Raw genomic sequence first — 72,089 nt, forward strand, 5'->3', positions numbered from 1 at the left:
CCCTTCATCCCCTTGGGAATGATTCGAATCTTTTTGCCGTTTACTTTTCAGCTCCACCGTTTACTTTTCGGTGCATCAGCGCTGACTTTTCGCTGTAAGCCTCCCTTAGGAGCTTCTTCGCCTTTTACTTTCAGCGAAATCAGCGTTTATTTTTCGCTGTAAGCCTCCCTTAGGAGCTTCTTCGCCTTTTACTTTCGGCGGAATCAGCGTTTATTTTTCGCTGTAAGTCTCCCTTAGGAGCTTCTTCGCCTTTTACTTTCGGCGGAATCAGCGTTTATTTTTCGCTGTAAGCTCTGCATTCCCTTAGGAACGACTTTTGAGCTTCTCCCTGTTTTCTTTTCTTTTTCCTTTGCATTTACATTTACATTTTTGGGGGATATCACTCTTATAGATTTGAAATAAGGAAAAGAAAAATTACATGTTGTGGCCCCATTAAAACCTTTCTCCCCCTTTGGAAAGGAAAAGGGTGCCACAAAAAAGAATAGAAAAAATTACATCAAGCTAAACATAATATCGCCGAAGCTCATCCGCATTCCATGATCTAGGAATGTCGTTGTCGTCCATATCCTTCAATCTGTAGGAACCGGGTCTTGACGAAGATACTACCAAAAAAGGTCCTTCCCACTTCAGCTGTAATTTGCCTACTGTGTCAGGGTTGGCTACTCTCCGAAGCACCAAGTGTCCTGGTTCAATGTTCTTCAGCCTAACCTTTCTGTCACGCCACTTTATTGTTTCAGCTTGATATTTGTTGATGTTTTCCATAGCTTGAAGCCTGATCCCTTCTATAGCATCTTTTTCCACAGAGTAATCAGCTTCGTCTTCGCCTTCTGCCGAAGCTACTGTTCTTATTGACCCTGCTTTGGCTTCTTCCGGGGTTATTGCCTCATCACCAAACAATAGTTTGAATGGCGTAAAGCCTATTGATCTTGACACTGTTGTATTATGGCTCCATACTACTTTGATTAATTCATCTGGCTACTTTCCCCTGGGCTGATTGAAGATTAACTTCATTATTCCTGTCATAATGATCCCATTAGCTCTTTCAACAAGTTCGTTTGGCTCCGGATGTCGAACTGATGCAAAATGGATCTTCGTGCCAATTTGATCGCAAAATTCTCTAAAAGCTTCAGAATCAAACTGTGTCCCATTATCCACAGTAATGGCCTTCGGCACTCCGAAGCGACAAACAATATTTTGCCAGAAAAACTTTTGAATAGTAACCGAAGTTATTGTGGCTAAAGGCTTTGCCTCAATCCACTTAGAAAAATATTCCACTACCACTACAACATATCTTAAGTTCCCCTGTGCTGGTGGTAATGGACCTAGCAAATCAAGGCCCCACCTTTGCAACGGCCAAGTGGGTTGTATTAATTGAGTTAAAGACGAAGGTTGTTTTTGATCTCTTGCACATTTCTGACAACCTTCGCACTTTTGGACTAAATCCGCTGCATCCGAAGCTGCTTTTGGCCAATAAAATCCTTGACGAAAAACTTTTCCGAGCAAAGGCCTAGATCCAATGTGAGATCCACACAGGCCTGCGTGTATTTCCTTCATCAATTCTATGCCTTCGGTTCTGGATAAACACTTGAGTAACGGGGAACAGACCCCCCGCTTGTATAATTCCCCTTCTATTATGACATATGGTCGAGCTCTTGCTTCTATCCTCCTGTTATAAGCTTCGTCATCTGAAAGAAAATTACCCTGAAGGAAAGAGATGATCTCAGTTCTCCAATCTTCACTATAGACAGGGGATATGTTGAGGACTGCTTTTTCAAGAAGCTCGACCGAAGGTGCTTTTATTGTTTCGAAAAATACTTCCAAAGGTAAGGGCAGCCCCTGTGCTGCTGACTTGGCTAATAGATCAGCATATTCATTTTCTCCACGAGGAATATTTTTAACAGAGAATCCTTCGACGGAAGCCTCAATCCTTCGGACTGTATCTAAATATTTTTCAATCTTTGGATCTCTTGCTTTGTAGCTCTTGTCAATATGACCAGAAATAACTTGGGAATCAGTTTTAAGAATGGCCCTTCTGATTCCCATTGCCTTTAACTTCCGAAGACCCAAGAGCAGAGCTTCGTACTCAGCAATATTGTTTGTGCAACTGAAATCAAGTCTTGGCGCATAACAAGTTTTAACTTTGGAAGGTGAAACCAACACAGCAGCTGCTCCTGCTCCGAAGGTTCCCCAAGACCCATCGCAAAACACTGTCCATACTTCGGCATCTTTATTCGTTTCTTCCTCTTGAGCCCCTGGCGTCCAGTCAGCAATGAAGTCTGCCAACGCTTGGGATTGAATCGAGGACCTATGCACATAATCAATACAAAATTCATTGAGCTCTGCTTCCCATTTTCCAATCCTTCCAGTAGCTTCTCGATTTCTCATAATATCCTTCAACGGTTGTGAAGAAGGGACAATTATATTGTAAGCTTGAAAATAATGCCGAAACTTCCTGGAGGCCATCAAAACAGCATACAGTACCTTCTCCAATTCTGTATAATTTTTCTTTGATAAACTAAGAACTTCGGATACAAAGTATATTGGGGCCTGCTTTTTGATTTGGCCTTCAAGCTTCTCCTGGACAAGTGCTACACTTACCACTGAGTGCGAAGCTGCCACATATAACAACAAAGGAGCCCCTGGCGTTGGTGGAGTTAGTGTTGTTAGATCTATCAAATATTGCTTCAGCTCTTCGAAGGCTCTCTGCTGGACTGATCCCCATTGAAAAACTTCAGCTGACTTCAGCACTTCGAAAAATGGTAAATTTCTCTCTGCTGACCTAGATATGAATCTGTTGAGAGATGTCAGTCTTCCTGTCAATCTTTGAGCCCCCTTATTTGTACTTGGTGGTTCCATTCGAAGGATAGCTTCGATTTTGCTTGGATTAGCCTCAATTCCTTTTGTTGAGACTAGACAGCCAAGAAATTTCCCTTTCTTCACTCCGAAGACACATTTTTCTGGATTCAACTTTAAACCAGCCTGTCTAAAATTAGTGAAGGTCTCCTGCAGATCAGCAATGTGATTATCTTGCTTCGTGCTTTTTACGATGATATCATCAACATAAGTTAGCACATTTCTGCCTATCTGGGAATGAAGAACCTTCGCTATCATTCTGCTGAAGCTTCCTCCAGCATTCTTAAGCCCCTCAGGCATCCGAAGGTAACAATATGTTCCACTAGGGGTTATGAAGCTGGTTTTCGGTTCATCCTCCTTCATCCAAATTTAGTGATAGCCTGAATAACAATCCAGCAGACTCATAAGCTCTGATGAAGCTGCTGCATCAACTAGGGAATGGAAACTCGTCCTTCGGACAGGCCTTATTGAGATCAGTAAAGTCGATACACATCCTCCATTTACCATTGGCCTTCTTTACCATAACAGTGTTAGCCAGCCATTCTGAGTATTTTACCTCTCTGATAACTCTGGCTCTGAGGAGTCTTTTCACTTCATTCCGAGCACCTTCGGCCTTGTCATTAGACATCTTCTGAAGCCTCTGCTTTCTGGGTCTAAAGGATGGATCAACATTGAGCGAGTGCTCAATCACATCCCTGTTAACTCCGCAAAGATCATTAGCTGTAACGCCCGGAATTTGGGGGTAGATTTTTTTCTTCTTTTCTCACACCAAATTCAGGCGTTACCCTTTCCTTTTCCCTTTTCTTCTCGCTAAGCCTTGATCTTTTCCAAAAGTTATAGCGAGAATTAGCTCGACATCTTGTGTAAGCAAAACCTAGAACTATTTTTTGGTTGTTGCATCATGCCGGATTATGCACTCTTTTGTTTGCGGTTGAGTGAATCAAAGAATTAGGCATATAAGAAAATATGGAAATTAGAAAAAGAAAAGCTTTTTCTTTTTCTCTCCCCCCCTCTTCTCTCTTTTGGCCCAGCCGCCCCTCCCCCTTCGCGTCGGCCCAGCCGCCCCGCCTTTCCCCCCCTTCCCGCATGGGCCCCGCGCCCGCCCCGCCCGGCCGCGTCTGCTCGGCGCCGCCCCGCCTCGGCCCCGGCGCCCCGCCCCTCCCCGCGCCCGGCTCGGCCCCGCCCCTCGCCCGCGCCGGCCCCGCCTCCCTCCCTCCGGCGAGCCCCGCCCCGCCTCCCTCCCTCCGGCTCGGCCCCTTGCTGTAGAAAACAAAAAGTTTTGTTTTAAAACGAAAGGTGGTGCTTCACATTGGATAGGGGTTTTTACAAAGAAAAGACTTATGACGGTGAATCCATCACGGCCGTGATGGGTTCAACATCTGAAAAGTGTACCTCTGTCAGGTACCAAACTTTGGGTGTAAATGATAAAGACGAGACCGGGCAAGTGACTTGCACGAGAAGGAAGTCTCGGTGTAGTGTCTCCATCTGAGTCATTTAAGGACCGAGCCGATGTAGGCCTGCTAATCGAGGACCTTTTAACTGGCCACATGCCTCGTCATGGGTAAGTTTTGCCTCGGTCGGACCAATACCAGAAAGGCTACCACTCAATGGGAGTGGAGAGATGGCGAGATGTGATATCCTAGCCCCTGGGATGGTGATGTCCTGGCCCAAGGCTTAATAGAATTAATAGAGTATCCATACCAACAAGGTGCATCTTCTTTTTTGGAAGCCTGTCTCGAAAGAACCTCCAAGTTAAGTGTGTTTGGCTTGGAGCAATTTGAGATGGGTGACCGACCGGAAAGTTTTCTCGGGTGCGGATGAGTGAGGACAAAGTGCGCACAAAAGACTCGTGTTGGTCTATGGGGACAATATATGATCCTAGAGAGCTACCAGGAGTATGTACCGTCGGTCTAGGGATTGGACGGGGTGTTACAAGTGTTATCAGAACCGACCCTCGAGGTTTCACGGGCGTGTGTGGGCTAGGGGGTTCGGGTATATGGCGCATGGTGCATGTGGGCCCAGAGTGGGCACATGACATGGCATATGACGACACTAGACACACAGACATGGCTAAGAGGGGAGGTTTTTGGATTAGGGTTGATCGACGAGGACGTCGGTCTTCTAAGGGGGTGGATTGTGATATCCTGGCCCCTCGGATGGTGATGTCATGGCTCAAGTCTTAATAGAATTAATAGAGTATCCATACCAACAAGGTGCATCTTCTTTCACGGAATCCTGTCTCGAAAGAACCTCCAAGTTAAGCGTGCTTGGCTTGGAGCAATTTGGGATGGGTGATATGACGGAACCTCCCAAGTCATTAGGCCCACCTACAGTTGTCCTTGTCCAGCGGTAGATGCTAATCACTTGACAAGTTCGGTATCTATATCCTTTACCTTTCCCAAGAGTGTTTCACCCGTCACACAGATATTACAACACATCGGAGGAACGAATAAGCGGAAGCAATTACATTAACTTAATTTACATTAAAATATAGAAAGAGTGTTATTATTATAGACCAGAGGTATATGAGTGCAGAAGTATTATTATTACAAACTCGGGAGCAAAAACCCCTCCCGCTTAAAAGTATAATGTTTTTAAGGAGAACACCCTCCCGAGGCTACACTCTTGAGATTCTTCCTTTGGCACCACCTTAGAGCAAAAGCAACAAAAGTTTGATGCTTCCTCACCTACAACAACATGGGTTTGGAAACCCAGAGTACGAAGTGTACTTTCGCAAGTCTTACCTGTCAAATTAAAAGACTCTCAAGGATATGCTCGCTTGAGGGAGTCAAGGTAAGGCTTAATCAAGAATCAAGACTCTGTTTGCAAAAATGCTTACTAATAGTGGATCCTTAAAAATCCAGTTTTATTTGCAAGTTAAGTCATTACCTAAATCTAGAGTTCTTTCTACCCTAGTTCAAGCACTTGGCCTATACTAGCCATCTTTTATCATCCCTTTAAGTTCACTGGAATGCAACGTGTAGGTTAGTGACCAAGTCTTCATGTCCGAGAAGTAACAGCGATCTGAATCGATTCATACCCAGCTGGGGATCTCCAATCACACGACATATGTAGCACTTAACCCTTGCATATGTCAACTCGCCACCGGGGTTCTTAAGACTAGATCAGGTTCACGCCAACCGAGAGCATAGATACACCACCGTCCAGCCTCTTGCCACAGAGGGTACACGCTACTCTCGCCATCTCTCCACTCCCATTGCGTGTTGTCTTATTTCGGTATTAGTCTGCCCGAGGCAAAGCTTACCCATGATGAGGCATGTGACTAGTTAAAAGGTTCTCAATCATCAAGCCTACATCGAGACGGTCCTTAATCGACTCAGACGGAGACACTACACTGAGACTCTCTTCTCGTGCAAGTCACCCGCTCGGTCTTAGCTTTATCATTTCAACCCCAAAGTTTGGTACCTGTCAGAGGTACATCTTTTTTGATGTTGAACCCATCACGGCCATGATGGATCCACCATCAAGTTTTATTTTTGAAAACACCACATCCCACTTGAAGCATCATCTTTTGTCAAAACAAAACATTTTGTTTTTCTAGAGCAAGACTAAGCATTGGAAAAACCTTTTTATAAAACAGGTGATCAAGGAAAGGTAATCAATCTTCCAAGGAAGGAAATGCATCAATTGTTTAGCACACAACACTACTACAAATATGATTATTTAAGACGCACATGTTAAGACGTATATCGATACATTTTATAGAAGTGTCTTATATCATATGGTGTTGAATAAGGTAAGACGGTTTTTTGGAGATCCGTCTTAAATAATAAAGTATTTTGAGACAGTTATATCATAACAAATGTCTCATATTGATTTAAGGTGTATTTTTAATTAAACCGTCTCAAAAAAGGATAATATTTGAGTCATCGACACTGTAAGAATTGTCTTAGATGTTGGTGAGTATATTATACACTTCTATATATGAAACCATCTAAAATAAGGATACTTTTAGAGTCATGTATACTATAAGAATCGTCTTAAATGTTAGTGAGTATATTAAATTTGTTCTAACAAGTTGTTAAAAATTTTAAAACTATTTGGTACAAACCACTAAAAGGCACTAAAAGTTTTTCCAGATATATTTTCACAGTTCCATCCAAAAGTCGCTAAAAGTAGGTCCAGATGTGCTTTCATTTTGTAATGTGAAAAAGTCGGATAGAAAAAAATTGCTTCCTGGATCTAGCCCTTTGGTTTGGCTTTGGACTTTTAGGAAGGCAAAGCCAAAAACCAAACCAAAACACATCCAAATAAAAGATTTAGTGTTATTAGTATGTATGGTATGTGCAAAGCATGATTGTGCTTCTTTCTATTCTTGACAATTTTATGTCAACGCGAAAGATTTTCTCTACTTCTCTACTCTTTTTAGTGTGAGTAGTCACTCCACATGTCATTTTTTATAAAAAAAACCTTCATCTTCATAGAAATAAACCCTAGTCCAATTCAATTTTATCAACCCCCCCCCCAATGTTGTTTCCTTGGCTCCCCCTGCAGTTAGCCTAGAGAATATATCTGGTGCACATGAAAAATTGGTACACATGGTGCACATATTAAATCATCACTAATCATTTTAGATCTAACGTCTCTAGTTGTTTGGTATATTTTGCTAAGAACACCCTCTAACGTGGTGGTGTGTAGTGGTGGAAGGTGTTATTTGTAAATTGAACGATCAACTAGAGACGTTAGATCTAAAATGAGTGGTGATGATTTAATATGTGCACCATGTGCACCAATCTTCCATGTGCACCAGATATGTCCTCGTTAGCCTAATGCCTCCTCCTTGCAACTTAGCACCGTGGTCTCCTCTCCATGCCAGCGCCTCCCCCTACCTGGCCTTCTCCCCACCGCGCCGCCAATGCTGTCCAACCCCACCGCGCCCACGCCTGCACCCTCTAGCCCCACCGCGTCGGCCTACGCCCAGTCGAGCATGACATCTCGTTTCCAGTGAGGCGGCGGCGGCGAATCGGATCTGATGCAGTTGCATCTGGAGTCGGTTCTCTTGGTGGCGCTAGGCGGCAGCACAACTGATCTGCACCACACCTGCTCGACTCTGGAGGATCTCTCCTTGGGCGCCTTCAGCACACAGGAGGAGGAAGCGGAGGCATACGATATCGCAACGATCAAGGTCCGTGGCCTCAACGCCTTCACCAAATTTGACATGAGTTGCTACGACATCAAGAGCATCCTGGATAGCAGCACTCTCCCCTTCGGCGGCACCGCCAAGCGCCTCAAGGAGACCGAGGCCGCTGCGTCCGCACGAGATCATACCGGCGTGCACAGGGTGTTGGAGGTATGTCCCATACCGTATTTGATGAAATGCCTCTAAACGGCGGCGAGGAAGAAATTGCCCTGTTCTCTGGTGGTTATTCTGATTATTCAGTGTTCGATGAAATGCCACTTGGGGATGTGATTTGGGATGAGGAATATGGGCATCATGATTTGTTGGATCAGCTAGCACCAGATGCATATTACTTAGCTGCCAAGAGGAGTGGCTTCGGAACCCGAAGCATAGGAGTCGCTCAGAGGAGAACCAGAATTCCACACGATTGGTATTTTATGGCCTGATGGAGCCCCTAGACCGCAGATGGCATGTCTTGGGTCTCGGGTATGATGTAGACATAGATGATCGTCTGATTGAGAGTGCTGCTGTTGTGCACTATAATGGAAACATGAAACCCTGGCTGAAGCTGGCTATTCGCCGTTACAAGTATATATGGGAGCGGTATGTGAATATCTCACACCCGTATGTTAGTGTATGTTGCATTAGAAAGTTCTGCAAATCTCTGTATGTTCTTGCATGGCACTGAAGCTGCATGCTTCAGTTTCTTCACATGAGGCTGCTTTTGAGCACCTTATGTGCCAGAAAGTTCCAGAGGTAGAATATATACTCAAGGGACAGCATCAAAGAAGTCAACTGTTAAGTTTTCTTTTTGGGTTGGGAGAAGATTCATTTTGGGATGAAAATAATTCCTTTGCAGAGTTTACATACAATTTGGACTGGAAAATTTAGCAGTCTAACCAGATACATCTGGATAGATACTGTAAAAGAGATACAGTTGGATCAATGGACATTCTTTTTTTTAGATTTGGGAAATGCAAATTGTGAGCTCAACTGTGCAGGGCCAGTGGTGTTGGATTCTTTTAGTAGTATCTTGTTTTATACCGGCGAAGAAGGCTCTGCCTCCCTCGTATAAGTAGCTCCTTTTAGTAATATCTTGTTTTATACCGGCTGGATGCGGAGCTCGTCGCCCTTCAAGGCCTACTGATGCTCTGCGGCTTTCCCACGATGCTCATGATGTCGAAGTCTGCAGTTGCTAGACTGACCCGAGTAATTGCTAAGTTTTGTAGAAAATGTTTAGGCCCATTTTTAACGCATGAATTTCGTATAGGCTGTATTTCACACGAAATACACAGGGACAAACATTTTTCCTGCCTTCCAAATAGGCCGTTAGGATTAGTTGAAGTTCCAGTTTGATCATAGGCACCTAGGTCGATGCCTTTAGTAAGATGTAAGCAATCTATCTTCTGGCCAGGTTGAGCAAGGCTTAGCTGCAGTGTATCAGTGTGGTACAGCTGATGTATTTATACTGTACAATCTAATGAGACTGTACGGATTAGAGCTATCAGAACCTGCACAGATATTTCACAATAAACTCTTAGGTTATATATTGCTCGAGACTTGTGAATATTTTGTTATTACTTCCTGGTTCAAAGCCATGATGCAAGGTACACGCGCGTAATTATGACTTCTCATACAAGACGGGACGTCAAGACTCCGGTCTTTTTGGAGACATCATAACCTATTTGTTTAGCTTTAATCCATTCTGGTTTGTACTAATTATACAGTGCTTTATCCTAATCGTATCCGTGAACCGTGACAATTTATTTTGTTCAGAAAACCGTAGCGAAGCACGGGCATTTGACTAGCAAAGATGGTTGAAAATTGGTATCCCTAACAGATTTAGCTTTAAAGACTTTGTTAGCAAAGATAATGCTACTGGGTCAATGAAGGGCTATTGCATCGATGTCTTCACTCAAGCATTGGCATTGCTTCCTTATCCAGTTACATACAGGTTTATACCTTTTGGCAATGATACTGAAAACCCTCATTATAGCCAACTTGTGCAGATGGTTGCCGACAATGTAAGTGTGGACATGCATTTTTTCCCTCCACATTTCATCATGTATAGTAGTGATAAGAGTGAACTTATTCTGCAGGATTTTGATGCAGCAATAGGGGATATCGTAATTACAATGAGCCGAACTAAAGCTGTTGATTTCACCCAGCCCTTCATTGAGTCAGGTCTGGTTATTTTGTCTCCAATAAAAAAGCATATAACAAATTCTTGGGCATTCTTGCAGCCATTTACATTGGGGATGTGGTGTGTTACAGGGTTGTCTTTTCTTGTTGTGGGTGTGGTTATTTGGATTCTTGAGCATCGAATAAATGATGATTTCCGCGGCTCGCCGCGACAACAAATAATAACTATTGTTTGGTAAGGATCTGAATCGCATCTTTTGCACTCACTATACACACATCTTATTTTCACTTTCAAATGTTATTGTTTCCATGCAACATGTTACACTTTATTGGTAGCCTTAAACTGTGTTTTTCAACATTGCCATTTTGTCCAAATGGGACATCTAGCAATGAACAAGGAACTTAAATCGTGTAATTTAGATTGGTTGAAGAAAATATGTCTGCACTATCATAATGTATTTCATGTGATATTATGGTATATTAACTTCTATTTTTTTAGTTTTGCCTGTCAATGTACTTCTTCACACATATTCTTAAATGCTTGTCTGATTGCTTGATTCTTTCCTCTGAAAGTAATTCTTAAGATGCGATTTATTTTCTGCAGGTTCAGTTTTTCGACTCTGTTTTTGCACATAGTGAGTAAACTAGCCTTTCATGTTCTGTCCTTCAGTATAACTGAGTAACAGACCCTCTGTTCTCACGTGGCACCTCTACTCTTTTTTTTGTTACCAGGAGAAAACACTATGAGTACCTTAGGACGTGGTGTTTTGCTCATATGGCTATTTGTTGTATTGATCATTCAATCAAGCTATACTGCAAGTCTTACTTCCATCCTAACCGTGCAATAGCTTGATACTTCTATAAGAGGACTTGATGACCTGAAAAATAGTGATTATCCTATTGGTTTCCAAGTTGGTTCTTTTGTCGAAGAATACATGATCAAGGAACGGAACATTTCACAGTCGAGGCTAAAAGCTCTTGGTTCTCCTGACGAGTATGCTGAAAACCTCAAGCTAGGTCCCAAGAAAGGAGGTGTTATGGCTATTGTTGATGAGCGCCCCTATGTTGAGCTGTTTTTGTCAACTTACTGCAAGATTGCTGTTGCTGGCTCAGATTTCACCAGCGGTGGATGGGGCTTTGTAAGTACATTGAACTAGAAGTTTGGGACTGAACCTGCTCTGTCGTTTAATCCATTGGCTGCTAGAGCAGCCACAATAAGTCTATCAGCATTTGGACCATTTGGTTTTGGCTTCTTGTGGCAAGGGCAAAAGGCAGAACAAGAAACCCAACAATCTAGATCAGTCCCACCACAAGCCTATATTGCATTGTACTTGGCCTTGAAAATAGTTATATTATATTTTACTTGAATTTATGTTTATCTTTTTTTATCTGTTTGGATAGATCTCTATTAAATGTCATGTGCTACAATCGTTAGGACTATTAATAGATGTTGCTCTGTCTATATATCCATTTACATTGCTGGAAATTCCCATGCCCTTTCATAGTACGCCTGTGAAATGCTCACTGCTTTTCTATTGGTTTGTGTGCAGTTCAAGCTCTGCAAGGCGAGGTCTGTTTAGTTTGGCCAGAAAGGCATCCCCTACCTGAACACCTACGACGGCCGCACCATTCGCTACCCCGACCCTCTCATCAAGGCCAACGACACCATCAAGATCGATCTGGAGACCAACAAGATCATGGACTTCATCAAGTTGTATTTGCCCTTTCATGGACTTCATCAAGTTATATACTTAGTTAGGCTTAATGTTAGCACAAACAGTTGATGAGCAAGTTTAAATTTAGAGTACACTTATGTATGAGTTATTTGATAATGCTTATTTATGAGATATTGAATGTTATTTATCTATATTATATTAATTATAGTGTTATTAAATATATGTGTATGTATTTTTCTCTTTTAAATTATTATAATGTGGTAATTTAAGAATATACTGCCAAGTAAGTCGTTTCAAATCTTAATAAGACATTTCTCAAAACGTCTAATATCAGTCTCCTAAATAAGACGGTTTTTAAAACGTCCAATATCAGTCTCCTAAATAAGATGGTTTTTCTGTTGCGAGTGTCTATTATTATAGGCTATTCAAGTCAGTTTGATAAATACTTTGTGACTTATAATGTTCGTATTTTCGACAGTTCTTTCGAAGAAGTGTCTTAAACAAAACCTAATGTAAGACGGTTTATTGGACAAAATGACATAACAACTTCCTTTTTTAGACGGTTATAAATTAAAAAATGTCTTATTTAATATCTTTTAAGACGGTTTATAACCATCTTAAAAACGGAACATCTTTTGCGACTCCATCAAATTTGGACACATCATAAGCGTCTTAATAACTAAAAATTAACCGTCTCATATAACACGATTTGTAGTAGTGCTACTCCTATCACCTAATGCATCAAGCAAGTGAGAAAGATCTTAAAATAGCAAGGAGGTGGCAAATGCGCGAGGGCTTGCCTTGAGTTGTAGTAGAGTCAGGCTTTGCTCCACAAATATCAAAGTATAAGCAGTTCCCGGCAGGTGGGTCTTCAGGTGGTGGTGGTGCAACTCCTTCTTCTTCAACCACTACTTCTTCCTCATTCTCTATGTATAACCATATATAACTATGAATGCTCATGTAATGCTTATCAAATGCAGTAATAGAAAAGGTTTATCAAGTTGTATCTTGAATATACTCGAGGAAACTAAGGTTTTTGGAGTCAGTATTTTATTTCATAGGGTAGATACTACTTAGAAGATTAGGGTTTTGGGGTTTAGGTATCAAACATTGTCCAAATCATTTCTAACTTCACTTATGGGTTCTAAATACCATATTAGGCTTATCCAAAAAGTTTAGTGATTTTTGGAGTTATTAAATAATTCCTAAAATTCCAGAGATATAGATTTAAACCCTTTTAAATACTATATAATTCCTTATTTGGACTAAAAATCCTAAAACTAATTTTATTAAATACTATAGAAATTTAGAAGTCCAACAAAATTGGTCTCATAATTTTATTATTTTTTCCGAATTCTTTATGGATTTCTAAACTTTCTCAGAAAAAGAAAAAGGAAAAGTTATCAACATTACTAGGTTGACATCGGCCCACCCAGCCTAGGCATGTGCAGAATCCGGGCACGCCCGCAACCGCGTGGTGGACTTTGTGCAAAAGCCCCTGGTTAATCATATAACTGGTGAAGAACCCCTAGCCACTATTCATTGTCTCTCTAACAATTGCACAGAGGTCCTCCGACTTCTGTTTCTTCTCTAACCTGACCCATGGGCACGGCGCGCTCGCCGTCGACACCTTGTTGCTCGGACTGGCCATGATCGGCATTGGCTGCCCAAATTAACTAATGTGCAAGCATTACCGACCCGAGGCGAACCTAGAACAAGCCTTAATTGAGTTAATACGGACCTGGATTGACCTGACCACGTCGAAGGCGAATAACAAACACAAATCAAAGCGTTCCGGTTGATTGAGTGTGGTCAAGCACAAAGGGTTGAGCCGATGAGTATCACGAGCATGTGTGGGTGCTAAAACATGACCAAGGAGAGCGGGAGCAGACCTGGGAACAGGCCACGGAGCACGAAGAATTCATGCTCTGCAGGGTCCGACAAGGGGGAATGGGTGTCGCGACGGATTCTAGTGGAAACAGGGGGCCACGTCGGGGCTACACGGCTGCAAAAGACTACCAATTCACCGTGTACTATCAATTTGGGGAAAGGAGGAGGAGGCAGTGCATATTTTGGCTTCAATCGAGCTCACTGGTGAAATTGTGAGGATCTCGCCGTGGTTCATGGCGCTATTTAAAGGCACGGTGGTCCGGCTAACGATTAGTGGCCACGAAACACATCGTTCACGCATGGCGACCACGTAATAAAGGAGCACAGTGAGGGAGAATGGCGGAGTGCGTGACACAACGGTAAAAGAACCGAGTCACGGTGGCCGCCGGTGAAATATCTTCGGTCAGGCTCCGGCTAGGTTTGCGGAATCATGACACGGCCCGTAGTTATCTCACCGCGGTCGATCCCTCCCCCAATCCACTCGAACACATCCAAATCTATAGTGCCTCGGATCTTTAGTGGTTTCCTGAACCGACCTCCTTTCACCCTCCCTATCTCCTAATTCTTGTTAAGAACAGGGTGATCTTCATTAATAAAATTTGTTCACCACACAACAGTCTTTCAGTTTACTATAGGATTCATGGATCAATTCTATATAGATTCTCAGATTTGGTGCTCTCAAATTGACTGCATTTCACTGGGGCCATACTTTTCTGAATCCAATTTTCAGAATTGCCCAACTTGCTTCTGGCAGCACAACTTCATACACTACTACAGATCATGCTATATGAGACAGTTAATTTTTAGTTATTAAGACGCCTATGAAGTGTCCAAATTTGATGGAGTCGCAAAAGAAATCCCTCATTTAAGATGGTTGTAAACCGTCTTAAAAGATATTATATAAGACAATTTTTAATTTATAACCGTCTAGAAAGGTATTTATTTAAGTCATTTTGTCTGATAAACTGTCTTACATTAGGTTTTTGTTTAAGACACTCCTTCTAAAGAACTGTCGAGAATACGAACATTATAAGTCTCAAAGTATTTATGAAACTGACTAGAATATCCTATAATAATAGACGTCTGCAATAGGAAAACCATATTATTTAGGAGACTGGTATTAGACGTTTTAGTAACCGTCTTATTTAGGAGTCTTATTTAGGAGACTGATATTAGACGTTTTAGGAACTCTCTTATTAAGATTTAAAGTACATTCTTCAATTTATAATCATTTTGAGATAACACATTATAATAATTTGAAAGAGAAATATACATACACACATTTATTTAATAACATTATAATTAATATAATATAGATAGGTATCATTCAATCTCTCATAAACAAGCATTGTCAAATAACTCATACATATGTGTACTCTAAATTCAAACTAAAATACTAATTGAAAAACTTGGTCATCAACTGTCTCCACACTTGTGCGACCACTAAAATTTGAGTTCCATTTCATCTTTTCCTGTACAACAAATAGGAGAAGGCAATAATTAGTAGTTAGACACTGTTGAATACCTCACATCGTCACATATCACAAAGGTCATATGGATGTGTAAATGATAGAATAATGCTAGATTTTCATCTATCATAAGACGACACATGTGCCCCAGGAGAGAGGTGCCCCAACCCAAAAGGTGAAAGAATGATGTGCCAGAAATGCAAGAAGCTAGAAGATGTTGAGTGGTTTCCTGTTCATGGTCGCAGAGAGGGCAACCATCCGGGTGCTCTAGCCCTCTTCTCTCCAGTCTATCAGCAACACAATTAAACCATATGCTTACTGATAACTCAAAACATGCTCATCATTGCTTTCGTGCACAGAAAAATGTAAACTACTACCAACTGATGAGCCTTCAAGAAAAGAAAATGAAAAGGTCGCAAGTGATTCCATTACTTATACCAGACATCAACAAACCCCAGCGTGTAACTTCAAGAATCAAATTACCTGTCATCACTCCTGTTGGGGACTTGTTCTCAAATGCTATGAATTAAGAACAAGGCAACATAAAATGTTAAATGTTAACGTCCTTCGTCCATGAAACATTATTCTCTTGAGGATAATGAGCCTTGGACGAAGGTTGATGAGAATATAATTACGAAGCTCAAGTCTTCGTAATAAAATTTCAATAGATTGTATAAGATAACATGAAATAAAGGGTATAAAAGGATAAATAAATCATAGACGAATTATATTATATTTACTTAATATATTGAATCATTGAACACAATAATACCTCTGCCTTGGCAAAGGTTGGTTCCCGAAAGATGCGATTGCAATTACCAGAATGCGTGAACAGTAAAGGAATACTATTCACTATTTATAGGCACAGGACACAGCCTGTGAGGAATTACAATTATGCCCCTCATAAAAGTTTATAACATTGACTCAGACCTTTATGGACTAAAAGGTCATTCTATCTTTATGTCGGTTTGTAATACCGAAGCTTTATGAAGAGGAACCTTCGGCCATCTCATACAAACAGCTTCAGCCGAAAGCCGCTTCTTCCTAGAAGACCTTCGGCGACGAAGCATAGACCCAACAGTAGCCCCTTTCGCGGTGCTAGATCGTTTTTCGTAACGAGCTTGATCCGTGAAAAAAGTCTCTTAAGCTTCGGGGAGCCGAAGGTCCAAAAAACACCTTCCCTGAGCTCGTTGTCGAGAAACGATTCGGTTTCCCAGTGCGTAGTGGTCCCACCTTGCAGAGTTACTGTTTGTCCCTGCGGTCCACCGCGCAGCGAGTGCAAGCGGGTATCCGCTTGGTGTAAAAATCCTGGCGCTTCGCCTTCTTACCTGCAGTACTATATAAACAGACGAGTAGGTGTGAAGTTACCACAGCATTCATTGCTATTTGCACTGTTCTGCTGCTAAAATTTTTAACCATCGTCGAAGCTTGACTCTCGGAATCGAACGAAGCTCCAACTTGAAGCCTGCTTCGTCAAAAGAAAAAACTTCGGGAGAAAAAAGTATTTAATTTCCACAAACTCAGATTTAAATGGCCAGAGTACGTTCTACCGCTAGGGTTGAGCATGAGGGGGGCGAAGCTGAAGGTTCGGAGACTGTTCCCATCTCCGAAGCGATGCAGAGATCCGGACTGGTAACTTCGGAAAAGATCCCCAGTGATGATGCGGAACAAGCAGAACAAGCAGTTGCCGAAGCAGAAGAAGAAGATATTGAGGAAACTGATCCCGAAGATGATTATCGCATTGCCATGCCAAGCAAGCCCAGCCACTTGGACTTCGGAAAGTCTACTGTTTCGAAGGCTGATCTCTCCAAGATGGTAAAGTCGGGCTTTTTTTAATGAAAATCAGAAGAAGCTATTACGCTTCGGGGGAGAAGAGACTACCCCAAAGCCGGAGAAGGATGAAATTGTTATTTTCAAAAGCTTTCTAAAGGCTGGATTAAGATTCCCCCTACATGGGATTATTGCAGAGGTACTGAAGAGGTTCGGTATCTATTTTCACCAGCTGACTCCTAACGCTATCGTTAGGCTTAGTGTTTATATCTGGGCACTCCGAAGCCAAGCAGTGGAGCCATTTGCGGACAGCTTTTGCCGAGTTCACGAACTGCACTATCAGACGAAGGCTAGAAAAGATGGACTGCATGACAATTTTGGTTGCTATAATTTCGCCTATCGGAAAACTACAAAGTTTCCTGTAATCAGCTACCGGAGCAAATGGGCAGCAGGCTGGAAGTCGGAGTGGTTCTATGTCAAGGTTGATGACGACAAGGAGAAGCTTGTGCAAAGTCCACTCGAACTAATCTTCGGAGAAACTCGACCTCGCTGCAACATGACACCCGAAGGTCCAACACAACAAGCAATGAATGAATTCAGAATTATTGCAGAGCATATCAGTACAAGGGACCTGGTTCAGGAGTTTTTGGCTTTCAAAGTTTTTCCCAGTTTGAAAGAATGGGAAATGCCGAAGCTAAAGGGGGAGAAGAAAGAAGGTGAACTTGTACGTTTATCTTACTATTTCAAGTTTAAGAAATACTTTAAGACGCCTTGCCAAGAGTGGCTAGACACAATTGAAGTAATGTGCAATGAAATACTTGGCAATTATTCCAAAAAAGAAGATCAATTGATGACTGCGGCCTTTGGCACCCGTCCGAAGCGAAGACTGAACCGAGTGCTGGACGCCTTGGGTTTTGAATACCCTGACTATGAAAATCTGAACAAAGGTGCCGGAGGCCAGAAAAGAAAAAGGATAACCGAAGCCTCAAATGAAGATGAAAAAGAGACACCAAAGAAGAAAATTCCAAAGAAAAGGAAAGCGTCTTCTCCGAAACGAAAAATATCCGACGAAGAAGAATCCCCCGCATCACCCTCTACCACTGATGTGGAGGCAATTTTGAAGGTAATGACTGAATCCCTGCCTGCGAAGCTAAGTCCATTGGGGCCTCAACTGACAAAGTTTTTTCAGAAGGAAAAGGAGCCCGAAAAAATGAAGAAAACGACTAAAGTAAAGAGACAGAGGATCATCGGTGTAACAGAGGTAATTGACAAGACACCGCCAAGAGCTTCAGCTCAGAAGACACCAGCGACTGAGGAAGGGACAGATATTGAAATCACACCTTCAGAGGTCGCGGCTGCCGAAGCTGCCTCAGCTGAAGATTTGAACCTGGAGAGCACAATCGAACACATTGACAAAATACTGCTAGACATGGCTGCAGAAGAAGCTACCACCGCCGCCGAAGAGGCCGCGACCGCAGCGTCAGGGAAAGGAAAGGAAATTGCTGATGAAGCTTCAGAAAACGAAGCCTTCATGTTCCAGAATTTAGTTGGAGAAAAACTGTCAAAAGCTGAAATAGAAGAGCTTAGAGAGTATGCCAAATCCTGCGGATACAAACCTGGAGCACTCCTCTTCGGAGGCATTGATGATGAAAAATTAGATTGTATTCGAGATCAAACTGGAGCCAAAGTTATCGGTACTCTGTCAAAGAGTATCGGTTTTCCGAAGCTAGAAACAGACATCAGCCGCTACCAACGACAACATATCGTTGGTAGTTTATTTTATTCCAATTTCAAGGTGAACTACTTTTCCGTTAACTTTTATTGTTTCTAATAATGAAAACATGTCTGACGAAGGTTGTTTTCGTGCAGAGTATGCTGTTGAGCAAAGCCTTGAAAATGCAGCAAGATTTTGAAGACAAGAAGCACGAAGTTATAATTGAAAATTTGGAAAGCAGAATAAAGGAGCAATCAGATGCTATCGAGAAAAAGAACTTTGAGCTCCAGGCAACCGAAGGTTTATTGGCGGAAGCCGAAGCAAAAATAACAGAACTGAACACGAAGCTTCTCCGCCAATCTGAGCAGTTCGAACGAGAAAAGCAAGATCTTAATGCAAAACTTGAAGCCGAAGCTCAACAAAATTCAGATTTGAGAAAACTATTGACGAGCCTTCAAGAAAAATGTTTGGAATTTAGCAACAAATGCATTCAACGATTAAGAAAAATTTTCCACTCAGTTGGAGCCAGCAGTGAGAAATTCACCCCCTCAGCTGAAGATCTATCGAAGACCTTCGAACATATTGAGGTTGAGATTGACGAGCTCGACGAAGTCATAGCTGGGCACGGTGACTTCTGTGCCTGGGTAGCTTCTCGGGGCACTGCTGCAGCTTTCCTAAAAGCTGGCTGCGATCATGGAAAGATTGTCAATAGGCCAAATTTCACTTTATCACCATCAATCCTAGATGACATTCCTGATCTCGCCCGAAGTATCTCTAATAGATTTGTAAAAATGATATGGACAAAAGGTGGGCGAGAAAAGGCTGGAGATGAAGCTCGGAGTCATCTTGAACCAGTAAGAAATCATACCTTGTGCTTACCTCTTCCTTCAAGCTCGATTTTGACTTACAACAACCTTACTCATGTAGGATGACGAAGCCGAAGCCAATAATTAAAAAATGACGCCGAAGCTGAAGCTCCTTGGAGATTTAAATAGTAGACTGTAGACAGTACTTGAGAAACTTTTGAGATAACTTTTGTAAATGTAACTAAAACTTGTCTTTAATGAATTCTGTTCATACCTTGTAATATATTCTTATCCGTCCATTGATGTATGAGAAGTGCTTTGATGTGGACAAAATTTTCTTTTTTTGAGCCGAAGGCGAAAAAACACCTTCCCTTCTTTTCGTACGCAGCGAAGCATAGAAAACAACATTTCCCCTCTTTTCGTACGCAGCGAAGCATAGAAAACAACATTTCCCTTCTTTCCGAAGCTCTCCTTTTTGTACACGAAGCTCTTTCTTTCTTTTTTTTTCTTTTTGCCGAAGCAACCACTTATGCCATGATGATGATCATCCTACATATGCCTGGATGAATGTTTATGAATGCAAATGCTATGATGTAATGTGATGTGCAAATGAATGTCCAAACGCGTATCCGAAGCCATACTCATAGCCATTATTTCCTTAAAAACAATCACACCTCAGCTCTGCATTCCCTTAGGAACGACTTTGGAGCTTCTTCGCCTTTACTTTTGGCGGAATCAGCGTTGACTTTTCGCTGTAAGCTCTGCATTCCCTTAGGAACGACTTTGGAGCTTCTTCGCCTTTACTTTTGGCGGAATCAGCGTTGACTTTTCGCTGTAAGCTCTACATTCCCTTACGAACGACTTTGGAGCTTCTTCGCCTTTACTTTTGGCACTCGATTGTGCGTTCTCAGCTTTTACATTTACAACCTTGGGGGATTTTGCTCTTATAGAACTAAAAAAGGAAATTACATGTGATGGCCCCATTAAAAACCTTTCTCCCCCTTCAGAAAGGAAAAGGGTGCCATGAAAGAAAAATAAAAAATATGAAAAATTACATCGAGTTATACATAATATCGCCGAAGCTCATCCGCGTTCCAAGATCTAGGAATGTCGTTGCCGTCCATATCCTTCAATCTGTATGAACCGGGTCTTGACGAAGATGCTACTAAGAAAGGTCCATCCCATTTCAACTGCAACTTGCCCACTGTTTCTGGGTTGGCCACTCTCCGAAGCACCAAGTGTCCTGGCTCAATATTCTTTAGCCGAACCTTTCTATCTCGCCATTTGATTGTTTCGGCTTGATATTTATTGATGTTCTCCACGGCTTGCAGCCTGATCCCTTCTAAAGCATCTTTTTCCACAAAATAAGAAGCTTCGGAACCTGATTCTGCCGAAGCTACTACTCTTATTGATCCGGTTTTAGCTTCCTCCGGAGTTATTGCTTCGTCACCGAATAATAACTTGAATGGAGTAAAGCCTGTAGACCTTGATGTTGTTGTGTTGTGGCTCCACACCACTTTGGTTAACTGATCTGGCCACTTTCCCCTAGGTTGGTTGAAGATTAACTTCATTATTCCTGTCATTATAATGCCATTGGCTCTTTCAACGAGCCCATTTGACTCCGGATGCCTGACTGATACAAAATGGATCTTCGTGCCAATTTGATCACAGAAATCTCTGAAAGCTTCGGAGTCAAACTGTGTTCCATTATCCACAGTGATGGCCTTTGGTACCCCGAAACGACAAACAATATTCTGCCAGAAAAACTTTTGAATGGTGGCCGAAGTTATTGTGGCTAAAGGCTTTGCCTCAATCCATTTGGAAAAATATTCCACAGCCACTACAACATATCTTAAGTTCCCTTGGGCCGGTGGTAATGGACCCAACAAGTCAAGGCCCCACCTTTGCAATGGCCAGATGCGTTGTATGAGCTGTGTCAAGGACGAAGGTTGTTTTTGATCTCTTGCACATTTCTGACAACCTTCACACTTTTGAACTAATTCCGCCGCATCTGAAGCTGCCTTCGGCCAATAAAACCCCTGACGGAAAACTTTTCCAAGCAACGGCCTAGATCCAATGTGAGATCCACACAGGCCTGCATGTATTTCTTTCATCAACTCTATACCTTCGGTTCTAGGTAAACACTTGAGTAGCGGAGCACAAACTCCATGCTTGTACAACTCCCCTTCTATCATGACATATGGACGAGCTCTTGCCTCTATCCTCCTATTATAAGTTTCGTCATCTGAAAGGAATTTACCCTGAAGGTAAGAGATGATCTCAGTTCTCCAATCTTCACTATAAACAGGAGATATATTGAGGACTGCTCTTTCAAGAAGTTCCACCGAAGGTGCTTTTATTGTTTCGAAGAACACATCCGAAGGTAAGGGCAGCCCCTGTGCTGCTGACTTAGCTAGCAAATCAGCATGCTCATTTTGTCCTCGAGGGATATTTTTGACAGAAAATCCTTCGAAGGAAGCTTCAACTCTTCGAACCATATCCAGATATTTTTCAAGCTTCGGATCTTTAGCCTTGCAACTCTTGTCAATATGACCCGAAACAACCTGGGAATCAGTTTTAAGTATGGCCCTTCTGATTCCCATTGCTTTTAGCTTCCGAAGACCCAGAAGCAGGGCTTCGTACTCGGCAATGTTATTTGTGCAACTAAAATCAAGTTTTGCCGCATAGCAAGTTTTAACTTTGGAAGGTGAAACCAACACAGCAGCCGCTCCCGCTCCGAAGGTTCCCCAAGACCCATCGCAGAACACTGTCCATGCTTCGGCGTCTTTATTTGTTTCTTCCTCCTGAGCCCCTGGCGTCCAGTCAGCAATGAAGTCTGCTAACGCCTGGGACTGAATCGAAGATCTATGAACATACTCAATACAAAATTCGTTGAACTCTGCAGCCCATTTTCCAATCCTTCCAGTAGCTTCTCGGTTCCTCATAATATCCTTCAGAGGTTGTGAAGAAGGAACAATTATGTTGTAAGCTTGAAAATAGTGCCGAAGCTTCCTGGATGCCATCAAAACAGCATATAACACCTTCTCTAATTCTGTGTAGTTTTTCTTTGATATACTAAGAACTTCAGATACGAAATATATTGGGGCCTGCCTCTTAACTTGACCTTCAAGCTTCTCCTGGACAAGTGCTGCACTTACCGCTGAGTGCGAAGCTGCCACATATAATAACAAAGGAGCCCCTGGCGTAGGTGGAGTTAGTGTTGTTAGATTTATCAAATACTGTTTCAGCTCTTCAAAGGCCTTCTGCTGGATTGGTCCCCATTGAAAGACTTCGGCTGACTTCAGCACTTCGAAGAATGGTAAGTTTCTCTCTGCTGATCTGGATATGAATCTATTGAGAGATGCCAACCTTCCTGTCAATCTTTGAGCCCCCTTTTTTGTAGTTGGTGGCTCCATCCGAAGTATAGCTTCAATTTTACTTGGATTTGCTTCAATTCCCTTTGTTGAAACCAAGCATCCAAGGAATTTCCCCTTCTTTACTCCGAAGACGCATTTTTCTGGATTCAACTTTAAGCCAGCTTGTCTGAAACTGGCGAAGGTCTCCTGCAAATCAGCAATATGATTCTCCTGTTTCGTGCTTTTTACAATGATGTCATCAACATAAGTTAGCACATTTCTGCCTATCTGAGACTGGAGAACCTTCGCAGTCATTCTGCTGAAACTTCCTCCAGCGTTTTTGAGCCCCTCAGGCATCCGAAGATAGCAATATGTGCCACTTGGAGTTATGAAGCTAGTCTTCGGCTCATCTTCCTTCTTCATCCAGATTTGGTGGTAGCCTGAATAACAGTCTAACAGACTCATGAGCTCTGAAGAAGCTGCTGCATCAACTAAAGAGTCTATCCTTGGCAATGGGAATTCATCCTTCGGACAAGCCTTGTTAAGATCTGTAAAATCGATACACATTCGCCACTTGCCATTGGCCTTTTTTACCATAACAGTGTTAGCTAGCCATTCTGGGTACTTTACTTCTCTGATAACTCCTGCACTGAGGAGTCTTTTGACTTCGTTACGAGCACCTTCGGCCTTATCATCTGACATTTTCCGAAGCCTCTGCTTTCTGGGTCTGAAGGATGGATCAACATTGAGCGAGTGCTCAATAACATCCCTATTAACTCCGCAGAGATCATTGGCTGACCATGCAAAAACATCTTTGTTGTTGAACAAAAACCTTATCAAGGTTTTCTCTTGTTCTTCGGACAATTGAGAGCCCAACAACACCTTCTGCTCTGCTATGTCCTCACATAAGAGCATGGGCTTCGGCTGATCTGCTGAAGCTGCTTTTTCCCTTCTGAATTTGTATTGTTCACAAGCTTCAGCTCCATCTATGTTATGGATTGCTTTTGAGTCAGTCCAGTTTCCTTCGGCCCTTCTGGCAGCTTCCTGACTTCCATGAATAGCGATGGGTCCTTGATCCGAAGGTATCTTCATGCAGAGATAAGCAGGATGAAGAATTGCTTCGAAAGCATTGAGGGTGCCACGACCAATAATTGCATTGTAAGGGTATTCCATGTCAACAATGTCAAACACAACTTGCTCAGTTCTAGTGTTGTTGATGAACCCGAAGGTCACTGACATGGTGATCTTGCCCAGTGCTACAATCTGTCTTCCTCCGAAGCCACAGAGAGGATGTGTAGCATCATGAATCTTATCTTCTGGCTCTTGCATTTGTCTGAAGGCCTTAGCAAATATGATATCAGCTGCACTACCTGTGTCAACCAAGACATTGTGGACCAGAAATCCTTTGATAACACAAGAGATAACCATGGCATCGTTGTGTGGGTAATCCTTGAGCTGAAGGTCCTCTTGGGAGAAGGTAATAGGAATGTGAGACCATCTTGACTTGATGAAGGGTCCTTGCACCCCAACATGTTGTACCCTTCTCTGTGCTTCTTTCTTCTGTTTCTTGTTGGCTGGCTCTGAGGACGAACCACCTGTAATCGGGAGCACCAGCTTCGGGTCCGAAGCAACTCCAGCTTGATCATTGAACGAAGCCATCAGCTTAAGAACAAGGCAACATAAAATGTTAAATGTTAACGTCCTTCGTCCATGAAACATTATTCTCTTGAGGATAATGAGCCTTGGACGAAGGTTGATGAGAATATAATTACGAAGCTCAAGTCTTCGTAATAAAATTTCAATAGATTGTATAAGATAACATGAAATAAAGGGTATAAAAGGATAAATAAATCATAGACGAATTATATTATATTTACTTAATATATTGAATCATTGAACACAATAATACCTCTGCCTTGGCAAAGGTTGGTTCCCGAAAGATGCGATTGCAATTACCAGAATGCGTGAACAGTAAAGGAATACTGTTCACTATTTATAGGCACAGGACACAGCCTGTGAGGAATTACAATTATGCCCCTCATAAAAGTTTATAACATTGACTCAGACCTTTATGGACTAAAAGGTCATTCTATCTTTATGTCGGTTTGTAATACCGAAGCTTTATGAAGAGGAACCTTCGGCCATCTCATACAAACAGCTTCAGCCGAAAGCCGCTTCTTCCTAGAAGACCTTCGGCGACGAAGCATAGACCCAACAACTCCCAACAATACCCTTGCATTTGACTGTAGCAGCTAATTTTACAGGATTGCCAGAACCATCCAATACCACATGTTCCTTCAAATGGAGCTGCTTTGCAGCCTCAACAACCTAAAATAGCAATACAGAATAGCACAACATTAGTTAAACTGAAGAACCAGCTGAATCGCAAAAGAAGATGAAATAGCATTAACATTAATACTAATATGGCAATAGGCGGATTAACTTCACCACTGCAAGTTTCCTACCAAGAGTAAGAATCGAGTGTAATCATTGAAATATTCTTGTGCAAACGAAATTGTAATAAAGAACTTCAAATCAACAACATAAAAAAAAGCTAGGGAACCCCTGAAATGTAAGCACCCCAAAAGTAAGACAGAAATATTAGTCAGTCAAACCATGTCAAGTGTGCACTAACAACAATGTTGTTCAGTACGGAATACTTAGCATAGCATGTAGTTCAATTTGCCTCAGTAAACCAATTCATGTAAACAATCATCATACTTCACATTGCACCAAAACCTTTCGGACCCAAACAGGATGGTATTGCAGATTAACAAATATTTGAAATGCGCTATATTTCAAGGTTTAGACTAACCACTTGTAAAAAAATATGGAGACAATTTTCAGACTTCTTTCAGCAGAGAAAATTGTTTACTCTTTATTGCAACAGACTGACATTAGATTTTTTAAACAGTCAACTGACCTTAGAATTGAACGTTTCGTTCCAAGATATCTTCTTGCCATTATCAACAGAACCATACAGAAGGGAATTAGACTTGTCTCCTTGAAGAATACCAGGTATTATACTCTACAGGTCGAAAGTTCGAATTGAGCTTACCATTTGTGACATTTTGACATAATAATATACAAAAAGATGTTGAGTGAAAAAACAAATTGCATAACCATAATAAAAACAGCAAAAGATTCTAAAAGCGCTATATATACGAGGAAATGTAATTTAAATACAGACCTGAGCTACAACCCTGTGACCTCTGTAATCAACTATTGCCATCGCAAGATTGTGAAGGCCAGAAACATCAGCTTCTTGATAAGCCTTAGTTCCTTTTAAGTCATTGTTTGCAGAAGCATATGTCGCCTGCTCTCTATCTGCGAGTTGTGCCTCTTCAGATTTTGAATCAACTACCTCAGCAGATTTGCCATGGTTTGCATCTGGCTTAGTGATCACATCTGGGGAGGAAACCTTGGTGCTTCTGCTAGACCCATTTTGGCAATATGGCTTGTGGTCCTTTGAAATGTCTTCAAAGTCAGAGTCGACAGCAAAACTAAAGAAAATATTGTTGTGAACATACCTGGGGCAGAGATAGCAGGAGTGAGATTAAAACAGACTTGTCAAGAAACTCAAATAATATTTGACCAAGCATGTATACATTGCAAGGAAGTGACAAGCTCCTAATAGTTTTGTAGCCATAACAATCCATTTTACAAAAAAAATCTGCATTACACAAATACCAAAATCACAAAGCAAAACCTACATTCGAAGGCTTCACTAAGCTAGAACAAGAGCACAAATAACAATACACTCAGTGTTGTAGCAGAGATAGAGTAAAGATTGAACTTTAATTGACATGCGCTTGTGCTTGAGGAGTCGGATGGCACAGGCCTTGACGACCTCCTGGGATGGGCCGGGTGGGTCTTGTAGATCTGCTCCTTGTACCTGGCCAGCTCCTTATCCAGCTTCTTGATCTTCTCGTACATCATCTCGCCCCACTTGTTTATCTGTCGAATCACGCATTGGAGACCAGATCAAAATGTGGCCACGGATCGATGCAGTTTGAGCAGGGTATTGCGGCCACGGATCGAACGGGAGGCAACTCACCGTCCGTAGCTCCCTTGTCTCCTCCGCCTGCAGCCGCCGCCGTCGGGGCGTGGGTGGCGGAGGAGGAGGAGGCGCAGGGTGGGGAGCAGCTAGCGCGAGGAGCTGCGGCGAGAGGGTCTCGTGGAAGAGGCGCGAGACGGGGCGGCACACGACGGCGTCGCGCAGTTGCAGGCGGAGCAGCACGTTGTGGAGCGCGTCCGGTGGAAGGTGGTGGATCGGCGGCAGGGGTTGCGCTTCCGCGGGCGGGGCGGGGCCAAAGCCGGCGGCCATGGTGGATTCGGGGTGGGGTTAGGTGGGGAACGCACCGGGGGCATGGAGAAGATGACGAGGCCAGGGGTGGTTAGTTCAATCCACTCGCGTAGCACACGTTGTGGGCTCCGTTTCCCGACTGATGTGGGTCCTTCACTGTCGCTGTGCAGAGAGGCCCGGATGTCAGTGAGAAGAAGGCGGATGGCCTTGGTGTAATGGTGTGCTTCCGTTCTGTTCCTCATCATCAATTCTAACTAGGTGTGTGCCCGTTGAAATCCCAAGGAAATATAAGATCCGATCAGATATGTGTTAATGCTCATCTCAACGTACTCCTGTTGCAATGGACGGGCACACACCTAGTATAATAATAATAATAATATCTAAATTTTATATGAATTGATATGTCACTAAGTTTTTATTTGTTTAACATATAGGTTATATAATCTAAATAATAATAATAATATCTAAATTTTATATGAATTGGTCATGCCAATAACGTGAGTCATGTTTGTTTACCTAGATTATTTGAGTTGGTGGTTGCTGCTGATGACGCCACGAATGAAAGTCGCAGGCCGGCGCCGGCCGTTCTAAGCCACCACAACGTGAGACGGCCTCCGGTGGCGGCGATTCTTGGGGTTCGGAGTCCATGATTATTGGGCGGGGGCGGTCATTCCCGAGGGAGGCATTGGGTGTGTATGGTGAGAAGGCGTCGCGGGATGGAAACAAAATGATAGCGATTTGTATATATCATCAACTCAAGGTGATTTCACTATTTGCTACATTTTTCATATACGTCTTGTCAGACTATCATGTGAAGACGGTTCCATATTTATAAGTGTCTAGTATACTCACTAACATCTATGACGGTTCTTATAGTGTAGATGACTCTAATAGTATTCTTATTTGAGATGGTTTCATACATAGAAGTGTCTCAAATACTCATTGACATCTAAGACAGTTGTTAAAGTAGGGATGACTCAAATACTATCCTTATTTGAGACAGTTAATAATAAAAACATGTCTTAAATCAATATAAGACATTGTTTACGATGTAACTGTCTCAAAAAACTTTTCCAATTAAGACGGATTTCCAAAAAAATTGTCTTATCTTACTCAACATCGTATGATATAAGACACTTCTATAAAATATACTTATATGAGTCTTTAATGGTGTGTCTTAAATAGTCATATATGTAGTACCACTAGTTCTATGATTTTTGTACAGCAACATAGTAAGTTGACTGTACCAAAGTTACTCCTATAAAGGTTTTAATTAAACACCCATTAAATCGAGCTCCACATGGCCCTAAAGTTGGTTCTATACAACTGATTTCTCTGAACATCACAGAGTCTTAGTCTGACAGCCAGACTTCAGACCTATTTATTTCCCATTTTTGTACAACACCAAGGCTTAATCACTTAAGAAAAGTTGTACTCCTATCTTAGTTCTGCAAGTTTGCTATATTGACTTAGGGCAAAATCCTCAAGAATCCTGAGATGTAGAGCTCCAAAGTGAGCCCTATTCAACTGATTTTGGACTTAGGCACATGAGAGGTATAGAGTGTCCTTTTGCAAATAAGCCCAAATCTCATAATTTGATTTGCAAATCCTCAAATGTGTCAAACATATGATTTGAGGTGCCCTAATACCTTGGTTTTTGCACTTTGGTCCAAAAGTGCAAAAATTTTACAGTTAGCCCCCTAGGGTTCCAATTTAGGGTTTTTCAGGGGTCTTTTCAGGGTTTTTAACACTTTAGGGTTTGGATGCCACTCAAGTCCTTCCAATAGGATATCTTAGGATTATTTCTTATATCTTTTGAAGTTTTCTCATACTTGGGCTTCTCTTGTATCCATAAGCCCAGATTTGGGGTTAAGTACTTCATATAAGGGTTAACCACACATCAAGTCATATCAGTACACATTTTTGAAATTTTTACCTAGTGAATGCACTCTAGGTGTGACAAACACATGATATGCTAATGCTCATGATGTTATGCTCAAGTTTTAATGACAGTAACACTAGGGTGTTACATCCTTCCCCCCATAAAAGAATCTCGTCCCAAGATTTAAAGTCCTAGGGCAAGTAGTGGAAAAGGAAACGCGTCATATTTTTATTTCCTTATTTCTTGTACAAGGCAGGGGTATGGGGTCTACTCCTCTTTTACAACAATTGTACATATCTCACAAATTACATGAAGCTAAAAAGCCAGGGAAATTCTTTTCTAAGAAGTCTTGGGTTTCCCATGTAGCTTCATCTTCAGTGTGTTGGTTCCATTGTATCTTATAGAATTTGCGAACTCTTCTTCAGGTGATCCTGTCCTTCTGATCCAGGACTCGAATAGGATGTTCTGAATATGTTAAGTCTGGTTCCAAGGTAACATCCATCACTTCTATGGTTCGATCTGGAACCCGAAGACACTTCTTCAATTGGGACACATGGAACACATTGTGCACTGCAGACAATGTTTCGGGTAGTTGGAGTCGGTACGCCACTGGTCCACATCTTTCAAGGATAGGAAATGGACCAATGTACCGGGGTGCAAGCTTTCCTTTTACACCGAAACGAGTCACACCCTTCATAGGTGATACTTTCAGGTACACATAATCTTGGACTTGAAAGTATAAGGGTTGGCGTCGTTTGTCTGCATAACTCTTTTGTCGAGCTTGTGCTTCTTTCAAATTATGTATAATTTGTTGAACTTTTTCTTCCATTTCTTTAACCATATCAGGCCTGAAAAACCACCTTTCCCCTGGTTCAGACCAATTCAATGGAGTACGACATCGTCGTCCATATAAAGCTTCAAAGGGTGCCATCTTGATACTTTCTTGATAACTATTATTATATGAAAACTCTGCCAATGGTAAACATTCATCCCATTTCTGTGGAAATTCTAGAACACATGCCCATAACATATCCTCGAGTATTTGATTTACTCTTTCAGTCTAACCACTAGTTTGAGGATGATAGGCCAAACTGTGGAGCAACTTAGTACCCCAAAGATTTGTGGAGTTCTTTCCAAAATTTGGATACAAATTGTGGTCCGCGGTCCGACACTATAGTTTTTGGAATCCCGTGCAAACTGAGAATACGAGCAATATATATCTGGGCATAAGTGATGATCGGGTAGTATGTCTTGACTGTCAGAAAATGAGCTATTTTCGTAAGCCGGTCAATTATAAACCAGATAGAGTCAAAACCTTTTGCTGTCCTGGGTAGTCCCATAATGAAGTCCATGCTAATGTCCTCCCATTTCCAAGTTGGGATAGGCAAAAATTGCAGTGGACCAGCAGTCTTCATGTGTATGGCTTTGACACATCTACATGTGTCACATTTCGCCACATAGCGTGCAATTTCAATCTTCATCTTTGTCCACCAATAATGCTGCTTTAAATCATGATACATCTTAGTGCTTCCGGGATGAATGGAATATCGACTAATATGTGCTTCATCCAAAATTTGCTGGCGGACTTCATCACCTTTAGGCACAACTATGCGGTTATTAAACCATATTATGCCTTGATCATCCTTTTTGAAACAATTTGCTTTACCGGCTTTTATTTTCTCATGAATATGTCTCATACCCTTATCACTTCTTTGTGCATCAATAATCTTTTGCAGAAGAACCGACTCAAGCTTCAATTGATTTAAGGTTCCATGTTGAATCATTCCCAGGTTTAATTTCTCCATTTCTTGGCATAATGTGATGTCAGAAGTCTTTATTGTAAGACAATGGCAGGAAGCCTTGCGACTCAGTGCATCTGCCACCACATTGGCCTTGCCTGGGTGATAGTGAATTTCTAATTCATAATCCTTAAACAGCTCAAGCCATCTCCTCTGCCTCATATTTAGTTCTGACTGGGTAAAAATGTACTTCAAACTTTTATGATATGTATATATATATGACAGATATTTCCTAGCAGATAATGACGCCTTATTTTAAGGGCATGAACCACAGCAGCTAACTCTAAGTCATGAGTTGGATAATGTTCCTCATGCCGGCGCAACTGTCTTGAAGCATATGCTATAGCTCGTCCTTTTTTGCATTAAGACACATCCGAGACCACTGCCTGATGTGTCACAATACACATCAAAAGGCTTTTCAATGTCCGGTTGAGCCAATACCGGAGCAGTGGTCAATAATAACTTCAGTTGCTCGAAGGCTTCGTTGCATCTTGAGGACCAGTTAACTTTTATATCATTCTTTAATAGACTTGTGATTGGCTTCACAAGCTTAGAGAAATCCGGGATAAATCTGTGGTAATAGCCAGCCAGTGCAAGGAAACTTTTAACTTGATGCACAGTGGTTGGCGGTTTCCACTCTAGAATATCCTTGACCTTGCTGGGATCAAGCGCAATCCCATTTGTAGATAATACATGTCCCAAAAATTGGATTTCCTCCAACCAAAACGCGCATTTGCTAAATTTAGCATATAATTGATGTTCCCTTAAGAGCGTTAATACGATCCGTAGATGCTAAGCATGCTCCTCTTCATTCTTGGAATAAATTAAGATATCATCAATGAAGACCACCACAAATTTGTCCAACTCGGGCATAAATACCGAGTTCATTAGATATGTGAAGTGGGCAGGAGCATTCATTAATCCGAAATACATAACCAAATATTTGAATAATCCGTACCGCATACTAAATGTGGTCTTGGGTATATCTTCAGGTCGGATATGGATCTGATGATAGCCCGACCTGAGGTCAATTTTGGAGAATACCCTCGCTCCGGTAAGCTGATCGAATAAGATATCAATCCGGGGAAGAGGGTCCTTGTTCTTGATTGTGACCTCATTAAGGGGTCTGTAGTCCATGCACATCCAAAGCGTTTGATCCTTCTTCTTGACAAAGATTGCGGGACATCCCCAACGTGATGAACTGGGCCGGATGAATCCCTTCTCCAATAGATCTTGTCATTGAGTCTTGAGCTCTGCCAACTCATTTGGGGGCATTCGGTACGACCTTCTAGAAATAGGAGTTGTACCGGGCTTCAATTCAATCACAAACTCTATATCTCTTTCTGGAGGTAATCCAGGCAGATCTTCAGGAAAGACGTCCGGAAACTCACACACTACCGGAATATCTTGGATTTCCAGTATGATAGCTTCATAGACTCTGCCAAATGGTTTAGCTGGAATAGCTACAAGGATGGACGGGAGAACCTCTTCATGGCCATAGCTCAACCTGATGGTTCTTAAATCAGTGTTGAGGATAGCTTTGTGCTTGGCTAACCAATTCATGCCTAGAATTACATCTATATCTTGGCCTTTTAGAATAATCATATTGGTCGGAAAATCCCATTCAGCCAATGTTACTAGCACATTGAAGGCCACTTCTTTCGTAAATATTTGTCCCCCAGGCAAATGAATAATAAACCCTTCCCTTGATTCAGTGCAAGGAATGCAATATTTCTTCACGAATTTCTTGCTTATGAATGTATGCGAAGCACCACAATCAAAGAGAATGACTGCTGGGTGATTGGCCACAAGAAACGTACCCATCATAACCGACTCTCCCTTCGGTGTAGTATATTCGCCCAGTCTTCTTAATATTCTTCCCTGCTGAATTATTTGTATGTTTCCCTTGCCTTAATTGGAGCTCCCTGAGTTCTGCTGATTGTTGGATTTGTTCTGCCTTGGATATGGGGAGTCTTTGATAAAATGTCTAGACTTCCCACAATTTAAGCAGTCAGTTGAGCAACTAAGGAGGGCGGGGAAACGAGCACCAGGGGCACTGGGCTGACTTGTAGGAGTGGGGGCAGTGGCAGGGCGAATGAAGACAGACTGTTTGAATGGGTAGGAGGGTGGGCGAGATGAAGAATGATTTTGATTGAAAGGTCAGATTACCAACCTTCGTCGCTTTTCAGGTCCCTGATTGGACCTGTCACCTCTGAATCCCTTCGATTTTCCTTGGCCTGTGTTAGCTTCTACTGCCGGCACTGTGCTGACAGCCCTGCTGTAAGTGAGATCTAGGCAGGAGGCCATCTTTCTTTGAAGCCGGTCATTGAGGCCTCTCATGAAGCAATTCTTCTTTTTCAGGTCAGTATTTACTTGATCAATTGCATATTGGGATAAATGATTAAATTTGTTGAGATACTGCATGACAGTATCTCCCCCTTGCTTGAGTCGCATAAATTCCTCCTGTTTCATGTGTAGTACTCCTTCTAGAATATAGTGCTCACGGAATGCTAACTTAAATTCATCCCACGTGACCTGATGTCCGGCAGGTTGAATGGCAACAAAATTTCCCCACCAAGTACTGGCAGGGCCTCTTAACTGTTGAGCAGCGAACAACGGCTTCTGGATTTCGGTGCAGCGGCTTAGTCCAAATTTCTGCTCCATAACCCGTACCCATTCGTCGGCTTCCAGAGGGTCTTCGGCTTTAACGAAGAGTGGGGGACGTGATGATCCAAGGCTCCGAACGAACGGTTCCTCGCAATCACTACACCACGGCTCCGTTGGTTATCACCCGTGAAACACGAATGACCTCGGCACGAAGGCTTATCCCTGCAAGCGCAATCAAGAACACAAGCAAGAACAGGAAAGAAACGCAACCAAAATTGTATTGATTACGGGAGGGGTCTCACAAGCCGATGACGGCGACATTGTTCGATGACATAATTGATCTAAGCAAAACCCAAACCTAACATAGCGGCAGCTGCTGAATAAATAGATTATTAGGGCGTGCGTGACCCTTGGACTCGCCCCTAATGGGCTCCGACGCGATACACGGCCCAACAGACGATGTCGCAGCACCAAAACAGAATCTGAACGCTGACTTGTTTCGACGATTCCCATTGACTCCGGACGAGTTTTAGGGTGGAATCAGTTGGGTTGGTTAGATAATCTCTTTATCTTTCGAACCATATCAAGTCTGTCGCAATCGGAGTCCGGATGCATCTTGGGTGTCCATTTTAGTGCAGATTGGTTCTGGAACCCGAGATGGAGCCGCAGCCAAGTCGGATTTGATCTCCTTCCTATTGTGGGCGCCCTTGCTGCTCCACCTCAATACCTAGGCCTTTCCCAAGTCCTTGCTGGTCCTCTCCAAGGTTCCTAATCATCAAAACATCCATGGCCTCAAGCGTAAGCTCTGAAACACAATTGACTAGGGTAGAACGTACCTGGAGATTTAGTTGTCATGCATGTGATCGTGTTATCGGTCCATTCATTGTATGTATAGAAGTGATGTCCTCATCATCATCCTCCTCTTGAATTGGAGTCGTCCTCGACTCGGTCTCATCTTCATCACCCATATATGGCTTCAAATCTAAAATGTTAAAGGTGGGACTAACCCCAAAATCTGGCGGCAACTCAAGTGTATATGCATTATCATTAATTTTTGCAAGAACTTTATAAGGACCTGCAGCTCGTGGCATAAGTTTAGACTTTCTCAAATTAGGAAACCTATCCTTTCTCAAATGAACCCACACAAAGTCACCAGGTTCCAATTTCATTTCCTTCCTGCCTTTATTAGCAGCAATACGATACTTTTCATTCATCTTTTCAATTTGCAACTTAGTTGTTTCATGTAACTTAAGAATGAATTCAGAACGTTGTGTAGCATCCAAGTTCACTATTTCAGAAGGTGGTAAAGGTAGCAAATCAATTGGGGCACGAGGATTAAAACCATATACTACCATAAATGGACTAAGCTTGGTTGTGGAATGAATCGATCTGTTATAAGCAAACTCAATATGTGGCAAACATTCCTCCCACAACCTCAAATTATCCTTCAAAATAGCCCGCAACATGGTAGATAAAGTGTGATTAACAACCTCTGTTTGCCCATCAGTTTGGGGATGACAAGTAGTAGAAAACAACAACTTTGTTCCCAATTTAAACCACAAAGTTCTCCAAAAATGACTTAAAAACTTAGCATCCCTATCAGAAACAATAGTATTTGGCACACCATGCAAACACACAATCTCACTGAAGAACAAATCAGCAATATGTGAAGCATTATCAGTTTTGTGACAGGGTAAAAAATGTGCCATCTTTGAAAAATGATCGACAATGACAAAAACACTATCACTCCCCCTCTTTGTTCTAGGCAATCCCAAAACAAAATCCATAGAAATATCCTCCCAAGGTGCACGAGGAACAGGAAGAGGCAAATAAAGACCATGGGGGTTAAGTCGGGACTTAGCTTTGTTGCACGTGGTGCAACAAGAGACGTAGCGCTCAACATCACGCCGCATCCGAGGCCAATAGAAATGAGTAAACAACACATCCTCGATCTTCTTAACACCAAAATGTCCCATCAAGGCACCTCCATGTGCTTCCTGCAAGAGTAGAAGACGAACAGAGCTAGCTGGAACACACAACTTGTTAGCACAGTAGAGAAGACCTTCACACAGCATAAATTTTTGCCACGTTCTTCCCTCTCAGCAATTTTCAAAAGCATCTTTGACGTCCAAATCAGCAGCATATAATTCCTTTATAGTCTCCAAACCAAATATTTTATGATTAAGTTGGGACAACATAGTATAACATCTAGATAGAGCATCAGCAATCACATTATCCTTTCCTTTTTTATGCTTAATAATGTAAGGAAATGATTCTATGAATTCAATCCATTTAGCATGTCATTTGTTTAGACTAGATTGTCCCTTAAGATACTTCAAAGATTCATGATCCGAATGTATGACAAATTCTTTAGACCATAGATAATGTTGCCAAGTTTGTAAAACTCATACTAAAGCATATAATTCTTTGTCATATGTACAATAATTCAGAGTTGGACCATGCAATTTTTCACTAAAGAAAGCAACAGGTTTACCTCCTTGAATGAGCACTCCTCCAATCCCAATGCCGCTCGCATCACACTCGAGCTCGAATGTCTTGTCAAAATCAGGAAGTTGCAGCAGTGGTGCTTGTGTGAGCTTCGACTTTAGGGCATCAAAAGCTTGTTGTTGTGATGGTCCCCAACAAAACGGCACTCCATTCTTTGTCAACTCGTGGAGAGGTGCTGCAATGGTGCTGAAATCCCGCACAAATCGCCTGTAGAATCCTGCAAGACCAAGAAAACTTTGAACCTGCGTGACCGTGGTTGGAAGTGGCCAGCTCGTGATGGCAACAATTTTTGCCTCATCCATCTCAATGCCCTGCGATGTCACAACATATCCAAGAAAAGACACACGATCGGTGCTGAAGGTGCACTTCTCAAGGTTACCAAATAAACGTGCATCACGCAAAACATCAAAAATAACACGTAAATGTTCAATATGATCATCATGAGACTTACTATAGATAAGAATATCATAAAAATATACCACCACAAATTTACCAATGAAAGCACGTAAAACATCGTTCATCAATCTCATGAAAGTACTAGGCGCATTAGTTAACCCAAAAGGCATGACTAACCACTCATAAAGACCGAACATAGTTTTAAATGCAGTTTTCCATTCATCACCTAAAGACATACGAATCTGGCGGTATCCACTATGCAAGTCAATTTTAGAGAAAACAATAGAACCACTTAATTCATCAAGCATGTCATCCAATCTAGGAATAGGATATCTGTACCGAATTGTGATGTTATTAATGGCTCTACAATCAACACACATGCGCCAAGTGCCATCTTTCTTAGGAACCAAAAGAACAGGAACATAACAAGGACTAAGGCTCTCATGAATGTACCCGCGGTCCAGAAGGTCCTGGACCTGGCGCTGAATCTCCTTAGTCTCCTCGGGGTTGGTCCTGTAGGCAGCACGGTTGGGCAAGCTCGCCCCTGGAATTAAATCAATCTTGTGCTCAATGCCTCGCACAGATGGCAATCTAGGGGGTATCTCAGAGGGAAACACATCCATATACTCTTGCAAAAGGTTAGCAATAGTAGGTGGCAAAACAATAGATGTATCATCAATGGAATAGAAAGCATTTTTGCACACTAAGGCATAGCAAAGTCCAAGAGAGGTATGTAACTCATCAAGATCAAATTTAGTGGCTAGCAAAGTAGGAGTTTCCAACTTAATAGGTTGTTGATTTTCAGAGTTCAAAACACCTTTTTGCTTAGCATTAGTCTTTTTCTCATGTTCAAAGTGTACAATCTCAGTGGGAGTCATAGGAAGCAACACAATTTTCTTTCCCTTATGCATGAAAGTATATTTATTAGATCTACCATGGTGAATAGCATCAGTATCAAACTCCCAAGGATGTCCCAGTAAAATAGAGCATGCATCCATAGTCACCACATCGAAATCAGCAAAGTCATGGTAAGAGTCAATAGAAAAATGCACCCTTGTTGTTTTTGTTACCTTGAACTTACTGCTGTTGTTAAACCATTGAATGTGATAAGGGTGGGGATGCTCTCGTGTGGTCAAGCCAAGCTTCTTGACCACCTCAACGTTCACCAAGTTGTTGCAGCTACCACCGTCAATGATGGTATGTACACGGCAGTCCTTGACGATAAGGAACATGTTGAAAAGGTTGTGGCGCTGTCTGTTGTCGTCATCACTAGTCGTGGTACTCAAAGCTCGTTGCACAATCAAGGCCTTATAGGTCTCGGTCGCTGTTGTATAAAGAACCTCTTCATCACCATCATAAGTCTCTACAATGTTAGCTCCAACAGTATCTTCATCTTCAACATCAGAAGCACTAACATACCCACCATCACCAGTAGCAATGTATGCCCGTTTGCTGGGGCAATCTCGCTGAATATGACCAAGTCCCTGGCAGCGGTGGCACTTGATGTCGGAGGAGCGGCATGTGGAAGAGGTGGTCGTAGCAGGTTTTGCTGCAACACCCAAAGGCACAACGGAAGATGTGGACGTCTGTACGCCCGAAGATGATGACGCCTTGGCTGGCGCCGGTGGCTGGCATGGAGCGAAAGTGATGCTCCTCCATTGTTGACGACCCTGCAATTCTTTTTCTGCCAACATAGAAAGATGGAACAAGCATTGTATAGAATGATATTCTTTATAATCAACAATATCCTGAATCTCCCGCCTCAATCCCCCATAAAACCTAACCATTTGATCCTTCGGAACCTCAACTACCCCACATCGTAGCATACCTTTCTGAAGCTCTTGGTAGTATTCCTGTACCGACATGTCTCCCTGATCTAAGCGTTGCAATTTTTTCGAAGATCACGTCTACAAGAAGGGGGAACAAAGCGAGCTCGCATCTCCTCTTTTAATGCATTCCATGTTTGTGGTGCAGCACGTGTGTTAACAAGTTCATTCCACCAAATGATAGCAAAATCTCTAAATTCACTAGTGGCTTGTCTAACCCTATGCTGCTCAGGAACAAGATGGGAATTAAATTTTTGTTCTACCGTCATCTCCCAGTCTAAGTAAGCTTCAGCATCATAAGAACCCATGAACGGTGGAATAGAAAACTTAATCTTAGCAAATGGATCATGGTCTGGTTCAGGATTATGATGACGACGTCTACCATTACCTCCCATACCTTGTCGATTACGTGCGAGGTGTTGTCGCAGCGGTGCATAAACATCGTCGTCATCGTCGTCGTCATCCACAGGAGAGTGAGCTGGGGCTAGAGTTGGTGGTGGGGGACGAGCCTCCAGTACGTCCATGTGTGTAACAAGTTCAGCAACTCGTCGATCAAGCTGCTCATAGCATGTCGAGGCAGAGTCTTGGTATTTTTTAAAAGCTTCAGTCATCGCGCGCATCATCTCCTTCAATTCCATCTGAGAGACACACTCATCGTCGTTAAGTTTAGGCCCCTTATCCTTGTCCATTTGATTCTTTGGTCCTGTCATTGTTAGCACAAAACAGAGACAAAAAAGGCAACAAACAATGTGAACCCTGCAACTATCTCTCAGGGTGGTGGTGGAGGTGGTGGAATACAAATTATGAAGCGTCTTACCCCGCTCTTACAACGTTCTTACAAGCACTGCAGGTGGCAAACGGTGACCGATGTGACTGTCCCACGAGCGTGGGTGTGATTGCAAAGGAGTACCTGTTCTGCTCGAGAGAAAATTGGAGCTATGGGAAGGCTGACTAAATATATATATGTGGCACACAAGTCAATAACAGATAGCAATGCTGAATAAGTGTTCCAAGTACTCGTCCTAGTTGTTGGCCTAGAAAATGTAATAGAACAGTTGGACCAAAGCACAAGAAAGGAGGTACAAGTATCTAGTGGGAATGGCAATTCTGTAAATAGCGCAGATTTTTCAGCACTAGTAGAAATCAAAGGCGCGTTTCCAAAGGAGTACCAGCAAAAGAGCTCGAAATATTCTGAATTTTTTATCACTGATCCAAAATCACAAATGATGGAAGCACACAAAATTTCACTTGAAACAGAGTTGTATTGTGGCCTAGAGAAAATCACAAAGGATCTCTGGAATTCCTGAAAACACTTTAACAATTTTTTTAATTATCTTCCCGATTTTTTTGAAGTTTTGACCGAACCAAACAGGTCGTAAAAATTTGAATCTGCTGTAAAAATTTGAACTCAAACGGAGCACCGAGCGAAAAGTTATGCCCGTTTTATGGAAGGTACCTCAAGTTATGGTTTTCAAAGGCACAAATCGGCAGGAACCGAAGCGGCAGCTATGGAGCACAGGGTTAGTTTTAGAGATAGGATTTGTTTTCCGGATATGGCCGGTTTAGATACAGGATCTGTTTTGTGGATATGGTCAGTTTTAGAGATAGGATGTGTTTTGTGGATAGGGTCGGTTGTAGAGATAGGATCTGTTTTGTGGATAGGGTCGGTTGTAGAGATAGGATCTATTTTGTAGATAGGGTCGGTTTTGTAGGATGGAAGCGAATGAACGCAATCAAACTGAACCAAAAAAATCTAATCCAGCAACCAAACTCAACTAGAACACGAACTCAGATATGAGGACTCTAAAACTGAATTGTGCAAAGGCTAAGGTGGTGGTTTTAGGTCGGAATAAACTGATCGTATTTTTTTTGACTTTTTGTGGACTATGGGACGAAACAAAACTAATCTAAAGGTAGAATTATACCTCACGGGCAACCTGGAAATCTGATACCAATTGATAGTAGACGTGGCTCAATCTTCTGTGAGATACGATAACTTGATTGAGTGGAGATCTCGACGTTGATGATCCAAGGCTCCGAACGAACGGTTCCTCGCAATCACTACACCACGGCTCCGTTGGTTATCACCTGTGACACACGAATGACCTCACCACAAAGGCTTATCCCTGCAAGCGCAATCAAGAACACAAGCAAGAACAGGAAAGAAACGGTATTGATTACGGGATGGGGTCTCACAAGCCGATGACTAAGACACTGTTCGATGACAGAATTGATCTAAGCAAAACTCAAACCTAACATAGCGGCGGCTGCTGAATAAATAGAGTATTAGGGCGTGTGTGACCCCTGGACTCGCCCCTAATGGGCTCTGACGCGATACACGGCCCAACAGACGGTGTCGCAGCACCAAAACAGAATCTGAACACTGACTTGTTTCGACGATTCCCGTTGACTCCAGACGAATTTTAGGGTGGAACCAGTTGGGTTGGTTAGATAATCTCCTTATCTTTCCAACCATATCAAGTCAGTTGCAATTGGAGTCCGGGTGCATCTTGGGCGTCCATTTTAGTGCAGATTGGTCCTAGAACCCGAGATGGAGCCGCAGCCGAGTCGGACATGATCTCCTTCCTGTTGTGGGCGCCCTTGCTGCTCCTCCTCAATACCTAGACCTTTCCCAAATCCTTGCTGGTCCTCTCCAAGGTTCCTAATCATCAAAACATCCATGGCCCCAAGCGTAAGCTCTGAAACACAATTGACTAGGGTAGAATGTACCTGGAGATGTAGTTGTCGTGCACGTGATCGTGTTATCGGTCCATTCATTGTATGTATAGAAGTGATGTCCTCATCAGGATGGGTTTCAGAGAAGTCCAAATACAAAGTCTCACGTGGTCCCTATGGATAAGCCCTTCCGCCATGTTGCTGGAATTGATTTCCTACCATTTCACGTAGAAAGCGGGTATTCTCAGCGGTTGCATTGACCAAGGCAGCGATAGCCTCGGGCAACGTTGGAGGTACAGGCAGTGGATTGGGTGTGTCTTCCCGACCACGGGAAGTACCCGCGCCGTCATGTGCACGAGTCCTTGATGGCATCTGAGGCAAAGAAATACTTGGGGAAATATAACATGCTGATACACACCATCATTTTACATTACCAAGATGTAATGATACAGACTCAAATGTACAACATGACTTTATTACCTATTTTACATTAGTATTATATCTAAACTATACTACTCTAGTATTTATCGTCTTTGGTTGTTTCACTGTCTGTTGTAGGGGACCGTTCGTTAGCCAGGTTCATGTAAGGAGAGGGCTTAAAAAGGTCCAATTCCCCATCATGTCTTTCACCTGCTGTCCCAGATGGTCTGGCTCCCATTCCAACAGGATCAGCGGGCACGTCCGGATGTAGTCGACCATACAGTACATGTACTTCCTCATGTAGAGTATTACAATATACTTGTAGGTTATCAAGGGCTGTGCTGAGCTCATCCACACGGGCTCGAGCTTTTGCTTCACGATGCCAAGCGATTGAGCGTGAGTTGATGGCCTAATCAATGGTTGAGTCTCGTTCAGAGAGCTCAAACCGCAAGCGGCCGACTTCGGCTGATAACTCAGCTGTACGCTGACTGTCATCTGCCCACACACTGTTTCGGTGTCGTAGCTCCGTCCAAAGCTACTCCACTTGGGCTTCTAGGTCTCCGATAGGGTCGTTACTGTCGTTGGTGCTCTCTTCATGTCTTGGAGCCAACTGATGCCGAGGTACGCCAATAGGTCCGGTGGACTTACGCGCGGTTTTCCTCGTGCGCGGCGGCATATCTCCATAAGGGGGAAAACTTTATTTGTATAATTTTTAAACATGATGCATGCATAATTACGGGATCAACCTTCGTTGATTCCCAACCTCCTATACATTGCACTCTTGTTACCTAGTCTTATAAGATGAGTACTTCAGAAAGTAGTAAGATAAGAATGAAAGAAATTTTCTTAGATAAGCCTTTGAAAATTCTTTTTTAAATGCTTCATAATATCTAAAGAGATGGGCTTCGCTCCAATACCAGCTGTGACAGAACCTCCCAAGTCATTAGGCCCACCTATAGTTGTCCTTGTCCAGCGGACCTCGGACAACCCTGTAGATGCATCTAATCACTTGACAAGTTCGGTATCTGTATCCTTTAACTTTCCCAAGAGCGTTTCACCCGTCATGCAGATATTACAACACATCGGAGGAACGAATAACCAGAAGCAATTACAGTAACTTAATTTACATTAAAATATAGAAAGAGTGTTATTATTACAGACCAGAGGTATATGAGTGCAGAAGTATTATTATTACAAACTCGGGAGGCAAAAACCCCTCCCGTTTAAAAGTATAATGTTTTTAAGGAGGACAACACCCTCCCGAGGCTTCACTCTTGAGATTTTTCCTTTGGCACCACCTTAGAGCAAAAGCAACAAAAGTTTGCTGCTTCCTCACCTACAACAACATGGGTTTGAAAACCCTGAGTACAAAGTGTACTTTTGCAAGTCTTACCCATCAAATTAAAATACTCTCAAGGATATGCTGGCTTGAGGGAGTCAAGGTAAGGCTTAATCAAGAATCAAGACTCTGTTTGCAAAAATGCATACTAATAGTGGATCCTTAAAAATCTAGTTTTATTTGCAAGTTAAGTCATTACCTGAATCTAGAGTTCTTTCTACCCTAGTTCAAGCATTTGGCCTATACTAGCCATCTTTTATCATCCCTTTAAGTTCACTAGAATGCTACGTGTAGGTTAGTGACCAAGTCTTCATGTCCGAGAAGTAACGGCGATCTGAATTGATTAATACCCAGCTAGGGATGTCCAATCACACGACATATGTAGCACTTAACCCTTGCATATGTCAACTCGCCACCGGGGTTCTTAAGACTAGATCAGGTTCACGCCAACCGAGAGCATAGATACACCACCGTCCAACCTCTTGCCATAGAGGGTACACGCTACTCTCGCCATCTCTCCACTCCCATTGCGTGTTGTCTTATTCTGGTATTAGTCTGCCCAAGGCAAAGCTTACCCATGATGAGGCATGTGACCAGTTAAAAGGTTCTCAATCATCAAGCCTACATCGAGACGGTCCTTAATTGACTCCGACGGAGACACTACACCGAGACTCTCTTCTCGTGTAAGTCACTCGCCTGGTCTTAGCTTTATCTTTTCAAACCCAAAGTTTGGTACCTGTTAGAGGTACATCTTTTTCGATGTTGAGTCCATCATGGCCATGATGGATCCACCATCAAGTTTTATTTTTGAAAACATCGCATCCCACTTGAAGCATCATCTTTTGTCAAAACAAAACATTTTGTTTTTTCTAGAGCAAGACTAAGCATCAGAAAAACCTTTTTATAAAACAGGTGATCAAGGAAAGGTAATCAATCTTCCAAGGAAGGAAATGCATCAATTGTTTAGCACACAACTCATATCACCTAATGCATCAAGCAAGTGAGAAAGATTTTAAAATAGCAAGGAGGTGTCAAATGCACCGGGGCTTGCCTTGAGTTGTAGGAGAGTCGGGCTCTCCTCCACAGATATCAAAGTATAAGCAGTTTCCGGCAGGTGGGTCTTCAGGTGGTGGTGGTGCAACTCCTTCTTCTTGAACCACTACTTCTTCCTCGTTCTCTATATATAACCATATATAACTTTGAATGCTCATGTAATGCTTATGAAATGCAATAATAGAAAAGGTTTATCAAGTTGTATCTTGAATACAATTTTCCTTCACGGTACTCGAGGAAACTAGGGGTTTTGGAGTCAGTATTTTATTTCATAGGGAGATACTACTAAGAAGATTAGAGTTTTGGGGTTTAGGTATCAAACATTGTCCAAATCATGTCTAACTTCACTCATGGGTTCTAAATACCATATTAGGCTTATCCAAAAAGTTTAGTGATTTTTGGAGTTATTAAATAATTCCTAAAATTCTAGAGGTATAGATTTAAGTCCTTTTAAATACTATATAATTCCTTGTTTGGACTAAAAATCTTAAAACTAATTTTATTAAATACTATAGAAATTTAGAAGTCCAACAAAATTGGTCTCATATTTTTATTATTTTTCTCGAATTCTTTATGGATTTCTAAACTTTCTCGGAAAAAAGGAAAAGTTATCAATAGTGCTGGCCTGACATTGGCCAACCCAGCCCAGGCCTGTGCAGAATCCGGGTGTGCCCGCGACCACGTGGTGGACTTTGCGCAAAAGCCTCTAGTTAATCAAATAACTGGTGAAGAACCCCTAGCCACTATTCATTGTCTCTCTAACAATTGCACAGAGGTCCTCCGACTTCTGTTTCTTCTCCAACCTGACCCATGGCCACGGCGCGGTCGACATCGACCACCTTGTTGCTCGGACTACCCATGACCAGCATTGGCTGCCCAAATTAACTAATGGGCAAGCATTACCGACCCGAGGCGAATCTAGAACAAGCCTTAATTGAGTTAATACGGACCTGGATTGACCTGACCACGGCGACAGCGAATACCGAACACAAATCAAAGCGTTCCGGTTGATTGAGTGTGGTCAAGCACAAAGGGTTGAGCCGATGAGTTTCACAAGCATGTGTGGGTGCTAAAACATGACCAAGGAGAGCGGGAGCAGACCTGGGAACGGCTGGCCACGGAGCGCGAAGAATTCGTGCTCTACAGGGTCCGACGAGGGGGAATGGGCGTCGCGGCGGATTCCGGTGGAAACAGGGAGCCACGTCGGGGCTACACGGCCGCAAAAGACTACCAATTCACCATGTACTATCAATTTGGGGAAAGGAGGAGGCAGTGCGAATTTTGGCTTCAATCGAGCTCACTGGTGAAATTGTGAGGATCTCGTCATGGTTCATGGCGCTATTTAAAGGCACGGCGGTCCGGCTAACGATCAGTGGCCACGAAACACATCGTTCACGCATGGTGACCATGTAACAAAGGAGCACAGTGAGGGAGAATGGCGGAGTGAGTGACACGGCGGTAAAAGAACCGAGTCACGGTGGTCGCCGATGAAATATCTCCGGTCAGGCTCCAGCAAGGTTCGCGGAATCATGACACGGCCCGTAGTTATCTCACCACGGTCGATCCCTCCCCCAATCCACTCGAACACATCCAAATCTACAGTGCCTCGGATCTTTTCGTTGTTCTTCAGATATTTTCTGTGCTCTGATCTTCAGTGGTTTGCTGAACCGACCTCCTTTCACCCTCTCTATCTCCTAATTTGTGTTAAGAACAGGGTGATCTTCATTAATAAAATTTGTTCACCAAACAACAGTCTTCCAGTTTACTATAGGATTCATGGATCAATTTTGTATAGATTCTCAGATTTGGTGCTCTCAAATTGACTGCATTTCACTGGTGCCATACTTTTCTGAATCCAGTTTTCATAATTGCTCAACTTGCTTCTCACAGCACAACTTCATACCACTAGTTCTTTGATTTTTATACAGCAACATAGTAAGTCAACTGTACCAAAGTTACTCCCCTACAAACTAGCATTAACTTTGTTACAGAGGTTTTAATTAAACACCCATTAAATCGAGCTCCACATGGCCCTAAAGTTGGTCCTATACAACTGATTTCTTTGAACATCACAGAGTCTTAGTCTGACAGCCAGACTTCAGACCTATTTATCTCCCATTTTGTACAACACCAGGGCTTAATCACTTAAGCAAAGTTGTACTCCTATCTTAGTTCTGCAAGTTTGCTATATTGATTTAGGGCAAAATCCTCAAGGATCCTGAGATGTAGGCTCCAAAGTCAGCCATATTCAACTAATTTTGGACTGAGGCACATGAGAGGTATAGAGTGTCCTTTTGCAAATAAGCCCAAATCTAATAATTTGATTTGCAAATCCTCAAATGTGTGAAACATATGATTTGAGGTGCCCTAATACCTTGGTTTTTGCACTTTGGTCCAAAACTGCACCAATTTTACACTTAGCCCCCTAGGGTTCCAATTTAGGGTTTTCCAGGGGTCTTTTCAGGGTTTTTAAGACTTTAGGGTTTGGATGCCACTCAAGTCCTTCCAAGAGGATATCTTAGGATTATTTTTCATATCTTTTGAAGTTTTCACATACTTGGGCTTCTCTTGTATCCATAAGCCCAGATTTGGGGTTAAGTACTTTATACTAGTGTTAACCACACATCAAGTCATATCAGTACACATTTTTGAAATTTTTACCTAGTGAATGCACTCTAGGTGTGAGAAACACATGATATGCTAATGCTCATGATGTTATGCTCAAGTTTTAATGACAGTAACACCAGGGGTGTTACAGGTGATCGATTGGGAAGTTTTCTCGGGTGCGTTTCAGTGAGGACAAAGTGCGCAAAAAAAGACCTCTGTGCAGACAATATATGATTCTAAAGAGCTGCAGGAGTAAGTACCACCGATCCAGGGATTGGACGGGGTGTTACACAAGAGTAGCATGTACCCTTCGTGGCAAGAGGCTGGACAGTTGATTATCTGTGCTCTTGGTTGGCGTGAATCCATTCTGGTCTTGAAAAACCCGGGTGCGAGTTGACGTATGCAAGGGTTAAGTGCTAAATATGTCGTGTGGTTGGAGATCCCCAGCTGGCTATTACTTGATTTAGATCGCCTTTACTTCTCGGACATGAAGACTTGGTACTGACCTACACGTAGTGACAAGTGAACTCAAGGGATGATAAAAGATGGCTAGTATAGGCCAAGTGCTTGATCTAAGAATAGAAAGGAATCTAGATGCAGGTAATTACTTAACCTGATGAATAAAATGAATTCTTAAGGATCCACTCATTGTAAGCTTTTCTACAAAAGAGTCTTTGGATCTTGATAAGCTTTACCTTGATTCCCAAAGGCAAGCATTTCCTTGAGAGTCTTTTTCCTTAGACTAGTAAGACTTGCAAAAGTACACTTCGTACTCATGGGTTTCAAACCCATGTTGTAGGTGATGAAACTACTGAGTTCTGTTGTTTCTGCTCCAAGGTTGTCCTGAAACAGGAGGAGGAGAACTAAGAACTACCTTTGGAAGGTGTTTTGCCTTCCTATGACGTAATAAGTTTAAGCACTCAGAACCCGGTTATGTAATAATATCAACTCTTTCTATATTATACTTATGAATGTAAATTATGTTATTGTAATCCTTTCCGCTTACTTCGATGGTGTGTAATGTCTGCGTTATGGGATAAGCGCTCTTGGGCGATGAGATGGAGATACAAGTAGCCAGACCTCCCTAGCCATTGAGCGCACCTGCACGACTATCTGAGGTCCTCAGGACAAGGACATCTGTAGGTTGGCCTAATATCTTGGGAGGTTCTGTGACACCGACGAGGACATTGATCTTCTAAGGGGGATGGATTGTGATATCCTGGCCCAAGGCTTAATAGAATTAATAGAGTATGCATATCAACAAGGTGCATCTTCTTTTTCGGAAGCCTATTTCGAAAGAACCTCCAAGTTAAGCGTGCTTGGCTTGGAGCAATTTGGGAAGGGTGACCGACCGGGAAGTTTTCTTGCGTGCGCATGAGTGAGGACAAAGTGCGCATAAAAGACTTATGTTGGTCTGTGGGGACAATAATTAATCCTAGAGAGCTGCCAGGAGTAAGTACTGTCGTTCTGGGAGTGGACGGGGTGTTACAACATTTGATAACGGAGCACAGTTTGACTCTGAAGCATTTAAAACCTTATGTGATCAGATTGGAACAAAGATACACTTCGCATCGGTAAGACACCCATAATCCAACGACTTGGTAGAGCGAGAAAATGGTATCATTATCATAGGAATAATGAGACCAATCTTTAATCTACCAAAGGGAAAGTGGAGAGATGCATTAGTAAAGGTGGTGCGGAATCATAATAATGTTGTTTCAAGATCAACGGGCTTTACTCCGTTTAAACTCCTGTTCGGCGATGAAGCAATAACTCCGAAATAAGCAAAGATAGGATCAATAAGGACTTTAGCTTCGATAGAGGATGGAGATACTTGCGAAGTGTCAAAATACTCTATAGATGGGGGTCAGGCTTTAGGCAATAGATCATATTAATAAATACCAAGTCGAAATTGCAAAGTGGCAGGACATGAAAGTTAGATTAAAGAACATTAAGTGAGGACATTTGGTACTTCGAAGAATAGCTAACCCAAAAACTGTGGGGAAGCTACAACTCAAGTGGGAGGGCCCTTTCTTGGTAGCATCTTTGTCAAGACCAGGATCGTACAGATTAAGAGACATGGATGGGAATGACATTCCAAGATCCTGGAACGCAGATGAGCTTCAGAGATACTATGTATAACAATCATTTATTTTTTTTCTTTTCCCATGGTACCTTTTTTTCCTTTTAAGAGGGGAGAAAGGTTTTTAATGGGTCCATAGGTTGTAATTTTCATTTTCCTTTCATAGCTCTATACAATACAAGGGCAAATCGCCCCCATATGTAAAATGTAAAGATCTGAGATTACACCATTGAGTGTAAAAACATGAACATGCTCCAAAGTCATTCCTACAAGGATGCAGAGCTAAGAAACCACCTAATAAAGGTGAAGAAGCTCCAAAGTTGTTCCTAAGGGGATGCAGAGCTAAGCTCCAAAGTCGTTCCTACGGGAATAGAGAGCTAAGATACCACCTAACAAAGGTGAAGGAGCTCCAAAGTCGTTCCTAAGGGGATGCAGAGCTAAAATACTACCTAGTAAAGCTGAAGAGACTCCAAAGTCGTTCCTAAGATGATGCAGAGTCTGGGTGTGTGAATTTTTCTCACCTTTGGCATACATTTGCATAAAGCATCACATCATACATTGCATTCATACCAGCATTCATTAGACATTTTTAGCTTCATCGCACCATGGCACATTGGATGAGACACTAACGGGAAGTGTACAATGCTTCGTTGTGAACGAAAAGAAGGGAAGGTACTTTTTGCCTTCGGCTCAAAAAATAATAATGTGGTTTCGTCCACAGCAAAGCAAACGACAACAGAGGAAGGTAAAATTGCAAGGTAACAGTATACATTTACAAGGAAGCTTTCCATTACGCTGGTTTCTCTATCTACCTACATTTTTACATAAAAATTACGAGAATTCTTTCAGGACTTTGCCAAAAATCTACAGCTTCGGCTCTCCAAACTCCACCAACATCATCTTCAGCTTTGGCTCCTCATTCTCCACCGACGATAGCCTGAAAAATGTATCATATGAATACTTGGTAACAACAAGCATGAAAAAAGCAGAAGTAAAGATATTTTCATACATCATCAAGAACAGCCCGAGATTTATTTCCAGCAAGTTCTCACCCGCCCTTCGTCCAAATTTGGGTAACAAATCTGTTACCCACACTTCGGGCTTCACTAGGAATATTCTCAAGGTCAGCCAGAGAAATATTGAAGATAGATTGTTAACGATTTTCAAGTGTCTACATCTGGCTTTAGCAAAAATCGCAGCAGTACCTCGGGAAGCCACTGAAGCAGAAAAGTCATCGTGCCCCACCATAACTTCGTCAAAATCATTGATCTCTTTTTAAACAAATTCAAGCGCCTTCGGAATATTATCGGCATAATGATTTGCATTGTTTGAAACTGCTCCGATTGAGTTCAAGATTTCTTGCAGGTGTAAAGAACATCGGGTTGCAAAGCTGAAGTAGGTGTCTCGAAGCACTCTGAAAGCTTCGGATAACTTGGAACTTTTTTCTAATTCGGCCTCGACCTTTTGCTTCAGTCCTTTGGCTTCAAGCTCATAGCGATTTACAGTATCTTTAAAAGTCAGCTTCAATTTTTCAAGCTCTTTGCTCAACCCTTTCATTTATTTGTCTTCATCAAAAAATTGTATATGTTGGGGGCCTTCCTCTTCCGAAGGTCCTCAAAAACGCGACTAACCATATGATTTCAGTGTGACATGGAGCATTACAGGGGGCTTCGGCTTAGGAATGAAGATGTAGCCCAAAGGTAATAAGAATGGACAATGAAGCTACAGCCGAAGAGCTTCGGCTTGATGTGATGATGAAGACCAAGTATGATGATGACCGAAAGGGGACAAAGACTATTCAATCCTTAATGATTCGTGTTACGCTTATAGATGAATGTCAAGGGCATGAATGTAATTTTACTCGGGTTGTCCCGTGCCTATAAATAATGAATAGTAGCACTGTATTGTTCACGTAGAATTGTAATCACTCTCTCACGTCTCCACCTTCGAGCAAGTCGAAGGTATCAATGTAATATCAATACTGTCAATATTCATACATGTTTTTATGAAATGTAAATATGTATGAATTAATGAAATGCAATTACTGTCTCCATTCTTTTACATTATCATTTATATATTAAATGATGAAGGTTACTCCTTCTTGACCTTCATCTGATAGGCATTATTCCCATGTGGAGATAATGCTTCAAAGGATGAAGGTCCATAACAATTAACAATTGTTTTGCTTTGTTCTTAATCTGAAGCATTTGAGAACAAGTGAACAACATTGGCGCCCACCTCCGGTGAACTCAAACGACCACCTTCGGCAAGCATCCACCTCCACCATGCCGTCGAAGAAGACAACAGCGCCAGGGGCTGCCCTACAGCCATTAGACACAAACCAGGAGACACTCTCCCTTCAAGAAGCTAGGAGCCAAAATAGAAAGGCTACTAGCCCAACACCTCAGGAGGAGGAGCTGGACCAGGAGATTAGAGACTTGGAGGCTATTCACCAACAAGTGCAAAGGAAGAGGGAAAAGATGCTTTGGCTCGCCGATCTTCAGAGAAGGATCGACGAAGCTGCTAAAGAAATGTGTCACCTCACTCAGGATGATTGTTGGGGCGAAGGCGAAGACGCCACCCTTCGCTCGAGGCCTTCGCTGTAGTCGTTGGTCCAACGGAGACAAGACAACGGGCAGGGACACCCTTCGCCCCATACGACATCGGACGAAGACCTGTGACGAGGTCATCCCACCGTGCGGCCTCGTCCAGCATGGAGACCCACGTGTGATCTGGCCCATTGTAACGGGCCCTGCGTGGCCGCTGCGTGTTACGGGCCTAATTTATAAAGGCATCCCTATAATTACAGTCTGTAACCCCGCTTTATGGGAATATTCTGGGGATAACCTAGGTGTCTGAGGGCACATGCGTCCTTAACACAGGATGCTGGGCACTCAGATACCTATAAATACCCCCGCACAGTGCCCTTGAGAGGCTAGATTAACAGAGTTGTTGCCATCTAGCGCGAGAACCCTGTTAACGTCACTATTCACCCCCGTTGGATCCCCTTGCTACAGAGAGCAAGTTCCAACATTTTGCGCCCACCGTTCGTGCTACGAAAAAAACCACCCGCGATGGCACCCAAGAAAGCTAACTCGAAGGCTGACGAGGCTGCGAAGGCAGCACTACTTGCCGCAAAAAAGGGCAAGGCCCTCGCCCTCACCCACTCCACCCACCAAGAGGCTACTGAAGACGACGTTCTCCGCACCTGCAAAGACGACACTCTCCGCACCTGCGGCCCTGAAGGACAATCGCAGCCTCCCCTAGGCTTTGCCCCACCGGAGGGTGCGGACCTCACCGAGGACGGTGAAGTCCTCGGCGTCTCAGCGGAAGAACAGCTACAGCTACGCGCCCTGCGCCTCAAGAACCGCAATCTCTAGAGGCAAAAGGAGATACTAGAGGCCAAGCGCCAGCGCGTGTCCGCACTAGCCAAGGTGCGGCAAATGATATGCGACGAAGAGCAGAAGGCCCAGGACCTCGAGCGGGAGATCACGCTGATGCAGCGCGAAGGCCACCTCGGCCTGCAGCACGGGCCACCCCTGCAACAGCGCGCACAACTGGAAGACATGCGCGAAGGCCACCTTGGCCTGCAGCACGGGCCACCCCTGCAACAGCGCGCACAACTGGAAGACCCGCGTTTCCCACACGCCGCGCCATTCCAAGGGGTCAACTACCTCGACGAGCGAAGTCCCCTGGCGCCACACCTGCAAGTGATGCCTTGGCCCGCCAACTTCCGGGCAGGGGCCTATCCCAAGTACAACGGCAGCACTGACCCAGCACAATACATAATGAGTTATCAGGTCGCCGTTGCATCTTCCGGAGGGGACGACGCCACGATGGCCAAGTCTTTCATCATCGCCCTCGAAGGCCCAGCTCTCACCTGGTTCACCAGGTTGCCTCCGCTGTCGATTGATTCCTGGAGAAGCCTCCGGGACAAGTTCCTGCTCAACTTCCAAGGGTACCGCCCAGACACCGACGCCTTGGCCGAACTCTTGCTCTGCAAGCAGCTGGAAAAGGAGACTCTGCGGGAGTATTACCGCAAATTTCTAACACTCAAGTCACAGCTGCCCTCAGTCGATGACCAGATCGCGATCCACTACGCCATCAGTGACCTTCGCGTCGGCGTCCTCTATAGCCACTGCATCAGAGATCCGCCCAAGAACCTCCAGGAATTATATCAGCTATTTGAAAAATACGCCAAATCCGAAGAGCTCCACCAGCGCAAGATTGAGTCTCAAAGGAAGCCCAAAGATGCTCCACAGTCCAGCCGCACGTGGACGAGGACTCCGCAGCAAGACTCCGGTCGAGACGGCCACAATCAACTGCAAGTGCACAACATCGCCAACCATCACCCCGCTGCTGACGCCCCTCGCCGCCAGGAATATCCCCCCCAGGGCTACGGAAATGGAACTCGCGGTAGGGGTCGGGGGCGTGCGTAGCCGCCACGCCGATTCTACTGTCTCTTCCATGGCGAAGACTGCGCCCACCAAACCAGAGACTGCCCAGAGACGAAAGCCACCAAAGACAGGATGGCACGAGCGCAGCCAGCCGACAACCCTAGAGTTGTCGCGCACACTTACCAGCAACCCCCTCCACCATATATCCATGCCCCCGCCCCGCATCCACCGCACCACGCTTACCAACACCATCAGGAAGTACAAATCGTACCTCCCCCACCCCCACCACCACACCAGCAACATCAAAACATCCCCCACGCCCCAAAGCAGGAAGACTTCGCCGATCAGCCGTATCGCGGAGTCATTCACATGATCACTGGGGGGTCCAGCACCGACTTCGACACAAAGCGGCAGAAGCGGGACCACTACCGCAGCATCAACCACGTCGCCATCACTGGCCCAGTCGTGCAGACAAAGTGGTCCCACGTACCGCTAACCTTCGACGCACGAGACGTCGACCTGCGCAGCGCCCCCCACATCGACGCCATGGTTATCAACTGTAGCGTGGCAGGCTGGGACCTGCACAAAGTCCTAGTCGACAATGGCAGTCAGGCGGACATCATTTTCCTCCTCGCCTTCGACCGCATGGGCATAAGCCACAACCTGCTCAAGCCTTCGGACAACCCGTTGTATGGCTTCGGCGGCAAGGGCACTTTTCCTGTCGGCAAAATAGAGCTGCCTCTCTCCTTCGGTGTAGCACCCAATGCCCGAAGTGAGCAAGTGACCTTTGATATTGTGGATATGGTATATCCGTACAACGCCATCATGGGCCGGGGCTCCATCAATAAGTTTGAGGCAGCCATTCACGGACTGTACCTATGCATGAAGATACCAGGTCTGTTAGGCACCATTGCGGTCTACGGCAATCAACAGACTGCACGCAACATAGAGCGGGACTTCGTCCCCGGACAAAGAAACGTGCACTGCCTCACAGCCCAGCGCGAGGTCCCAGCGTCCGTCAGCCCAACCGACAAAGAGCACGACAAGGCACAGCTGCAGAGCAACGACGGGACCAAGACTGTTCCCCTCGACCAGGCCACGCCCAAGCAGACAGTCACTATCAGCGAAGACCTCACTTCGCATGAAGAGGAGAAACTCCTCTGCTGCCTGTCCAAGAACAAAGATGTCTTCGCCTGGTCAGCCCTCGACCTGGTCGGGGTCAGCCGATCCATAATTGAGCACAGCTTGGGAATCGACCCTTCGGTGAGACCGAAAAAACAGCAGTTTCGCAAAATGTCCGACGAGAAGACAGAGGCCGCCAAGGCAGAGGTGCACCGCCTCCTGGAAGCCAAATTCATCGAGCCGGTGGCTTACCCCACATGGCTCTCCAACGTTGTGATGGTGCAGAAAAAGAGTGGCAAGTGGCGAATGTGCATCGACTTCACCAGTCTCAACAAGGCCTGCCCAAAGGACAACTTCCCGTTGCCGCGGATCGACAAAATAGTCGATAGCGCGGCCGGATGCGAAGTCATGTCACTCCTCGACTGCTTCTCCGGTTACCACCAGATATACATGAAGGAGGAAGACAAGGCTAGCACCAGCTTTATAACACCCTTCGGCACATATTGCTTCATCAGAATGCCGGAGGGACTCAAGAACGCCGGGTCCACCTTCTCCAGGCTTACCAAAACAGTGCTCGAAGGGCAAGTTGGCAGAAACATATTCACATATGTGGACGACATCGTCGTCGCCAGCAAGAGCAAGGAGGACCATCTCGCTGACCTCGCCGAGACATTCGCAAACATGCGAGACGCACGACTCCGCCTAAACCTGGAAAAGTGCGTCTTCGGCGTTCGCCAAGGCAAAATATTGGGCTACCTGGTATCACACCGCGGCATCGAGGCCAACCCAACCAAAAATCAGGCCATCATAAACATGACGCCTCCACAGTCCGCCAGAGACGTCCAGCGCCTGACGGGCAGATTGGCCGCCCTTAACAGATTCATCTCCAGATCCGCTGAGCGAAGTCTTCCTTTCCTCAAAACTCTCCGTGGCGCAAAAGACTTCGCTTGGGGACCAGAGCAGGCAACGGCCTTCGCCTCTTTAAAACATTACCTGTCGGAGTTGGCAGTCCTTACAAGCCCCAACCCTTTGCTACCCCTGTTGCTCTATGTTGCGGCTTCGCCGCATGCGGTCAGCGCGGCACTGGTGCAGGAGCAGACAGTTGAGGGCGTGATCAGGCAGTGCCCAGTTTATTACGTCTCCGAAGTGCTGACACCGTCCAAATGTAACATGACAGAACTAGAGAAGATTGCCTACGCAGTTGTTATGTCTTCGCGCAAATTGCGCCATTATTTTGAAGCATTCAAGGTCCGAGTCACCTCAGACAGGGGACTCGGTGAATTGTTCAGAAACCTGGAAGCATCGGTGAGGATTGCCAAGTGGGCGGCCGAACTCTCCGGCTACCACATCAATTTCGAGCCCAGGACAGCCATCAAGTCACAAGTCCTGGCAGACTTCGTCGTCGACTGGACTGGGCCAATAACACAGCCGGACCCATCCGCAGAGAAGGTTTGGATGATCCACTGCGACGGCGCATGGTGCCATGCGGGGGCAGGCGCCGCTGCAGTCATCACCTCACCCACCGGGGTCAAGCACAGATATGCAGCGCGCCTCAGCTTCGCTCTGGAATCTGACAGATGCACAAATAACATAGCAGAATACGAAGCAGTCATCCTCGGCCTCCGCAAGCTGAGGGCCCTTGGGGTCACCACCTGCATCATCAGAACAGACTCCAAGGTAGTTGCCGGCCAATTCGAGAAAGACTATGCAGCAAAGGACCCCGCACTTATGCAATACCTCGCGGCCATCCGAAGTCTCGAGAGACAATTTAAGGGATTCACCTTGCAGCATGTGGACCGGGCCAAGAATGAAGAGGCCGACGCACTGGCCAAGGCTGCCGCCAGAGGCGAGTCTCTGCCCTCCGACGTGTTCTACCATGTCATCGGCACGCCAGCCGTTCGGAGCCTCGAAGGGCTCCAAATAACCAATGACAGCGAGGGCCACCGCATAGTCAACCTTATTATGACCGAAGACTGGCGGGCACCAATAACCCTGTTCCTACAAGGGTACTACCACCCAACTGACATCAACGAGGCCAAGCGCCTCAAACATCGAAGCCGGGACTTCGCGCTGATTGAGGGCCAATGTTGGAACTTGCTCTCAGCAGCAAGGAGGCCAACAAGGGTGAACAGTGGTGACAACAGGGTTACGTGCTCGGGGGCAATAGCTCTGTTAATCTAGCCTCTCACGGGCACTGTGCGGGGGTATTTATAGGTATCTGAGTGCCCAGCGCCTTGTGTTAAGGACGCATGTGCCCTCAGACACCTAGTTTATCCCCAGAATATTCCCATAAAGCAGGGTTACAGGCTGTAATTACAAGTATGCCTTTACAAATTAGGCCCGTAACACAAAGGCGGCCACGCAGGGCCTGTTACAATGGGCCAGATTACACGTGGGCCTCAGGACTGAACGAGGCCGCGCCGCGGGAAGGCGTCGCTGCAGGCCTTCGCCAAAGTGCTGAATGGAGCGAAGGGTGTCCCTGCCCGCTTTGTCTCTGTCAGACCAGCGACCGCGGCGGAGGCCTCGAGCGAAGGGTGGCGTCTTTGCCTTCGCCCCAACATTTGCCCTCCGAGGGACCAGTTCGACAGAGTCACCTGGTGCCGAAGACGTCGCTAGATGGCGGAGACGCTGCCCTCGCTCGAAGTGGTTCCGCGGGGGTTTTTGATGTGACCGTTGATGGACGGCGTACTGTTGGATTGCGGGTTCCCCGAAGCGTCGCGCCCTTTCAGATTGCGGGTTTCCCGAAGAGCCGCGCCCTGCCTATAAAAGGGGGCGGGGGTCGGCGCTATTTGAACTTTGCCTTCCGCGCTCCGTAAAAACCCTAGCCTCCCGCCGTCTTGCTGCTCTTCTTCTTCCGCTGCTCCTTTTGCTCGCCGGAGTTCTGGCTCGAGTGAAGCAGACCGCCCGCCACCGCCGACGGTACGTAGCAATGCCGTCCTCTTCTTCTTCCTCCGACACCACGCCGCCGGCCGCTGCCTCGTCTGAGGAGACGTTGAGTAGCGTGATGGTGGAGGAGTTGCACGCCGGCGACTCTGTTGATTTTGGTGTGTCACGGATGACGTCAGCCCGCGTTGAAGATATGCAGCGGTTGGGCTACTTTGGCGGCGGAGTTGCTCGTGCTCCGGGGACGGAGGAAGTCCCCGAGCCGGAGGGCGAGTTGGTCATTTTCGAGGCGTTCTTCGCCGCCGGTCTCCGCTTGCCAGCGCACCGGTTTGTTGGCGAAGTCCTGCGTAGATTCAATGTTCAAATACATCAGCTGACACCGAATGCCATGGTGGCGCTGGCGAAGTATGTCTGGGCGACGACTTCGTACGGCGGGCAGCCGTCGGTTGAAGTTTTTGCGAAGAATTATTGTTTGCATTGGCAGAAGAGGATGGTTGGGGACGGAGTTGCCCAATTCGGGTCATGCACATTCACGCCGAAGACCGGCAAGACCACAATGCCAGTAGTGGAGTTGGTTCCGTGCGCCCGCAACAAGTTGGGCAGTTGGAATGAATTTTGGTTTTACGTTGCTGAGGGTACTGTCGAAGACCATGAGAGACTCCCCGTGTCTGAGATGTGCTCTCATTATTATTCTGCGTATCCGCCTTTTGAAGTGGCAGAAGAGGATGCAGACGAAGGGGCCCTTCGGTGCGCCGCCGGTCAGAGCAGTGGGCGTGATTTAGTTGAAGAGTTCGTGGCGTACGGGGTCTGGTCTGGCCCTTGGCGCACGGCTAGGCGCTGGGCGAAGTGTGCCCTCGCCAGATGCCTTTTCACGGAGGAAGGGTGGTGCGAAGTCCTGCCTTCGCACTGAATTTGCGAAGTCGTGACCCGGCCGCCTTTGTGCGTGATGCGGAGGACTTGGCGGTGCGGCTCGTGGGACGTTACGTGCCGAGGACGGAAGGCCAGCGCAGCTTTGATATCCGCGGGTCAAATGAGCGTTTGAACAGGGTCTTCGAATTAAATCAATTGCCGTACGACGGCTATCCTGGTCAAGACGAAGCGGACCGCCGTGGGAAGAAACCGGCGGTGGAGACTGGAGGCGACCCTGCGCTGGCGGCCGCCCCCTCCTCAAAAAAGAGAAAATTAGGTACTGCGATGGGAGGACTTGGGGTGTCTGATAGTTTTGCTAGAGAGTTAATGAGGACGTGTGCGGCCCCGGGGGAAAGGATGTCTTCGCCCGAGCTCCGGGAGTCTTCGGCTCGGATGCTGAGGGTTACCGGGGGTTGCTGGCCTAGAAATGTTCCTATCCCCTGCGCGGCTGAGGAGGACTGTTTTACATCTCGTATGGTTCATCAGTGGAGAGTTTTTCCTTACGGGCGAAATATCGGTGCTGTTGTGTGGGCAGTGATGGACAAGGATCGCCAAGGGGCGGCGCAAAAACGCCAGGCGACTGTCAGGATTCACGAAGCTCGGCCGAAAAGGCAGCGGGGAACTGCGAAGGCTGTGGCCTCCGGCGGAGGTAAGCCGCCGCTGGCGGCGAAGGCGGGCGCCTCTGCACCTAGCAAGGCGCCGGAGGCAATGGCGGGCGCCGGAGGCTCCAAGTCAACGAAGGTGGTGCCGCCGGCCAGCGGAGTGGCGGAGGCTTCGAAGGCGGCCCGAGCGCTGCCGTTGGCGGGCAAACGTGTTGCCTACTTCGGCACCGACATTACTGTGGATGACTATCTTGGTGGTAAGTCGCTGGCCTATTATTGTTTTTTTTTAATTTGTTGACGCGTTGCAGGGCCGGACGAGGGCCAGCTTGCTATAGTTGCGCCTGGCGCGGCGATCGCGACAGCCGCCAAAGCGCCGAAGGCGATGGGCGAGGCACTTGGCGCCGGAGGCGAGGTGTCGGCCCTCGCGTTGGTCAGGGACGAGGCGGGCGCGGCGACCCGCCGGCTGAAGGGAGTGACGGAGGCGCTGAGTCAGGCGACGGAGGCGCTGAGTCAGGTCCGCTGAGCTATTGTTTTTTTTAGGGCGATGGCCTTACGAGTGCTCTGCAGGTGGCTGACTTCACCAGCCGTACTGCGTCGGGGGCCCTTACGGCAGCTTTGTCTGCCGAAGTCGAGAGACTTCGGACGCAACATGCTGACGCTGTCCGTGAAAAATCGGCCTCCGACAGCAAGTGCCGTAAACTGGCGGACAGGGTGGCCGCCCTGGAGAAGGAGAAGGCTGACCTTCGGCGCCAGCTGGCGGGGGAGAGGAGGGAGGCCAACGAAGCCATCGCCAAAGAGCAGGCTGCGCAGGCGGAGGCCAAGCTGGCGCGGGCGGAAGGCAATATTGCCAAGGAGCTCGTCGGTCAGCTGCAGGAGCGGCTTACTGCCCTGGAGAGCCGCGCGAAGGGGGCCGAGGCCGCGATGCGAGCGGAGGCCGAACGGACGCGCACACAGCTTATGGCTACATATCGCGAGCTGGGTGCGCGGACCGGTGACTTCGAGGTGTCGGAGCGAGAGCCCGGGCTTCGCTGTCTGGAATGGGTGCAGGAGGAGCTGCAGGAGCTCCCCACTGTCTTGGGGGGGTTAATGTCGTTCACCTCCCTGGTCACCTGCGAGGGGGCGATGAACGCACTCTCTCGCGAAGGGTGCCGGCACTTTGAGGCCCTCGACCAGGTAGATGAAGATTTTGGGCGAGATATCTATGAGGTCGAAGACCCCGTGGTGAAGGAATCCGCCGGGGCCCTCTATGACCGAATGTGGGGTCTGTACGGTCGTGAGGTGGTCAGGGAGCGGGCCGAGGCTGCGAGGGCTCAGGTAACGTTGTCGTTTGTTCGGCGTTTGCTGGATGTGGTCTGTGCGTGTGTTTGCTGAATTTTTGTGTGTTTTGTCTTAGGCGGAGCGCGGCGAGCGTGTGGACGACTTCGGGGCGCTGAACAGTGCGCTGCCTGACCCGGAGCCGACCCCTGCGGAGGCCACGACTGGAGTCGCCCTGGAACCAACCCCGGAGACCGCGGAAGACGCGCCAGGCGCCCCCACATCTGCTGCGGCCGGCGAAGACCTGCCCCCAAAGGTGGCCGAAGGCGCGCCTGATGCCCCCGCAGCTGATGTGCCGCGCGCTGAAGATCCCGCGGCGGTGGTGCCGGAAGCAGCGGCGGAGCCAACGGCGGAGGCTCCCGCAGCGGCAGGGCCTTCGCAGGTGGCGTAGTGGGTGTTTAGGGTTGGGGAATTTTTGGATGTTGTGCTGAATTTTGGTTGCTGCGCAGGTTCAAGATTTTGGGCCTGCGCACGCAACCGCTACTACTGAATTTTTGGCGGCTTCGACCGCGGAAGGTGGGAATGAATATGGTGGGTCTGTATCTGAGTTTTTTGATTTTACTGACTCTGGGAGCTCGGTTGAGTGGACTGAGGAGTCGTCGGAGGAGGACTTGGATTTTATTTTGCGGCCTTGGATGTGGCTACGGCGGAGGCTTCGCCACACGCCACGGACGCGCCAGACGTGCCAGGTCCTAGCACCGGGCGCCGACGACGAAGGGCGGTTGCAAAGCGTAGGGTTAGCGCGGAGGAAGGGGCTCGGCTTCGCGTGAGTAGGGCTGGTCGGCAGGAGCTGTTGTCTTTGCCGGCCGCTGTGGGTACAGGGGAAGGGGAACTGCGAAGTCTTTTTGCGGGTGAAGAACTTAGGATAATGTTATTTAATTATAGGGAGATGGGAATTATTCCTAAGGTTGAGCCGATGTAGAGCGTGGTGCCCTCGCTTGTATATGTGTAAGGGCTTGTAAGATGAAGTTGTGTGCCCTCGCGTGCCTGTGCCTGCGGGGGCGCTGTGTACTTTGTCTGGTATGGTTGGTTATGCTGTGCTGGTGTGATTATAGTCGGTCTTGGCGCGGATGGTTTGATGCTGTCGTTTCTGCTTTTGTTGTACTAGTTCGGCTGCGCCCTTAGGCGGCTTCTGCGCGGAGTCTTTGCGATAGACTTCGGGCTTTTTCGCACTTGTTGTGCTAGTCCGGCTGCACCCTTAGGCAAGTTCTGCGCGGATAGTCTTCGCGATAGACTTCGGATTGTTTCGCACTTGTTGTGCTTAGTCCGGCTGCACCCTTAGGCGACTTCTGCGCGGATAGTCTTCGCGATAGACTTCGGATTTTTTCGCACTTGTTGTGCTTAGTCCGGCTGCACCCTTAGGCGACTTCTGCGCGGATAGTCTTCGCGATAGACTTCGGATTTTTTTCGCACTTGTTGTGCTTAGTCCGGCTGCACCCTTAGGCGACTTCTGCGCGGATAGTCTTCGCGATAGACTTCGGATTTTTTCGCACTTGTTATGCTTAGTCCGGCTGCACCCTTAGGCGACTTCTGCGCGGATAGTCTTCGCGATAGACTTCGGATTTTTTCGCACTTGTTGTGCTTAGTCCGGCTGCACCCTTAGGTGACTTCTGCGCGGATTTGTCGCACGCGAGGGTGGCTAGCGCTTAGCCTCGCGGTGACTTCGAGTTGGTCGAATGCCGAAGACCGTTGTCGCGGTCTTTTTTCGACACATGTTTTTGCGGGGGATTTTTGTCACATATATTACATGGCTCCGCCGCGTTAAAAACCTCACCCCCCGGGAGGAAAAGAGTGCGGGCCGGTACAAGATTGTTTGCGGCGAATTACAAGGGCGAGATCAGCCCTGAATGGGTCAAACAAAAAATTTGCGAAGGTTGTCGATGTTCCAGGAGTGCTCCAGGTCCTCGCCATTTGGCGTTGTGAGCCTGTAGGCGCTGGGGGAAGCTTTTGACTTGACTATGAAGGGGCCCTCCCACTTGGGCTCCAACTTGCCCTTGGACTCCGTCCGAGCTGTTCGGACGAGTACGAGGTCCCCCTCGCTGAATTCTCTCGGGATGACTGCGTGGTCGCGCCATGCTTTGGTCTGGGCTTGGTATTTGTTTAGGGCCTGTAAGGCGAAGACCCGGTCTCCGTCAATGAGATCTTTTGAAGTTGGCTCGTCCACGTCGGGGACGGCTGACGGAACTGTACGCGGGGACCCATGCTTTATTTCTTGCGGGGTCATTGCCTCCGATCCGTATAGAAGGCGGAAAGGAGTGAACCCGGTCGCCCTGCACTCTGTTGTGTTTAGCGCCCAGACTGCCTCCGGCAATAAATCGGTCCATCTGCCTTTTTTTCGTCGAGGAGCATCTTTTTGACAGCTGTGAAGATTTTCCCATTGGCACGCTCCACGACCCCGTTGGACTGCGGATGATAGACTGAAGCGAAAGCAAGCTTGGTGCCGATGGAGAAACAAAAATCCTTGAAATCTTGGCTGTCGAACTGCTTGCCGTTGTCAACTGTCAGCTCGGACGGTACTCCGAAGCGGCAAACAATGTTTTGCCAGAAGAATTTTTGGGCAGTCTTTGATGTGATTGTGGAAACAGCCCTCGCTTCAATCCATTTGGTGAAGTATTCGACGGCTACGAAGACGAACTTAAGGTTCCCCTGAGCGGTGGGCAGGGGCCCGACAATGTCCAGGCCCCAGCGCTGGAGAGGCCATGTATGGGCAATCAGCTTTGTATATTGCGAGGGGTTGCCTGACCGAGGAGAGAACTTCTGGCAGGCTTCGCAGGACCTTGTGACTCGATTTGCGGCGCAGATCATTGCAGGCCAGTAAAACCCTTGTCGGATCACCTTGGCAGCCAGGGCCCTTGGCCCTGCGTGCGAGCCGCACGTGCCACTGTGGACTTCGCGTAGGATTTGCATGCCTTCGGTTTCGGTGACGCATTTAAGCATTGGCTGACTGACCCCTTTCTTGTATAATTGGCCCTCAATCAGTGCGAAGTCCCGGCTTCGATGTCTGAGGCGCTTTGCCTCACTGACGTCGGTTGGATGATAGTACCCCTGTAGGAACAGGGTTATTGGTGCCCGCCAGTCTTCGGTCATGATTAGGTTGACTATACGGTGGCCCTCGCTATCATTAGTTATTTGGAGCCCTTCGGGGCTCCGGACGGCTGGCGTGCCGATGGTGTGAAAGAACACGTCGGAGGGCAGGGGCTCGCCCCTGGCGGCGGCCTTGGCTAATGCATCGGCCTCCTCGTTCTTGGCCCTATCCACATGCTGCAGGGTGAATCCCTTGAACTGCCTCTCGAGACTTCGGATAGCCGCGAGGTATTGCATGAGCGCGGGTCTTTTGCTGCATAGTCTTTCTCGACCTGGCCGGCAACTATCTTGGAGTCTGTCTTGATGATACATGTGGTGACTCCGAGGGCCCTTAGCTTGCGGAGGCCGAGGATAACCGCTTCATACTCTGCTATATTGTTTGTACATTTGTCGGATTCCAGAGCGAAGTTGAGGCGTGCTGCATATCTGTGTTTGACTCCGGCTGGTGAGGTGACGACTGCAGCGACGCCTGCCCCCGCATGGCACCATGCGCCGTCGCAATGGATGGTCCAGACCTTCTCTGTGGACGGGTCCGGCTGTGTTACTGGCCCAGTCCAGTCGACGACGAAGTCTGCCAGGACTTGAGACTTGATGGCTGTCCTGGGCTCGAAGCTGATGTGGTAGCCGGAGAGTTCGGCTGCCCACTTGGCAATCCTCACTGATGCCTCCGGGTTTCTGAATAGTTCACCGAGCCCCCTGTCTGAGGTGACTCGGACCTTGAATGCTTCAAAGTAATGGCGCAGTTTGCGCGAGGACATAACAACTGCGTAGGCGATCTTCTCCAGCTCTGTCATGTTGCATTTGGACGGTGTCAGGACTTCGGAGACATAGTAAACAGGGCACTATCTGTGCCCTCGACTGTCTGCTCCTGCACTAGTGCCGCGCTGACCGCGTGCGGCGAAGCCGCGACATAGAGCAATAGGGGGAGCGAGGAGTCGGGGCTTGTGAGGATGGCCAGCTCCGTCAGGTACTGTTTTAGTGAGGCGAAGGCCGCTGCTTGCTCCGGTCCCCAGGCGAAGTCTTTCGCACCGCGGAGTGTTTTGAGGAAGGGGAGACTTCGCTCGGCAGACCTGGAGATGAATCTGTTGAGAGCGGCCAATCTGCCTGTCAGACGTTGGACGTCCCTGGCGGACTGCGGGGGCGACATGCCGACGATGGCCTGGATCTTGGTTGGGTTGGCCTCGATGCCGCGGTGTGACACCAGGTAGCCCAATATCTTGCCCTGACGAACACCGAAGACGCACTTTTCCGGGTTTAGGCGGAGTCGTGCATCTCGCATGTTCGCGAATGTCTCGGCCAGGTCGGCGAGATGGTCCTCCTTATTCTTGCTGGCGACGACGATGTCGTCCACATATGTAAATATATTTCTGTCGACCTGCCCTTCGAGTACTGTTTTGGTGAGTCTGGAGAAGGTGGACCCGGCATTCTTGAGACCCTCCGGCATTCTGACGAAGCAATAAGTGCCGAAGGGTGTTATAAAGCTGGTGCTAGCCTTGTCTTCCTCCTTCATGTATATCTGGTGATAGCCGGAGAAGCAGTCGAGGAGAGACATGACCTCGCATCCGGCTGCGCTATCGACTATTTTGTCGATCCGCGGCAACGGGAAATTGTCCTTTGGGCAGGCCTTATTGAGACTGGTGAAGTCTATGCACATTCGCCATTTCCCGCTTTTTTCTGCACCATTACAACATTGGAGAGCCACGTGGGGTAAGCCACTGGCTCGATGAATTTAGCCTCCAGGAGGCGGTGCACCTCCGCCTTGGCGGCCTCTGTCTTTTCGTCTGACATTTTGCGAAGCCTCTGCTTTTTGGGTCGCACTGAAGGGTCAATTCCCAAGCTGTGCTCGATTATGGATCGGCTGACTCCGACCAGATCGAGGGCGGACCAGGCGAAGACATCTTTATTCTTGGCCAGGCAGCAGAGAAGTCTCTCTTCTTCAAGTGAGGTGAGGTCTTCGCTGATAGTGACTGTCTGCTTGGGCGTGGCCTGATCGAGGGGGACAGTCTTGGTCCCGTCTTGGCTCTGCAACTGTGCCTTGTCGTGCTGCTTATCGGTTGGGCTGGCCGGCGCGGGGACCTCGCGCTGGGTCGTGAGACAGTGTACGTTCCTCTGGCCAGGCACGAAGTCCCGCTCTATGTTGCGCGCCGTCTGCTGGTTGCCGTAGATTGTAATGGCGCCTAGCGGACCTGGTATCTTCATACATAGGTACAGCCCGTGGATGGCAGCTTCGAACTTATTGATGGAGCCCCGGCCCATGATGGCGTTGTATGGATATATCATGTCGACAATGTCGAAGGTTACTTGCTCACTTCGGGCATTGGGTGCTACACCGAAGGAGAGGGGCAACTCTATCTTGCCAACTGGAAAGGTGCCCTTGCCGCCGAAACCATACAAAGGGTTGTCCGAAGGCTTCAGCAAGCTGTGGCTTATACCCATGCGGTCGAAGGCGTGGAGGAAGATGATGTCCGCCTGACTGCCATTGTCGACTAGGACTTTGTGTAAGTCCCAGCCTGCCACGCTGCAATTGATGACCATAGCGTCGATGTGGGGGGCGCTGCGCAGGTCGACGTCTCGTGCGTCGAAGGTTAGCGGTATGTGGGACCACTTCGTCTGCACGACTGGGCCAGTGACGGCGACGTGGTTGATGCTGCGGTAGTGGTCCCGCTTCTGCCGCTTGGTGTCGAAGTCGGTGCTGGAGCCCCCTGTTATCATGTGAATGACTCCGCGATATGGTTGATCGGCGAAGTCTTCCTGCTTCGGGGCATGGGGGATGTTTTAATGTTGCTGGTGTGGTGGTGGGGGTGGAGGAGGTACGATTTGTACTTCCTGATGGTGTTGGTAAGCGTGGTGCGGTGGATGCGGAGCGGGAGCGTGGATATATGGTGGAGGGGGTGGCTGGTAATTATGCGCGACAATTCTGGGATTGTCGGCTGGCTGCGCCCGCGCCATTCTGTCTCTGGTTGCCTTCGTCTCGGGGAAGTCTTTGGTTTGGTGGGCGCAGTCTTCGCCGTGGAAGAGGCAGTAGAACCGGCGCGGCGGCTGCGCGCGTCCTCGGCCCCTGCCACGAGTTCCATTTCCGCGGCCCTGGGGGGGGATATTCTTGGCGACGAGGGGGGTCCGCAGCAGGCTGCTGGTTGGCGATGTTGTGCACTTGCTGTTGACTGCGGCCATCTCGACCGGAGTCTGGTTGCGGAGTCCTCGTCCACGTGCGGCTGGACTGCGGGGCATCTTTGGGTTTCCGCTGTGACTCAACCTTGCGCTGGTGGAGCTCTTCGGATTTGGCATATTTTTCGAAGAGCTGATATAGCTCCTGCAAGCTCTTGGGTGGATCTCTGATACAGTGGCTGTAGAGGACGCCGGCCCGAAGGCCGTTGATGGCATAGTGGATAGCGATCTGATCATCGACAGAGGGCAGCTGTGACTTGAGTGTTAGAATTTGCGGTAGTACTCCCTCAGAGTCTCCTTTTCCAGCTGTTTGCAAAGCGAGAGCTCGGCCAAGGCGTCGGTGTCTGGGCGGTACCCTTGGAAGTTGAGCAGGAATTTGTCCCTGAGACTTCTCCACGAATCAATGGACAGCGGAGGCAATCTGGTGAACCAGGTGAGTGCTGGGCCCTCTAGGGCGATGATGAAAGACTTCGCCATTGTGGCGTCGTCCCCTCCGGCGGATGCAACGGCGACCTGATAACTCATTATGTATTGCGCCGGGTCGGTGCTGCCGTTGTACTTGGGATAGGTCCCCGCTCGGAAGTTAGCTGGCCAAGGCGTCACCTGCAGGTGTGGCGCCAGGGGACTTCGCTCGTCGAGGTAGTTGACTCCTTGGAATGGCGCGCCGTGCTGGAAGGTGTGGTCGCGCTGGGGGAAACGCGGGCTCTCCGGCCGCGCCCGGTGATGCAGGGGTGGGCCATGCTGCAGGCCAAGGTGGCCTTCGCGCGTGCCTTCCGGTTGCGCACGCTGCTGGAGGGGTGGCTCTTGCTGCAGGCCGAGGTGGCCTTCGCGCTGCATCAGCGCGATCTCGCGCTCGAGGTCTTGGGCCTTCTGCTCCTCGTCGCGTATCATTTGCCGCACCTTGGCTAGTGCGGACACACGTTGGCGCTTGGCCTCCAGTATCTCTTTCTGCCTCTGGAGATTGCGGTTCTTGAGGCACAGGGCGCGCAGCTGTAGCTGTTCTTCTGTTGAGACGCCGAGGACCTCACCGTCCTCGGTGAGGTCCGCGCCTTCCAGTGGGGCGAAGCCTGGGGGCGGCTGCGATTGTCCTTCGGTTCCGCAGGTGCGGAAGGTGTCGTCTTCGCCGGTGTGGGGAACATTGTCTTCAGTGGGCTCTTGGTGGGTGGATTGGGTGAGGACGAGGGCCTTGCCCTTTCTTGCGGCCAGCAGTGCTGCCTTCGCAGCCTCGTCAGCCTTCGGGTTAGCTCTCTTGGGTGCCATCGCGGGTGGTTTTGTCGTAGCACGAACGGTGGGCGCCAAATGTTGGAACTTGCTCTCAGCAGCAAGGAGGCCAACAAGGGTGAACAGTGGTGACAACAGGGTTACGTGCTCGGGGGCAATAGCTCTGTTAATCTAGCCTCTCACGGGCACTGTGCGGGGGTATTTATAGGTATCTGAGTGCCCAGCGCCTTGTGTTAAGGACGCATGTGCCCTCAGACACCTAGTTTATCCCCAGAATATTCCCATAAAGCAGGGTTACAGGCTGTAATTACAAGTATGCCTTTACAAATTAGGCCCGTAACACAAAGGCGGCCACGCAGGGCCTGTTACAATGGGCCAGATTACACGTGGGCCTCAGGACTGAACGAGGCCGCGCCGCGGGAAGGCGTCGCTGCAGGCCTTCGCCAAAGTGCTGAATGGAGCGAAGGGTGTCCCTGCCCGCTTTGTCTCTATCAGACCAGCGACCGCGGCGGAGGCCTCGAGCGAAGGGTGGCGTCTTTGCCTTCGCCCCAACAGCCAACTCTACAAGAAAGGGGTCAGTCAGCCAATGCTTAAATGTGTCACCGAGACCGAAGGCGTCCAAATCCTGCGCGAAGTCCACAATGGTACTTGCGGCTCTCACGCAGGGCCAAGGGCCCTAGCCGCAAAAGTGATCCGCCAAGGCTTCTATTGGCCCGCAATGATCTGCGCTGCAAATCGGGTTGCAAGGTCCTGCGAAGCCTGCCAGAAGTTTTCTCCTCGGTCTGGAAGCCCCTCGCAATTCACAAAACTGATCGCCCACACATGGCCTCTCCAGCGCTGGGGCCTGGACATCGTCGGGCCCCTGCCCACGGCTCAGGGGAACCTCAAGTTCGCCTTCGTCGCTGTCGAATACTTTACCAAATGGATCGAAGCGAGGGCCGTTTCCACAATAACATCAAAGACTGCACAAAAATTCTTTTGGCAAAACATTGTTTGCCGCTTCGGAGTACCGTCCGAACTAACAATCGACAACGACAAGCAGTTTGACAGCCAAGACTTCAAGGATTTCTGCTTCTCCATTGGCACCAAGCTTGCCTTCGCCTCAGTATATCACCCGCAATCCAACAGAGTTGTGGAACGAGCCAATGGAAAAATTTTCACAGCTGTCAAAAAGATGCTCCTCGACGAAAAAAAGGGCAAGTGGGCCGATTTGCTACCTGAGGCGGTCTGGGCGCTAAACACGACTGAGTGCAGGGCGACCGGGTTCACCCCTTTCCACCTTCTATATGGATCGGAGGCCATGACCCCACAAGAAATAAAACATGGCTCCCCGCGAACAGTTCCGTCAGCCGTCCCCGACGTGGACGAGCCCACTTTGAAGGATCTCATCGATGCAGACCGAGTCTTCGCTCTACAGGCCCTGAACAAATACCAAGCCCAGACAAAAGCATGGCGCGACCATGCAGTCATCCCGAGAGAATTCAACGAAGGGGACCTCGTACTCGTCCGAACAGCTCGGACAGAGTCCAGGGGCAAGCTGGAGCCCAAGTGGGAGGGCCCTTTCATTGTCAAGACGAAGGCTTCCCCCAGCGCTTAAAGGCTCACAACGCCAAAAGGCGAAGACCTAGAGCACTCCTGGAACATCGACAATCTCCGCAAATTTTTTCTTTGACTCATCAGGGCCGGTTCGCCCTTGTAATTCACAAAAACAATTTTATTCTGGCCCGCACTCTTTTCCTCCCGGGGGGTGAGGTTTTTAACGAGGCGGAGTCATGTAATATACAAACGAAAAATCCCCGCAAAAACTTGCGTCGAAAAAAGACCGCGCCGGCGGTCTTCGACATTCGACCAATACAAAGTCACCGCGAGGCTCAGCGATAGCCACCCTCGCGTGCGACAACTCCGCGCAAAAGTCGCCTAAGGGTGCAGCCGGACCAGCACAACAAGTGTGAAGAATCGAAGTCTTACGCGAAGACTACTCGTGCAAAAGTAGCCTAAGGGTGCAGCCGGACCAGCACAACAAGTGCGAAAAATCGAAGTCTTACGCAAAGACTATCCGTGCAGAAGTCGCCTAAGGGTGCAGCCGGACCAGCACAACAAGTGCGAAAAATCGAAGTCTTACGCAAAGACTATCCATGCAGAAGTCGCCTAAGGGTGCAGCCGGACCAGCACAACAAGTGCGAAAAATCGAAGTCTTACACAAAGACTATCCGTGCAAAAGTCGCCTAAGGGTGCAGCCGGACTAGCACAACAATTGCGAACAATCAAAGTCTTCCGCAAAAACTATCCGCACAACAGTCGCCTAAGGGTGCAGTCAGGCGAAGCTTAACAAGCGTACACCAATCTGTCCGTGCAAAGACCGGCTACATGTGTACCCGACTAACACAACAAATACACCAGACAACGTACGTAACGCCTTCGTAAGCATAGCCGAATGTGCGAAGGCACACAACCTCATCATACAAGCCATTACATATGCACAAGCGAGGGCATCACACCTTACATAGGCTCAACCTTCGGAATAATTCTCATCTCCCTATAGTTAAACAACATTATCCCCAGCTCCTCACCCGCAAAAAGACTCCGCAGCTCCCCCTCACCCGAACTCACAGTGGCCAGCAAGGACAACAGTTCTTGCCTGCCAGCCCTGCTCACACGAAGTCGCCCGCCGTCCGCCTCACTCACTCTACGCTTCGCAACCGCCCTTCGCCGCCTGCGCCCAGCCCTCGGACCAGGCACAGCTTCAGCATCCGCAGCATGCGGCGAAGCCTCCGCCGCTGCCACATCCAAGGCCGCAAAGTAGTCCAAGTCCTCATCCGACGACTCTTCGGTCCACTCAATAGAGCTCCCAGAGTCACCAAACTCGGAAAACTTAGATGCAGACTCATCCGATTTATTCCCATCATCCACGGTCGAAGCCGCCAAAAAATTAGCAGTAGCGGTTGCGTGCGCAGGCCCAAAATCTTGAACCTGCGCAGCAACCAAGGTTCAGCAACAATATCCAAAATTTCCTAACTACCCACACCCACTAGGCCACCTGCGAAGACCCAGCCGTCGCGGGAGCCTCCGCTGTCGCCTCCGCCGCCACCGTCACAGGATCCTCAGCCCTCGGCGCAGCAGTTGGCGGCGGGCCTCCGCCGGCCGCAGTGGCTGCGGGGGCATCAGGAACGCTTTCGGCGGTCTCTGGGGGCGGGCCTCCGCCGACCGCAGCGGCTGCGGGGGCATCAGGAGCGCCTTCGCCGGTTTCCGGGGGCGGCTCCAGGGCGGCCTCGGACACAGCCGCCGCCGGGTTCGACTCCGGGTCAGGCAGCGCGCTGTTCAAAGCCCTGAAGTCATCCACCCTCTCGCCACGCGCCGCCTGAGACACAACACACAAATTCAGCAAACCCATACATAGCCCACATTCAACAAACACCAAACAAAAGCCAAACATTACCTGACCCCTCGCCGTCTCGGCCCGCTCCCTGACCACCTCTCGACCGTGGGGGCCCCACATCCGGTCGTAGAGGGCTCCGGCGGATTCCTTCACTATAGGGTCCTCAACCTTGTAGATATCACGCTCGAAATCCTCATCAGCTTCGTCGAAGACCTCATAGTGCCGGCACCCTTCGCGAGAGAGCGCGTTCATCGCCCCCTCGCAGGTGACCAGGGAGGCATAAGACATAAACCCCTCCACGATGGTGGGGAGCGCCTGCAACTCCTCCTGTACCCACTCAAGGCAGCGAAGTCCGGGCTCTCGGTCCGGCACTTCGAAATCAGCGGTCCGCGCGCCCAGCTCATGGTATGAATCCATAAGTTGTTTGCGTGTCCGCTCAGCCTCCGCGCGCGTCGAGGCCTCGGCCCTCTCTACACGAGCCCGCAGAGCACTGAGCCGCTCCTCCAACTACTCGGCGCGCTGCTTGGCAAGACTGCCCTCCGCCCGCGCCAAATTGGCCTCCGCCTGCGCAGACTGCGCCTTGGCGAGGGCCTCATTGGCCTCCTTCCTCTCCTCCGCCAGTTAGCGCCGGAGGACAGTCTTCTCCCCCTCCAGCACGACCACCTTATCCGCTAGCTTGCGGCATTTACTGTCGGCGGCCGACTTTTCCCGGACGACGTCAGCATGTTGCATCCGAAGTCTCTCGACTTCGGCGGACACAACTGCCGTGAGGGCCCCCGACGCCGCGCGGTCTGCGAAGTCAGCCGCCTGCAAAACACACATAAGGCCGCAGCCCCAACGAAACCGGTAAAAAAAACGAAGTCTAGCTCAACGTACCTGACTTAGTGCCTCCTTCATCTCCTTCAGCCGGCGGGACACAGCACCCGCCTCGTCCCTGACAGCAATGAGTGTCGGCATCTCGCCGCCGGCACTAAGAGCACCGCCCTTCGCCTTTGGCACTACGGCAGCCGCCGTGGTCGCCGCGACAGGCGGAACAACAACAAGTTGGCCTTCGTCCGACCCTGCGACGTGTCAACAAATTACAAAAAAAAATCGAGCCAACGGCTTACCAACAAGATAGTCATCCACACTAATGTCGGTGGCGAAGTCGGCGACGCGCTTGCCCGGCGGCGGCAACTCTCGGGCCACCTTCGCGGCCTCCGGCACCCTTCTGGACGCCGGTGCAGCCTTCGCAGACTTGGAAACACCGGCGGTAGCCGCAGCCTCTGGCACCCTGCTGGATGCAGGGACGGCCGACTTCGCCGCCAGCGGCGGCTGGCCTCCACCGGGGGCAGTAGCCTTCGCAGCCCCCCGCTGCCTCTTCGGGCCTGACGACCGCCTGGCGCTTCTGTGCAGCTCCCTGGCGATCCTTGTCCATTACTGCCGACACAACAGCAACAATATTCCACCCGTAACGAAACACTTTCCATTCACGAACCATGCGAGATGTAAAAAAGTCTTCGCCGGCCGCGCGGGGGATAGGAACATTCTTAGGCCACCAACCCCCGGTAACCCTCAGCATCCGCGCCGAAGACTCCCGGAGCTCGGGCGAAGACATCCTTCCCCCCGGGGCCGCGCATGTCCTCATCAATTCTCTAGCAAAACCATCGGAAACCCCAAGTCCTCCCATAGCAGTACCTAGTTTCCTCTTCTTAGAGG

General features: G+C 46.9%; 1 protein-coding gene across 1 annotated transcript; it reads right to left on the bottom strand.

Moving 5' to 3' along the window:
* Positions 1–12,104: 12,104 nt before the first annotated feature.
* On the bottom strand, positions 12,105–27,143 carry LOC118473510 (clustered mitochondria protein-like). The gene is made up of 7 exons (XM_035963246.1): positions 26,874–27,143; positions 26,654–26,773; positions 26,425–26,489; positions 26,007–26,346; positions 25,740–25,844; positions 25,028–25,144; positions 12,105–12,149 (listed from the first exon to the last, which is right to left on the bottom strand). The coding sequence occupies exons 1-7, from the start codon at positions 27,141–27,143 to the stop codon at positions 12,105–12,107; spliced, it is 1,062 nt and encodes a 353-aa protein (XP_035819139.1).
* Positions 27,144–72,089: the final 44,946 nt, after the last annotated feature.

Source organism: Zea mays, chromosome 10 (genome assembly GCF_902167145.1).
Source record: "Zea mays cultivar B73 chromosome 10, Zm-B73-REFERENCE-NAM-5.0, whole genome shotgun sequence".
Taxonomy (NCBI): Eukaryota; Viridiplantae; Streptophyta; class Magnoliopsida; order Poales; family Poaceae; genus Zea; species Zea mays.

Bases quoted from the DNA above. Each gene is read 5' to 3' on its own strand.
- LOC118473510 (XM_035963246.1), bottom strand. From the start codon at position 27,143: ATGGCCGCCGGCTTTGGCCCCGCCCCGCCCGCGGAAGCGCAACCCCTG. The intron at 26,774-26,873 runs GTGAGTTGCCTC...GTGATTCGACAG, and splicing joins AGACAAGGGAGCTACGGACG to ATAAACAAGTGGGGCGAGAT. The intron at 25,845-26,006 runs GTCTGTATTTAA...TTCGACCTGTAG, and splicing joins GTCACAGGGTTGTAGCTCAG to AGTATAATACCTGGTATTCT.